The sequence below is a fragment of the Hyalella azteca genome, unplaced genomic scaffold (assembly GCF_000764305.2).
Source record: "Hyalella azteca isolate HAZT.00-mixed unplaced genomic scaffold, Hazt_2.0.2 contig14284, whole genome shotgun sequence".
NCBI classification, from domain to species: Eukaryota; Metazoa; Arthropoda; class Malacostraca; order Amphipoda; family Hyalellidae; genus Hyalella; species Hyalella azteca.
Window position 1 is genome coordinate 207,025 of NW_025944175.1, and position 72,089 is coordinate 279,113.

Sequence of the window (72,089 nt, forward strand, 5' to 3'; positions counted from 1 at the left end):
CTCTGTCACTCACTGCAGTGAGTACTGAGTTATATTTTTTTTAGACAGGTTGTTTGCATATTCCTTTATACCAGGCTCTCCAAAGAAGCTATTTATCCAGGGAACTTTCACTGCTTGTTCAGAATGAACTGTTTTTAACCCAAAATATCTATAACAGGGAATGTTGATTATTAAATAACTGACATGCCGTTTGAGATGAACTAGAACAAATCTAGTGGCGAAAAAATTATGAATAAAAGTCGAACTCTGCATCAGCATAAATTTTATAAATGTTCACAGTCGTAGTTATTCATTTCAACTCTTATATTTTTCGTCATAGCGTCCGGATAAACAATAAATGGCTGGAGTTGCATGAAAATTATCAGTTGATTGTCTCACACAAGAGTGGAGTAGCCTAAGAGTAACTCGGTGAAGAAGCTCTAGTGTATCATGCAGTGTCGATGCCCACGACGGTGAGGCGGCCTCTTAATCACCTCGCCGCATCGTTCATTATGACCAGAATTTTTACAGTCAGCTGCCGGACTTGAACCCGCAACCGGGTTCAAATCGCTATACGATCATGGTGTTCTTAACAATTTGTCCACTAGACTAAATTACCGCGAAATATCAGTTTATTTCAATAAAATCATAACACAATTAAAAATTTTAAGAAAACGAAAAAGTCAAATTAAAGAAAATAAGGAAAGAATTTTTTGATTTGAAAATATTTTTTTCACTGAGACAAATAAAAGAGAATAAATTTTTCATGGTTCAGTATGATACAAATGCTAATCGTGACTGCATTTTCAACAGCCCTACACATAGTCAAAAAAATAGTAAGACATAGTCAGCACACAGCCAACAGCTATGTGCTGTTGGCCTTTAGATGAGATAGTTTGTTTGCCCTTTTAGATGGTTAAAGGCCAGAAAAATAGAGGCCTTTAGGCAGATCTTGTGTGTATGTATAGCTCGTTAGACTCGTCTCGATACATTGACAGGAGAATGTAATTAGATTTGCTACGAATTTAGGAGAAAATCTGACGTCGGGTTAGCTCACAAAGTTCTATTTAGACTTCAGTGGTGGTGAAATAGATACACATCAATTTTGTCAGCTTTGTAGCCAGCCAGAACAGCCAAAAAAGACATTCGTGAGACGATCGTTTTAAATGAATCAATATTACACATTTTCACAGTCTTCTGCTATTGATTGCTAAAAGAATATAAATTATTTTTTTGCCCGTGTGGACGTAGGTTACTAAAATCAACCGTCTTTCATTACGTTAACAAATACTTTGAGAGTTCTACGCTCGACCATCACCTATAAAATACATAATTTTAAAAAGCGCTAGCAACGGATTATTCGTATTATGCTCGCCTTGATCACTGTTTTTAAAAGCTTAGATATCTATTGCTTTAAATGAATTTGTTGGAGTTATAAGGTTGTAGTTTCGTACACAAATATATCGCTCTGAGCGCTGGCTGCAATGGAGATCATACGTGTATCGATCATGGATAACTTTTCGCCGGCCGTAGGGTGGCTTCCGGAGATTCACAAGCGTAGCGCGGCTCCAATAAATGTTTGCCAAACAACGCGCTTGCTTATTTACATTTTGTTTACATCACAAAAATATGATAGATAAATGAAAGTAATTGAGGGGAATTAGCGCTGGAAATGCGTGAGTGAATAATGAGTAATCCCAATCTGTTTAACTAACAAACATAAATATCCAAACAAAATTCCAGAATGTTGTACATTTTTTTAATAATTATGGTTCTTGAAATAGGTTGAACATCCAAATCAAAGTGAAAATTTTTTTGAAAATGGTGGAAAAACAATTGAAAGTTCATCAAATAATTTTCTTATGGGACGTTTAAATAAAGAAAGTGATTAAATAAACTTCGACATGCTTTTCATTTCTCTCAAGGCCAGAATTACTTCTATCCACCACTGAACGAAGAGTTTTGCGAATTATTTCGCAGTTTTCTTCGCGTTCCTGAAAGACTCGCTCAATTCGCTGTCGAAGAATTGTTTAATATGAAAGTATTATTTTTATAACGCATTCCATTACAGATCCCCAGGGAAAAATGTCAATATATTTATGTGTTAGGGAATAAAGAAATTAAATTATTAAAGGAATCATAGAAGAATGAACACAAAAAAATTATATTTGAACAAATAGTAGTCTCTTCTTAAATCTATCAGTGCGAAGTGGTTATTCAACCAATTGTCTTAATCTTTTGTTATTCGAAGAGAAAAATTTAATACACTGTGAAAATATTGCATTACAATATGGTTATTTGAATTAGAGATATATTCAATTAAAAACTCGCTCTCATTTTCGTTGGACACCCTGTATACAGAAATGAAAAGTTGATTTTTCTCTATCTCTCAAAACATGAGCTATAGTGGTAGGGCTCGTGTCGAATGCGAGCGTAAACTGATCTTTCTGTGATGAATACCGCTTCAGTTTTGAGAGTTACTAACAGGATCGGGGGAAAAGGATCCCGAATGAACGATGTTCTCAAATCCCAAGGATCATCTATAACGAACAATGCAGGGTTAAGCTGGTGTTTAATAAAATAAAAACTTTGGATTTAGATTTCTTTTGTAATGGCTAAAAATGCTTTATGGAGTCATAGATAAAGTTTACATCAATTCAGAAGAGTTCAGCTGATATTTTATGCTAACTTCTGCCAGAATGACTCCGATTCTATATATTCAATTCAACTGAAAGTTTTAATATATGTTATCCCGGCAGGGCAAAAATGAATCACTGATTGCGAAATTGAAGTTTATTTCTCTGTAAATAATTTCATTATAAATTTGATGTCGATCAGCAGAATAAGTATAACCTCCATCCCTAGTCTTTTTACCTTCACAGTCCCTTTAAATTTTAGTGCCGAGTGAGTCAACCGAAGTTGAACTATCTCATGTACTGTAACTCAAAAACCGGCAGGAATCCATTCTCAACGGGCAGCAATTTTATTACGATGATAAAAACAAAGAAGAAAACTGAAGAAACAAAAGGGCCAGCCCGGTTTAGGATTCAGATCACTTGCCAGTGATGGAAGTTCTGGCGAAATAGATGAATCTAAATTCAATTTATTTCTAGGGACCAGAAGTTTTCTCGCGAGACGCGCAGCCGATACTTCTGGCAAATTGCAGAGCATCCGAGGGGCCTGCCAAGCGAGTGTTTGTTGATGCGGAGAATTAGGAGGAAACTTAACGTAAGCTATTTTATGAGCATCTCAGGCCCTACAGTGCAACTGTGAACACAGATTCTTTTCTCTCGACGGGCTAACGTTTTGTTCTAGTCGACGTGAATAAGTTCACTGTGCCGTCTTATTTGGAGTTTTGTCCATAAACTTTATTCTATGCATAGCAGAGAATAGTTATAAGGATGTAATGTGGATATCCCTTCGACGCAAATTTGCACAATTTTAGAAAATATTTAATTCAATCTGAAGATACTTGTGATGCTAAAATGTGAATGAAGAAAATCTAGAACGAAAATGAAAACGAAGACTTTATTTTGAACTTACCCATCTTCTTCTACTTTAACGAGTCTTGCTGTTCTTCAATTTTTACTAGTAAAATTGTCTAGAATTTTAATTCAAGCGTGGAAATACGCTACAAATATTTCTCACTACTCAGAAACGTATATGACCAACACTGAAGTCTGAATAAACTTTCGTTCAGACCAAAAGATTCCGAAGTTTGTAGAGGCTCTTGCCCGCGGCTCATTTTGCGCTGAAGATCGGAGCACAAACTAAGTTTGGACTCCTCGCCCCCCTTTACGGGGAGCGTTCCCTCCGCCTTTTAGCTTTGAGGTAACTTGCTAAATATTCCTTTACTCCGCCCTGACTTCGTTCGCAGAGGAAAAATAAAAAAATCTCGATTTATAGATTTTATGTCATAAGAAAATACATCGTTTCCATTGGAACATCATTTAAAACATATTTATCTAGTAAAAACATCGCATAACATTGAGACTTTGTACAGCTAGCTTTCCTACGGCGTGTTTTATACAATAGTTTCATGGTCCTCGTCAGGCTTGGAGAGGAATGACGTGATGTTATGGGAGCGGCTGCGACTGCGGAACAGACTTGTCACGGACTGACCTACACCACCGATGGTCACTCCCATGGTGTAGCGGACACTTGCGTTGTCCGGGCCACCATACACGTCCTCCGCACGTCTTGCATCCGCCGACCGTTCATCCTCCGCCGACCGTCCATCCTCCACCGACCGTCCATCGTCGACCGACCGTCCTTCGTCAGCGCTATCTTTTGCGCTCGCCAGCATCGGGCGGCCTTCCTCAGCTTCCGGAGACTGCGAACGCTGCCCGGTCGCGGAAATAATATATAACCATTGGTTTACTCAGAACATATTCTGAGTTATATTATCGTATTATTTGATGAAGGTTATTCCGTGAGAGATGATGGTTTTTTGGTATTGTGAACGAAATGTAGATAAATTTATTTCAATTGATATTGCTCAAGTAAAGAACTAAATTAATCATGTGTTTTTTGTTAATTGTAAGAAAATGAAAATAATAGAGTGAAAAGTGTATTCTTGTTTAATAGCGGAGTTTAACCAATAAAAATAATCTTATAAGAGAATGTTTTATTCATGTTCTTCTTTTTTAATCGGGAACCAATAAACATACACATATTTCCACGGTTTACTAGTTATTATTAGTATTTTTTGGTGGGGTTTGGCTTGCGCCATGTGAGTGTTTGGGTGCTTTGGTAAAATTTGACATTTTTTAGGTTTGCGACATTAAACTTACTCAAATACGCTAAGATTTTCTTTCTTTGGGCTGATTAATACTTCGAGACTACATGTAGTTATTATTATTTTTCATATTTTTAGTAGCCATCATGAAAGTTATGAATATTTCTTAATGTCTGTGGGGGAATAATATCGCAAGATAAAATGCCAAGTAACATTGGACCGTCGAAAACGGTGTAATTTCCTACTATTTCTAGCCCAACTACTGAACTTTTTTTTCGTGCAGATATTTTCAACCATTTTTCAGATTAGACTGATGTTTTGAGCTTAATTTATGTACATAAGCTCGTGTGACTGACCCTACGGTAAGCTCTGCATGGAGAGCGGGCAGGGAAGCTGAACGCGTCCACGGGGCATCTCACGTAGTAACTCTGGCAGGGCAGCAGGTCGAATGGGTCTTCTGGGGGCATAAAAATATTGAATTGTATCATGCAGTTTATTAATGGACGGTAAATATGTTTGGGGATGAAATGATATTTTATTGGGGAAAATATTTTATTTATTTTTGGAGGATATATTTGGTTATTTTGGAATCGCTGAACATCTTAAAACTGCATGAAACCTTGTGTTAATAAGGCGTGAAGTTCTAGTCTTCTTGAAATTGTAAATTGATAGTTTTTTACGCTCCGTTTGACGTGTTTTCGTTGCTTAGGTTACAGTCTCTTTTGTGTATTTTGATTTTCATTGCTGATTGTACTTGCACGCTTTAAATTTTTTAACTGCTGAAGCAATTGGTCTTCGAAATGTTTTCATTGATGACATGGTGAGTTTAATAAGCGTTTTTTTCTTTTGAATTCTTGGCGAGCGTGCGATTTAAACATTCATTTGATACAAAAGAATATAATAATAAAAGAAAGAATTTGATACAAAAGAATATATGCAAAGTAATAAAATATATTGTATATGATTCAATAAGGATTCCTTTTTAACAGTAATTTAAAATGTCATATTAAGCTACAATAACGAACCGCCATTATTTTCTTATTACACATTTACAAGTTAGACAACGATTCGCAATAATTTATATCATTGGTTAGAACATGAAATAAAGTATAATCATCTAAAACCCATAACCATCGCAAAATATCCACGTGAATCCATCGAATTCTGCTCACCGCCTTTGGACGGCACGACGTCAGGATTGAGCTCCTCCAGTGACGCCGACGTTTCGGTGTTCGTAAAATATTCCGCTTGTAGGATCTCGTCTTTACGAAGCGCTTCGTCCTCTGCAGCAGATCCAGCCACGTCCTGCCCACTATAGGATGCTGCACGACTCCTTCCTGCCGTAGGAGATCTGCTGGATTTTCCACAAAATCCCATCCTGCTCCTGCGCAGCAACGTCAACACGAACAACAACACGGCCGTCGTGAGGACGGTGCTTAGGGCGATGGCTACCAGCGACCACAGAGAGGGCGGAGTAGTTGACTTCTGGCTGCGAACTGCAACAATTGATCAATTGCTAGTAAATATGATGAAATAATTTTGTTCGCAGGATTTTTAATTGTTAATTGTATTAGGCAATGGGGTTTTAATGAGACATGTTAAGTGAATGAAAAAAATGATTATATGGGAATTCCTTAAAAACTAGTACCCAGAATAAATTTTTGGATGGTTAGGATGAAAACGACTTGAAAAGGTCTCTAGGTCACCAGGAAGAATAACTCATTATCTGTTTTCGCCGATGTATTTTGATTTAATTGACTTGTATTAAAATTAGATCCCTGTTGGGATTCTGAAAGTTAGTTGCAATACAATGTGAACCCTTTTCCTATGACTCTGCAGATCCCAATTTATCGCCCCTCGCAACCCTTCACTCAGCACCTATTTCGTCAATCAGCTCATCTCTCACAACCTGGTCTGACAAATAGCCCATTACTCACATGCTGGTCTGACAATCAGCTCATCACTCACACTCTGGTCTACCGATTAAGTCATCTCTTGCATGCTGTTCGGCAAATCAACGTCTCACTCACAGTCCGGTGAGCATATCTGCCCCACACTCTTAAGTATGACAATTAGTACCTGACGCACTGATCTGCCTGAGTCAGTCGTATGCGGTGGCCTATATACCGCAGCACTCATGAAGCAATGGTCTACCTGAATCAATAATACGCGCTGGCATGCCGAAGCACATTTCTCTAATAAAAATCGGTTAATGCCCACGCTTCTGCCTATAGCAGTCGCTACACTCGGCTCAGTTTCCTTTGTCTACTTGGCCACCCGATCGAGATCAGCTTATGATCAAAATTTTTTATATTATGCAATTATAGTGTACTGAAAGGATTCGAGGTGACCTACCGCTGCACCCCTGACACTCAGATCTTCCTAGATCAGTCACACGAGCAATCCCAATACTGTGCGCACATGCTTTGGTCTGCCTGCGACAGACCCGGAACCTGCCTACCTCTGCGGTCATTACTCACTGGTCTGGTTGGGACGGTCTCGGAAGTGGCCAACCACTGCACTCTTTACTCACTGGTCTGTCTGAGACCGTCTCGTGAAGTAGACGCGGACACCAGGACGGGTTGGGACGTGATTGGTCCCTGCGAGACGTAGACTTTGATCTGGTAGTTGGTGCCCTGGTCCAGGTGGCTCACGTTGAAGTTCGGCTCGGGAGAGCTCAGGTTCACGAACGAAGTGCCATTCTCAAAATAAACCTGCAGAAATTACCACTCTTATGACGCAGTGTATGCATAATATAAACAAAATTATAAACTTTATAAAAAGACAAGTCGGATGACAAGACCTTATAACTGGCTAACAGAGAGCTTAAGTGCAATCGTTAGCTTACATATTCTCACGCTTAAGAAATTCAAGCTTCAGGTTGAATATTTCATCCACATTTATTAAGCTGATTCAAATTTGTTTTCAGACGACTAAAGTTCAGTTCGTTGTTGGGTAATAAAATAGCCAGTCAGAAGATTTTTTACTTCTTGTCATATACCATAAATTGTTCATCTTATCTATGCGCGTCTACGTCAACGATGATTTACTCTAGTGACTTGTTTCTTTAATACTTTAGCCATTTCAGAAACATGTCACTTTGACGCTCACGACGTTGAACGCAGAAATTTCCATGCGCAATATTGTACGAACAGATTGCGATGAAAACTACGATTGCTCGCAGCGCAACGGTCAGAAACATATATTACAATAATGCCAGACTTAAAAAAATAGTTTATAAACTGCTGCACAAAATTGTACGATAGGATGTCCTCTGATGATGGATACTTATAGCGATCATATCACTCAAGATAGCTATCATGCTAACGTGATATTGTGATTGAATTTAGCTAGAATCGAGTAGCCAATGACTGCAACACAGTTAAATTAATAATAATGAAACTCTGAAATAAATTACTATAATTGAAGTATTACAATCGTAAAGCTTGCGACGGAACGATATATCAGGTCACGCAGTTCAAAGGCTTTTGTTAAGGCTACAAAGGAAGGTAGCAACACATTACCTTTCTCTTGTTTCCAGTACACGATCGTATGAAAAATTATATTTCATTGACGACACTTCTTTGTTCCATTCTGCACCCAGGAATGCTGGAATGTCAGCAGTGAGATTTCGCTGCCCTCGTTTAAGAAGCTTTGTTGCGAAAATCGTTTGAATGTAGATAGATTGCCTTTGTGAACGCGCTTTAAAAAAGCTTTATGTGTACTTTCCATAATCGAGCTTTATGTGCACATTACATTATCGAAATTACCACAACATGCATTCGTTTGTCATGCGCTTAACAGTGTGAACTGAAGTACACTTTACAATTTACAGGAAGCTTTAATTACGTTAAAGTTATATTTCTTCAAGTTATTTGGTCATCTTTGGGCTTGCTTCCAATGTTTCCATTTTATATGAAAACTTTTTAGCTAACCACACATCCGACGTTTCCTTTTACTGTTTCGCAATATAGAAGCCTTCATCACGTATATATCCTACTGCGGAGTCAGCTTGATACAAAACAGGCAATGAGCTTAGCCGCAATTGCTGCCAGATGGCTACGTAACCGACGTAGCCAACTGGCCGCATCACCGTTAAGGAGCACACAAGTATGACCATTACCCGACACAAGGCCATAAGCTTTTACTTCACATGCGATGTGGTAAGTTAATATAGTGAAGGCTCGGCGCGGTCAACGGTCGTCACACGAATCGATTAACACGCGCTCTACATCACTCAACTTGCCAGCCATTCTCTGCATAGGCTATGCAAAATAAATACTTTGCAAACAATGAAATGCGTTGAATATAAAAGAGAAGCCGTTATCCGGCTGTAATTTATGCAAGAAAAGTCAACATGGTTTGATAATTAGTCATGACGTCAGAGTCAAAGTTTAGAAATTTTTTCATGAGCTTCTGAGATTTTTGTTGCCGATTGTACAAAAAAACAGGAGTGGAAACTTGATTGCGAACGCAAATCGAAGACCGGAAATAGAACCAAAATTTTGTGTTAGTGTCAGATACGCTTTCGATAGCGTTCATTCATCTACGGAGACGTTCTTATATGATGCATCAGAGCCATAAAACAAATCTAATGGCATTCTATCCTCTTTGATGGTGAAAGATTATAACGAATTGCCATTAGGTTTGAGAATCAATTGCTGTTAACGTATGTTATGGATAGGTGCCAATTGGGGTTTTAATAATAATTTGTACAATATGTAAAATGTACCTTTCAGTGCTATGGTTGCTGCATGTTTCGGTGAATCTGAAATGCATGTTTGATGTATGGTTGCTGCATGTTTCGGTGAATCTTTGGTGCCATAGCATTGGAAGCAGAATTTTTAAATACGCCATTTAATTAACAAACCAACATGCCACCGGATTCATCGTACCAACAAAATGCCATGCTATTTAACACACTGTTGGGGACTAATCAATAAATAGTCTTCCCTTGACCCTAAACACTTGGCCAATGATCGACAATAAAGGATGAATAAAAACTGATAAAGAAAGGACAATAATAATAAATGAACGATAAATCCAAGAAATTAATTTATAAATCTATAAAACGTGTGTCTTTCCTGCCCTTGCCTATTAACTCTTAATCATGTCCTCAGTTCGGAGCCCGCTGAAAAACACGAATAAATACAAATTATGGACTTGAATTAAGAGAACTCTAACAAATGAGTATATAAATAAAAACTAATATAAATAATAATAATAAATATTAACAAAAAAGCCACCACTATATCAACACGAAGATCAACACACGATAAACAATGCAAGCACTAACCTCTGTGGTGGATCACATAACAATGACAAGTTACAGGGCGGGTCTACACGAGGTCACGTAATAGTAACTCAAAAACAAAATGACAAACAAGTAACCTAACTATCGATACAATTATTATATATACAGGTGGTCCCTAACAACACAACCATCCCAACATCGTGATTTATAATGCCACTATTGCCTACAGTCGACGCGATTTAACATGACACTTCCCAAGCTAGCCGGCCGAGATTATGTCCCCATCTCTGATCGTAAGGCTGCGTGTTGGGTTTAGTATGCACTTGATTGCAGTCGTCCGTGTTAGTGATGAACCGCTGTCTGCGCCACTTGTTCAGCATCAAGCGTCCCAGTAGCGGTCGCACCTTTTATAGGTATCGTCAGCCTGCTGTTCATGATCATTCATCGTAGTCATTTGTATTTGTTTTGTTCGGGTAAAATTCATAGTTCATTATAGATTTTTTGCAGTGTTATCCTAGATTTCTGCATCATATTATTATTAAAATTCACTATTCTAGAACATTGCTGCTTCTATTGTGTAGGATGCTTGGTCGAAAAGTGCCTGACGTTCCAAATGGCTACGTCTATTATCAGTCCGTTTGGGAGGTTGGCCGGCGATTGTTGACTTCTGAGTTGGCACGCACGTTTTTTGTTCATCAATTGATAAGAACAAGAACCATGAGTAGAGTTGCGCTTATATGTATTCATGCAGTGATGCTCGGCTCCGCACTACTATTAGATTTGGCAAGCGTTCCAACATTAAAACGATCACGATCACTCCTTATTGTAATTTCTATCAACCATATTAATACTTGAAGGAGAAATAAATATGAGTAATCTTCACTAAAAAATATTTTACTGGTCGAACAACGAATTATGTAAAAATAAAAAATTATAATGAAAAATTAAGCTCGATAGCGCACTGGTGTTTTTGCAAATCCCTTAATAACTTGTTGAAAACATAATCACAATAAAGTAAAATTCTAACGTAAATTTCAGCCTTAAACACCTGGGCAGTGTAGGCTATGGCTGTCTCGGTGGGATGGTCGGGGTGTACAGTACCTGGGCAGTGTAGGCGATGGCCGTCTCGGTGGGATGGTCGGGGTGTACAGTACCTGGGCAGTGTAGGCGATGGCTGTTTCGGTGGGATGGTCGGGGTGTACAGTACCTGGGCAGTGTAGGCGATGGCCGTCTCGGTGGGCAGGTCGGGGTGTACAGTACCTGGGCAGTGTAGGCGATGGCCGTCTCGGTGGGATGGTCGGGGTGTACAGTACCTGGGCAGTGTAGGCGATGGCCGTCTCGGTGGGTAGGTCGGGGTGTACAGTACCTGGGCGGTGTAGGCGATGGCTGTCTCGGTGGGTAGGTCGGGGTGTAGAGTACCTGGGCAGTGTATGCGATGGCCGTCTCGGTGGGTAGGTCGGGGTGCTCGCACGTCAGGCTTAGCGACGATGCTGTGATGTTCGCCAGGCGGCAAGACGACAGCGGCGCGGGAGTCTCTGTTCGGGTCATCAGTTCAGGGACAATCAGGTCATTTTTAAGACATTTTTGATAGGTGTTGTGAAGTATCATTAAATGTCAGAAACTTATTTCATTCAACTCCTTTGTTTTGAAGTATTAGGGGGCATTGGTGAGTAATAAAAACAATTAATTGCCACTGCAGTTGAAAGTTTCCATAGACAAATCTCAAAATACTAATAAACTGGGGAAATTATATGAATTTACATCGTAAATATAATTAAGGAAATTAACTCTTCTGTTGGAAGCATGAAACTAACGCGTGGAGTCATGAACAAAATCTTGACTCCCATTCCTCTGTTTCAAAATAACTCGAAATATGATACAAAAATGTAGTTATGAAATTTCTCGCGTAATTGAGTTAGAAGAAGATGAAATGAGAGTATAATGTTTATATCAGAGTTTTGTTCTCTAACAGTACAAAATTCTTTGCTCGTATCGTCATTGAGAAAAACGAAAATTAAGATTGCTGTAAAACACAACTACCATGTCAGTTCATGTATCGTATGCTGCGAATAATATTTCATAAAAAGTCATTCATAACAAATGATTTCTTAATTACAACCTTATCCAGTAACATGTAAAAATTTTCTGAAGTTACCAATTAGAAAATTATTCCTATTTTATTCCGGGACCTACTTGCTCTTTTGATGAAAAACTTGCAGGATTTTGTTTGGTTGCCCAACTCGTTGACACCGCGACAAGTGAGCTCCCTGTCATCTGGCGACATGGACGGGTACACCGTCAACTGCGCTGTCGACACATCCCCGTTGCCTTTAAGAGGATTTGAGTAAATTTGTTGAAGTCTGTCGACAGATTTTGTGTTGTTGACGTCAGAAGTGGCGTTCCAGTGCCAGAAAACTTGCGTGAGGCGAGGGTAGGCGGCGTACGAACACGTCACGTTGATAGGGTCGCTGTATATGAAGTATGTCACAGTCCGACTTTGGCACTCCGGTAAATCTGGAATTGAAACAAAATAATATTTCTTAGTGAATAAGAAGCCTGAAGGCAATTAAAGCATGATAAATGCATGTTATTTCTCTACAGAACCTATATGAGAACAATTTTATGAGCGAGGTAAAATTTAAATCAGTATTTAGTAATTTGAAATAAATGTTGTTGTGTAAGGCAATCATGTTGTTTTTGATGATCATTCCAGTTGTCATGATCACCATAATAGTTACGTTCGAAAAACTTTAGGCTGATTATTGCCATATTTCCGTGATTTGCGCCCACACTCCCCATGGCATACATTATTATAGTGCCAGCGTACACTAGGTGCGTGTTTGTATAGCGCCTCTCACCCCTACATGGCACGGTATGTGAGAGATAGTGTTGAAGTGGAGTCCGTCTGCTAAATGGTTTATTGCCGGAGAATGATAACGACTGATTAGGAGATAATCGAAAAAAATCTTGACATGTCAGAAAAACAAACTCAAGTAGAATAAATTAGGCACTTCTACTTTAAAGATATGAGCACATGGTTCACTGCAGAGTGCAGATTGTATAAAACGAAAAATCTGAGACCCGGTTGAGTCCAAGAGGCAGAAGAATTAGTAACGGATGCAAAAAGAAGCAAGTATTAGGCGTGGCCTGATGCCGTAAGTCTAATGCAGTAGCGTAACCTATGTCATTTGCGTCGGGACTTTGAGGACGAAGCTGACGAGTAGCAGTGGCCTGCAGTCACTGCATCACTAGTGCAGTGGCCTGCAGTCACCGCATCGCTAGTGCAGCGGCCTGCAGTCACTGCATCACTAGTGCAGTGGCCTGCAGTCACTGCATCACTAGTGCAGTGGCCTGCAGTCACTGCATCACTAGTGCAGTGGCCAGCAGTCACCGCATTGCTAGTGCAGTGGCCTGCAGTCACTGCATCACTAGTGCAGTGGCCTGCAGTCACTGCATCACTAGTGCAGTGGCCTGCAGTCACCGCATCACTAGTGCAGTGGCCTGCAGTCACCGCATCACTAGTGCAGTGGCCTGCAGTCACCGCATCGCTAGTGCAGCGGCCTGCAGTCGCTGCATCGCTAGTGCAGTGGCCTACAGTCACCGCATCGCTAGTGCAGTGTCCTACAGTCACCACATCGCTAGTGCAGTGGCCTGCAGTCGCTGCATCGCTAGTGCAGTGGCCTACAGTCACCATATCGCTAGTGCAGTGGCCTACAGTCACCGCATCGCTAGTGCCGCGGCCTGCAGTCGCTGCATCACTAGCATCGTGGCCTGCAGTCGCTGCATCGCTTTCCAATAACTCGTAGCGGCGCACTCTAGCTGTCATCGAACCTTCGTCAGGGCTTGGAGGAGGGCACTGTATCTGTACGTCTGTTGGCTTTGCTTAGGTGTCGCAATGTCCTCAAGTGATACAATCTGTATGTTGCGCTCTTATCTAACACAGTCACAGTAATATATAGATATTATAGCTTTAAAATTAAAAAAGGCTTTTATAAAATGACATCATTCTTTTTTGTTACAACGTCTGTTTTTGGCCGAGCTCATAGGAATAATTAAAATTTAATGAGCGTTAATAACAAAATCCGACTTCACTTGAATGGTCATGACTTGCGGATACAAAAAAGTTATAGGAATGAAATATGTTTGCGGCGAAACTTACATAAATATTTTTTATGAAAAATTTGTATCAGATAAGTTCATGTTACAGCGAACATGTGATATTTTTTACTTCATTTCCTTGATAGACGCAACATTAAAATCTCTTTATTCACTATTTAGCGTTTTTTGTTGCACTCGGAATTGAGCAGCGAAATTTACTGGCTCACTATTGCTTTAACTTTGAGATTTAAGCAGGAAAAGTTTATTTTAAAAATGCAAGTTGCCGAATGTTAGTCCAGAAAATGTTGTCGTTGAATAATTGACCCATTTCGTTTAGTTAAGCTTGTTAAATAATCAACATTTTTGTTTTTTAATGGACAAATATTCCCGAAATACTCGAATATCAAATTTTATATTTCAATACTACGTGAAATTTTCACAGAGATTTGACCGACGAATTAAAGTCTTCATTTTCATGCGTGAAGACGATCGCGTGATAAGCAAGTCCTGGAAGAAGTGAGCGGGATTGTTTCCTGTCAAAATGATTGGTCTATTCGGCCTCTGTTACTATACCTGCAATGGCCTACCTTCCTATTACAGGCATGCAATACGTATAATGTTCGTGCACTATTAGGTGGTCAGATCTTTTTGGTCTCAAGTTTGCAAACATTTTTTAGTATAAGTGATCTTCTGATCACTAACAAGCTGAAGTAAGATTTTTTGTTTTAATGTGTGGAGAAGAGCTTTGTTCGAACCTAGAAGGATTATTTTTTTCTTTTTATGTGAAGAGTCAGAGTTGTAAAATTTTGCACATACTCTCATATGTGAAGCTTCATCGTGGCAGCTCTCAATTCATCTTGCAACAATTAAATGTAATGTCTGATCATAACTAAGGCACAAAATAATTGACGTTGTCCTGCAACACGCACAGTTCGTTTCTATATCACTATAGAAATACAAGCAATATTGGTGCACGAAATAGCGTTTTAGACGTAAGTGCAATCAGAGGAGCTCCGGCAACTTAGTCAATTGAAAAAAGAGATTGGCGAGCCAGGCACTGCTGAACTTCTCAGGGGCTTTGCAGAGTTGCTAATACAAGCAATCTTCCGCCACTCTCGATCCCAAGTGTTCCTTTCCGCAGCTTTGCAGGGAAAAAAAGTAAAATAGACTTAGAAAAAAGTGAAACCGCTGATCCCTGGAGGCTCGTCCGTCCTCCAAGAAGTTCGTGCATGTCGTTGCAACTGCGTACGAAGGAGCCAAGTGATCCTGTAATCTCTTGTTCGGGTGTCCGCCTTGGCAAATCTCCGTCGTCTGAAGATTTCGAAACGGCCCCAGCAAGGGACGCCATCACGAGCAAGGAGCGAGTTTTGCTGACTTCTTTGTGCGTGAACGGTTTGTAAAAATTGTTAATTATAATCTAAAATTTTTGAGCAATTCGAATTTTGAATTGCACGGGTGTTTGGAGTTAACACATAAACTTGATCTTGGTGCATCGCATAAAATTATATGAATAGCATTCATAGCTATTAAAAAGAATTTATTTTAACATACAGGGTCTCATCAAAATTTGTCAATCAAAAATTGTTGATGTTGCTGAATATTTATAAAGAGAGTTTTAAATGGAGAGGAAGAACCTATTGGGGATTTCTATATAGAAGTGAATCAAAACTGAATGCAAATTTCGTTAAGGACTAAACACTAAGGCATTGTTTTAAATTTAAAAATTAATTTAAAAATTAACGTTTCCGAAATAATGCTAACCTAATAAAATATTTCCGACCTCATAGAAAGGTACGTTAAATTGATATTCAGCGGAGAAAATCATGGGGTATAAATAGTGCAGTGAATGAGGTGTTCGATTTTGCCCCAATGTCATACAAAGGAATATATTGACGACCAAATATATTACAAGTTGCGCCTACTTATAAGTAGAACAAAGGACTAAAAAATGCGATGCTGAGCCACACGCCTGCGCGTATGTGCTTAAGAAACCATTAAAAATAACGAGCCTCATGGAAAGTTAATGCTTTAGGCAATGTGCATTGATCTTATATCGAACAAATGCCATTGCCATGCAATATAGGGCATCAAAGGCAATGAGATGTTCAATCGAAGGCCAGGCTAAAGAGACTGAATTAAAAAAAATTTTCCAGCGCACATTAGAATGCAACATAAATTATTCAAGATTTTGCCTTGTTTGCTTTTGAAATATAACTCAATGATTGCATTATAACTATGAAAATAAGACTGAACGAAATATTCGTGGATGATTGGAAAGAATGAGGAACGTCTTAGTGAAAGTTCGATGAAATAAACATTTTTTTGAAAATGTCTCGTAGATCATATTTACCTGGCCATACATTCCAGAATGAAAACAATAATAGACAACAAAGACGTTTTTCTATTTTTGTATCACTGAGGAAATTTCAAGGAATTGTAAATGGGTATTGATCGTGTGCCTAATAATTCAGAAACGAAACTTAGTCGGCCTCGTAAATAAATTAACTCCCCCCCCCCTCTGAAGGTGAAATCAATTAAGAAGTTTAAATTATACACATTAGACAACGGTGTTTTTGATGCATTCAATCTCTCAAAATAACTGTACACATTTTTATCTCTGTGATAAAGGTCATTCGTGCTAGAAGGATTACAGGTCGTTATGTATTCAGAGCTGACTATGCCTCTTTGCATGCAATAGTATTGCAGACACGTGCATTTAAGTTTTGCTCACTTGTCAAGCTACAGTTCGTGGTAATGACAGATGGTAACGGAGTCAGCACAGCTACAATTAATTTCCATTATAATCCCACTACTACATAATTCATTTTTCAATCTTATGTTTCGCGTTGAATTTGATTCAGTAATTGTAAGTCAGACAAATAATGCTAGAATTCAGGGAAATAATTGATCGATTGATTTAGAAATTTGGTCATGGCTGATTGATGAAAGGATTCTTTAATGAAGCTTCGTTTTTGTGCAGGCGTGCGCAGGTTGATTGTTTGATGATACTATATTTACGGAGACCATTACCCGCAACTTTACACAGGACGCCGAGCGCGGACCTTACTTTTTCTATTGTTTTCAAAGAATTAGAAGGCCACGAATAAGAAAATTATTACATTACACGCCATTACATTCAGCCGAAGCTCCTCTCCGACTGGTGAATAATTTGCGCCCTCCAAACAGCCGACAATTTATCTTTTTGGCATTTGAAATTCGAAAGAATCCACACAAGTTTGAAAATAGCCGCTGTCTTTTTACGAAAAATATTGAAATTTGCATTGACCAGTTAGTAGGAATAATATTTTACTTATCAATTCCCCCTTGGAATAGATAAGTATAATACTTGTAAAGGAGCAATGTGACACTTTTTGGATCGAATAACCGTTCTTTATTGCCCTTTAATGGAATGATGTGCATGGCTCCAAACGAATAACCGTTCATTATTACCCTATTTTAATATTATGTCATGAGTACCATCGAATAACAGTTCTTTATAGCCCTCTATTGAAATTATGACATGCCTCCTATCGATTAACCGTTCTGTAAAGTTTTCTACTTGAGAGATTGGCAGGTCTAGATTTTTTTCTTCTGTGATACTTAAGCTGAACCATTTTCTTAGTTTTTTTTTCTATCGATTATCGTGTTTGCTCCGGCTTTCAATAAATCTTCTAATCGTTCTAGTCTGCAATATCACTTCCGCAATTTTATTATTCGTAATGAGAAGATTGGTTGAATGTCAGGTTGAATGTCAGGTTGTTTGTTCATGTGATTCACGCCTACCTTGGTACTGTAGATTGTCGTTTTCTGTTAACATGAACAGATATCGTCTAAACTTGTTCGCATCTCATATAGCATTTGAGTATTTTTTTGCTAAATTATTTTCATGTATTTGCACAACGTGCTTCAAACTTTTTCCAGTCGTTTTTCAACATGTTGCATGGAGTTTCAATACATCTCGCACACATTTTACACATGCACGCTACATTTCTATCCATTGGTTACACATTCATTTTTGTGTTTACTTCCTATATATTTTCTCACATTCTTCTACATCCATTTCTTATATTGCTTTCTTACATAAATTTGCCCTACATTCATTCATGTGTGCATTTCTTATATATTTTTCTTACATTCTACTGCAGTTACACGCATTCTTGGTACAGATAAACATAATGTTAACACATTTTTCTTCTCAATTCCATGATTCTCAATATTCTCTAGTTTTCGTCCATTTTTGTTTTATTATCAATAATTTCCCAAACATATCGAGCGAATATCTCAGACGCTGTCCACGATTTTTTTTAATGCGAAATTTAAATTTGATTGGAAATTTAGATTCAATTTAAATTCTAATCAACCGAAATTTATTATGAATTTAAATTTGTAAAAACGAATTGAGCTAAAATTTAACATCTTTTCAATGGAAATATAATTGAGCTTTAATTTGATTCATTTAATTTCAGCTTAGGTATCCATCGGGCGGCTGAAAAGGCCGCGATAAAGCGATCTCTCGATGAAGATCTAATCTCAATGAAGCTTTGACTTAAAGATTAACTTACAAGTATTGGAAACAGTCTTTAAAAATTAACAAATTATCTGTAAAACATTTTATTCAGTTTTGCATCATCTTCGAACATTTACTAGTCAAATCACGTACTTAAAATCGTTTTTAATCTTAAGCGTGACGGCGCTGCTGTGCGTGGTGGCACTCACATTTAATCCTGAGCGTGACGGCGCTGCTGTGCGTGGCGGCACTCACATTTAATCCTGAGCGTGACGGCGCTGCTGTGCGTGGTGACACTCACATTTAATCGTGAGCGTGACGGCGCTGCTGTGCGTGGTGCCCACAGGGTTGCGGGCAGAGCAGCTGTAGTCGCCAGACCTGCTCCTGTTGACGCGCTGTAGGACCAGAGACTGTCCTGCCAGGATCACGCCTGACGACACATCCTGCACCTGCTCCTCTGCCTGCGGTACAGCAAGATAAGTGTTATAAATCATCATAATTGGTTTATTTAAAAAAATAACTCGTTTAAATAAACTCCAAACTTGATGCCATTAGATATTATTCAAATTCGATGGTACACGAAGGATCCTCTGCTTATGGTCATGCACCTGGTAGTTAGACGGTTATATTTTAAAATGAATTTGTAGCTTATGACCGACCCAGTAACTTATACCACAACTTGCTTGATCGGCTTGGTACAATCTCAAAACCTCATATTCGACCCTCATGCCCGACCCAGTCACTCATCACAATACTGCCATGATCCTCGGTACAGTGGCTTCAGCACGTTTGATCCACACAGTCGTGAGTTGCAGGAACTGGCCTCACTTGCGATTGGCAGTTTGGTAGATCCTATTGCCTTGAATTTCAGTTGATAATTTCAGTTTCCGGAAGTCTTTGACTTTTACAACCACGTTTATTACAAGTCCAGTATTAATTTGAACGTCGTAAGATAGAAATAGTTCAATAAAAAGTTCAAAGCGTATCGAATTAAATTTTTTACGTAGATAACCAATATTAATTATTATTTCTTGAATCTAAGAACGTTGCCTTACTTGTTCAGGAAATTTTATTGGAGTTTTGTATAAAGAATTATGAACCCGCAAATACCGTAATTAATCCGGGACTGCAATCATGCGAGGCTCACAACCTTCTATTCAAAATGTTTTAAAAACGTTTTTCGCCTTAAATAATTTATTTCAATAACGAGCAGATAGATTCTCCGTTTTACTGCCACAAAGGCATAGCTTCATCATACGAATTTTTTGCAAATGGAACCAATTTATCTCAAGTTGTCATTATGGTAATATCAATTCTACATAAATAATTTAAGAGTACCTTTTCGCATTGCCAATTTTTACCATTGGTAATAATAATATATGATAATATATACATTGTTGTATATGAAACGTAAAAAATGCGATTATTTACCGAAGCGTTACTTGAATTTAAGAACCGGAAGCTGATCTTCTGATCCTTTGCCGCGGTAGAAGTGCGGCCTGACTTCCTGCGAAGATTCTGAACTTGTCTTTTTTGCTTTCTTCTTTGTTATTTTCAGACGCGGCAAAGTCTTCGAGTCGGTGAACTCAATTGCTTGATGGTTCCGCCACTACGGGCATCATAGCGGCATCACTTCTTTATGCCACTGATCACTAGTATTACCAACCACATAACAGTGCCCTAACGTCCTAGTGAAACGACTCGTCACTAGGACGTTCTCCCTCAACGCATAATAATAATAATAATAGCGGTTTCAGCGTTTATTAGGCCATAAGCCTGTCGTTGATTCTTAACATCGCAAAACATCCACAGCTTGTTGCGGTCTCGAACTCGCAACTTACTGCTCCAATTCTGCTGTGCCCAACCGCCCGGCCTCCTCGCCGATTTTGACCAGAAACTGGCGCACAGAGCTGGGATCGAACCCGCACCTCTCTGCTCCAATCTTGGTACTCTGAACTGTAACCACTGAACCACCTTGCCTAACCCCTCATAACGCATAACCCCTCACCTCGTGGTACCACGCGACGTGCGTGACGGGCGGGTTGCCCTCGACGTGGCAGTTGAAGTACACGTCGTTGCCCTCCCTGATACTCGTCAGAGACAGCGAGCGACCGAGGCTCGCTCGTACCACCGGCGCGTCTGTCGCGTATACAACGAAAGAGTTTAACATTTGCAAGCAAGTTTGCAGCTTGTTTCCCGATAATAGAATTATCATGGAAGACATTTATTTACTCCAAAATATTAATATGTTTCGCACCCTGCATAATTAGCATCACTCACACATCACGGTGATTGTGGTGGTGTTGAGCAGAGGGTGACGGGGCAGGGCGGGATTGACAGCCTGGCAGGATATGACGGCTCCGTTGTCCTCCTTCGTCAGGTTCAGCGTCAGCAGTGACGACACTGCGTCGCCATACTGAGCCCGCTAATAGGGTAGGTACTAATTATCTTATTCGTAGTTAGTTAAATTAACAGAGCTGGGCAGCGCCACTTTGAAATGTAGCGCGCGCTACCGCTACACCAACTAGATTGTAGCGAGCGCTACCGCTACCGCTACAGTAAAATGTAGCGCCGCTAAAAGGGCCAAAACTATTGGAAATCTCTAAATATTTATTGTTCTGCTATTGAGATTTACTCATAAACATTTACTGATAATAAAACCTTTTCCAAACGTATCAATGCAACTTTAATGCAATTAACCTAACCGAACTAGTATGGGTTAGATACAGTAAATAAAAGTTAGTTATTTTTATGTTTTACCTTCCCTACATGGATGTCTACTTTAATCTACCAATTTAAAAAAATTATCCACATATACATATAAAAATCAGTGGACTATGTTTGAGATTGGTAGATTAAAGTAGACATCCATGTAGGGAAGGTGAAACATAAAAATAACTGTGTAAAAATATCTGTAAGCAAAGTGAAACATGAAAAAATACCTGTTAGTGGTAACTGGTAACGAACATTACTGGTTTTCGAACATTTCATTTCCGTAAAATAAATTTTTCAGACTTTTCATTTGATTCAAACAAATACGTCAGACATTTCATTTCATTCAAATAAATATTAATGACATTTAATTTGATTCAAATAAATTGTTCAGACATTTCATTTTCTTTAAATAAATTTTTCAGACTATTCATTTAATTCAAATAAATACGTCAGAAATTCCATTTCATTCAAAAAAATATTTCAGACATTTCATTTGATTCAAATAAATATTTCAGACATTTCATTTCATTCAAATAAATATTTCAGACATTTCATTTCATTCAAATAAATTGTTCAGACATTTCATTTCATTCAAATAAATTTTTCAGACTATTCATTTCATTCAAATAAATACATCAGACATTTCATTTCATTCAATAAAATTTTTCAGACATTTCATTTCATTAAAACAAATTTTTTCAGACTTTTCATTTCATTAAAATAAATATTTCAGACATTTCATTTCATTCAATTAAAATTTTCAGACTTTTCATATCATTCAAATAAATATTTCAGACATTTCATTTCATTTGAAAAAATATTTCAGACATTTCATTTCATTTAATTAAATATTTCAGATATTTCATTTCATTCAAATAAACATTTCAGACATTTCGTTCAATTCAAATAAATATTTCAAACATTTCATTTCAATCAAAAAACTATTTCAGACATTTCATTTCATTAAAAAAAATATTTCAGACATTTCATTTCATTCAAATAAATATTTCAGACATTTCATTCATTTCAAATAAATATTTCAGACTTTTCATTAGCCAAGACTCACCTGTCCCTGCAGCGCCTGTCCCCTCACGAGCCACGACAGCGCTGCCGGGGGCTCGGACCCCTCACTGGTGCACCTCAGCGTGACCACCTCACCCGCCCCTCCCTGCACTGGCCCCGTGATCACCACGCGCGTGGGCAACACTGCAACGTAGTGATGTGTTTGGGTAATTATAGAGGCTAGGTTGACAACATCACAACGTAGTGACGTTAAGGGTGATGAGGGGGAATGTGATTCTTACACATGTATAATCGGCCATAACTTCGTGAAGTAGAAATTATCGATATTGCGTACCAACTGCTCAGAATTATGTGTCGTTTGATGTTGATGGAAAGAACATGAAGTCGTGCTCCTTAGTATGATGAAATCATGATGTCGGGTTCTTTAGTAATTTATTTTCTATAACGATTCCATCACTCAACACTATGCTTCTGCTCCGATCTTGACTGCTACGCTCGAACCAAACTTATAGGCTTGTCCTATCATTACTTAGCGAATTGACCGCAGCTTATATCCTAAGATTGCTAAAAACGCTCATTGTCATAAGTATAACCTCATTTTGATTGGAATTTTCATCAAGATGTCATTATCATCATAAATTGCGATAACCTAGTTACTCGAATACCATAAACCCTACAACATTTATAATTTAATGACTCCGGCTATAGGTATCGGTCTATTAAAAGCTTGGTAAGATAAATACAGCCAATAACGTTTATCTCAACAAGACGCTTAACCTATTCCTACAATATTGTCATAAACTATCACTGGATTCAACTATGAATAAATAGAAATTGCGTCATCTTTGACTGGTAACGTTCATTCTAAGAAACGGAGACCTATTCTTCTGAACACGAGCATGGGTGAAAATTAGTGTCCTGACGATGCAAACCATGACGACCTCCGAGACCGATGCAAACCATGACGACCTCGGCTCACGCGTTATTTGATCATAGTTCAGCAAGTTAAATTGTGACCGCCATACGGAGGTCAAAATTCTTGCCCTCCGCTGAATTTTAATCAAAGTAGTTTAAATCTGACTATAGGACTCGCAAAAATTTGTACCTTAATCCAGCAAACATTCAACCGCAACATTTCAATTTAGACAACTTTGGACAATTTTATTCGATAATGACATGACGTAACTGGGGTGAACATAACGAACGGTAGAAAAGTATCAACAACGCTCATTATTATTAACGCGAACAGTATGTTCTATCCGATGTCTGTCATCCGATGTCTGTCATCCGACGTCTGTCATCCGACGTCTGGAGTCTGCTACTAGCGTGGAACCTACCCTGGGACTGGCTTGCGCTCTTGATAGTGAAGGTGAGCCATATGACTTGTCATAGTTCTTGGCTCATGATCGAGGGGTGCGTGCTGCTGTTCTTGTAATCCTAAAAGAACCTTACATCCGTTAAAACTTCTATAACTGATAACTTACCTACAACTGGTAACTTGATTATAACTATTACCTTATAACTATTACCTTTTAACTATAACTTATATTTAAAATTGCATTCCTGTCTTATTCCCCCAGCTTCCTATCTTTGGACTGCACGGATGCGACACGGACCTCGTTCGAGCGGGGACCATAATCATATTCTCCGGTTTTCAACATTTGTATGCTAGTTTTTGTTCCTTATTAAATAAATTTGTTGTATTTTCGATGATTCGATTCATATGTTTTCTTGGCCCTTCGCGTTTTTGTTCGCTGCTTACGAATGACGTCGAGGACGAAGGTGAGTGTGAGGGGAGCGACGAGGTCTGAGTTGGACGCCAGACAAGTGAGCGTCGAGTTGCGCCAGTCGCGCGTGAGTTGCTCGATCGTCAATGTGTTCTTCGTCTCCCCCTCGTCCCCTGCCTCGTAGCTCTCGTCAAGAGTCACGTCACCGTCCCTTATCCACGTCAGGGACGGCGGTGGGTCTCCTGATATGAATTATCAATAATTTCATCATGACTGGTAAATTTGAAAATAAAATTTCTCTACATTCCAAATAACAAACCATTGATGAAACAGGTTTCACATTGAATTAAAGCACTAGCGAATAAATTGCTTATAAATTGAATAAAGCTTATCGAATAAATATTTATTCTGCGTAAGGTGAGAAGTGAAAATAGGTTTCACCCTCAAAGGTCAAACGCAGTCATTCAGTTGACAAATCTGATCTAAAAATTTAGTACTAAAACTAATTTTTAAGTTTGTATTTGTTAAAACTAAGTAATAAATTCGAGAATTAAGTGAAAATCATTAACTATAATAGCTTATGAAACAAAATGCAAGCACAGTTATGCTATAGCTACGAGTGAACTGACCGCCTACGGCCGTGCAGGCGAGGCTGACGGGGGCGTTCTCAGTGTAGGGGCCCAGCCTGCCCTGACGGGGGGCGAGACCGCCCCCATCCAGCACCGAGAGTCTCACGGGGGGCTCTGGGCGGGGAGTATGGGGGGTATAAGAAATGGTCATTAAGACAAATAATGATTAAATACAAAATTACAAGACGTGTGATTGAAATTTGGATTGAAAACATCCAAATGCATTGCCAAAAAAACATTAGTTTTTATTCAGTTATGGTGAAACTGAAAAATATCACCAGTTTTTATTCAGATAACTTTGAATTGCTAACAATTACTGGGCAGAAATGTATAAAATAATTCATTTTTAGAATGAATGGTGCTATTTAACAGAAGGTGAATTGTCGAACTATAAATTATATCTTGAGGAAAAAAATACCGAACTCTAAAATGTTTTAAAGTTTGGCTGCTTTGTTTACAAAATAAAAATAAGAAGTGAAGTTGCCCGTAATAAATACGAAATGTTCACATAAAACGCAAGCTGACCTATAACTGTGAGGTTAACAAAGTTGGTGTGCGACGGTGACCTGTAGAAGTCAACTCTGCACTCGTAAAGGCCCGCGGAAAGTGGCGTTGTGTGCCGTAGAGTTAGCGTTGCCGAGTGATGACTTGGCGTTAATTGGAGGTCGTATTTTCTGCTCAGAGGCTTCGAGAAAACCTGGTCCTGTGAACCCTTGCCGTACTGCTTAGGGCTGGACTCTTGCTTGCTCCTGCCGTCTTGACTATGGGGATAAATTATGCAGGCTTTAACAAGTTGAGAATTTTTTAATGTTGCTAAATATGTTTTAATGGAAGTATCAAGACTGGGTTCGAATAAGAATAAAGTTTGAGGTTTGTAAGTTGACTTGCTCTTCTCCGGAGATCTACCCTAAATGTTCCAGTTTCCCTGGTAAAATAACAATGAATAGCAAAGGATACCAATGATTGTATGGGCATCTTGGGAATAAATAACTAGTTTTCGATATCGAAAGGAGATTGTATGATAAAGCACATTTTAAGTTAAAATATTTCATGAACCCTATAAAAACCTAAATTTCCGAACAAGTTATTAACTGCAAGTATATCTCTTTGTCTTCATGTGTGAGAGAACTCGAGTTCGAGAATTAGAACTTGAAGTTTAATTTAATCAGAAGATATCTATTGATACGTGCCTCATATGGTCTCTGGGTGCAAGCATAACTACCCGTGAACTACAATTGCTTGAAATTAAGGCCATTCCTAAAGGGTTAAAAATGGAAAAGAATGGAAGAAAAATATAATTCTTTTTCTGGATTTAAATTTCAGGGCAATTGGTAGGATGTTAAACGATCTAATTCACAAGGATTTTTTTTCGTCTGTCACTAAAATTGAGATGTTGACGAAATTTGCTCCCCAAATTCTGGAAAGAAAAATAATTTGCCAAACGAAATGCCTCAATCCTAATCGATCGAAAATGTTTATTAAACCGTTGACTGCATTTTTTGTTGTTTCACTTCCAGAAAAGTTGATAATTTACACTAATTGAAAACTTTTGTCGTTTTGGGGGCGCTGTCCCCCGTTCTGTACCACAGCACCCCCCCCCTCACCTGTAGATGGGGGCGCTGTCCCCCGTTCTGTACCACAGCACCCCCCCCACCCCCCCCTCACCTGTAGATGGGGGCGCTGTCCCCCGTTCTGTACCACAGCACCAGCTTCGGGACGTCGCCAGAGGACCGCGGTGTAAGCGGGCACGGCAGCCGCGACGTCTGCCCTGCGACGCCCGTGACGCTCAGCACTGACAACAACACAAACGCTGCATTTATTACCAATATACTAATTACTGTCATAATAATTTTAGTAGCATATTGGTAACGTACCAATATACTAATTACTCTCATAATAATTTTAGTAGTATATTAGTATATATAACTAATATATTAATTCCTCTCATAATATTTTCAGTGGCGGTGAGACAGTCGAATGGACAACTTTCGTGCTTCTTGATTGTGTACTGTAAAGTAACTGTCTAATTTATTTATTTATTTAACGAGTTTTCGAAATTCATATACGTGTTTTGTGCGATCCAATTTGCGGTTATATTAAATAACTGCTAAAATATTTGACTCCTATTTGATTTTATTGCAAATTCGGGGTTTCAACGATAGTCATCAAAGCGTGCAATACAAAAGCACCGTATTTTCAAAATTTTCCCGCGTCTAGATTAATTTATTATGGTCATCTAAGCGAAGAGCTAAACTTAAAAACAGGTTAATGAATATTAACCTGTTCAAAAGTTTATAGTAATCACCAATGCTAGAGATATTTTTGCTACTTTCTTCGATCTCGCGGACATGAGTATGGACACCACATCCCGACTATTGGTCTCACGTGCCCAATTCACTCCCAATGGAAAATATCACAATATTTTATCACACCGTTCCCTAGTTTTGAATCATTAATATTAAAAAAATTTGTTATTGTGTTTGTCAAGTTACGATAGCTTTGCTGCGCGGCATGAGGACCAATCAATTCAAAATTGTTTCGTCGGATGCAGAATTGCAAATTATTCAAATTATGCGCGTTCGATGTCTGCGTGGGCCTGGAACTTATGAATGTTGCGTCACATGCGGCAGTGAATAATAATGATTGGTTATTTCATGAATATTAATTTGGGTGCAGTAGCGTTCAATGAATTAAAATGCAATGTATTGAGATCAGTTGCTTTAATTTAAAAAAATTATGTTTTGGAAGAGTTTTGGGTCCGAGGTTATCAACAGGTGCGACGTATGGATGCTCAAGTCGTGAACTAATGCTATTTCTACATGGCATGTCGACAATTAGAAAAAAACGATGCTCCACTCATAACTTTAATTGAAAATTATTGCATTAAAGTATTCATGGCAACCAATGAGTACATTGGTATTCAATTTGTGGTACATTGACAATTTAAAAAGAAATTAGTTCATTTCACAAAATTACTGCGCCAAAGGCACGTCACTGATGACTGTTTCGAACATACGCCCACGCACATTCATAATCTCGTTTGGAAAAAGCTGCAATTTTTATCGTGTTGAAGCCTCAGATGCAGAATACATTTGATTCCATGGCAGATTGCGGGAAAATGCTGAAGTGAAATGAAATGTTTGCGAGTCTCCCCTTGTTGCCGGCGAGTGCACGCAAAACAAGATGCAGTTTTTCCGCTTGGACGCTCTGAACTCTCAGCTCTCCGACCCCGACAGAGAGGACAATAACAGTTCTAAAAGAGTTACGTTGATCTCCACAGTTTTATATCAGGAATCACTCTGAACTTTCCGCAGTCAATTTGAAAGAATGCAAATTAAGTTTGAATTCTAATAAGATCTCTCGGCATTTCTCTAATTACGAAGCCTAAAATGCTAATCTCTCAATCAAAATGCTAAGTCAGTTGGCAATCGTCGGGACGGAAAACTCGTCCCCGTAATAATATTGGCTGGGGGCTCGTGATTCGAAAAATCCAGCGCATTCAAGAGGCAGCTTGAGGGCTATTAATTGAAGATTTAAATCGCTTCCCAAAAACTGATTACGGGAGTGGGAACTTTTCCTATTTCTTAGAGAGTTAAATACGGGATGTGAGATCAAAAGTCTTCGTTCTTTTATTACCGATTTAATGCATCAGTAACACATAATTAACAAACGTAGGTATTATCGGAGTCAAGTTCACGTGCGTCACCACCTAGTATTATATTATTATATAGTGTTTATGATTTTTATATTCCATCACTCAATCATCGTATTCTCAGTAAAATAAAATTCGGAAGGAAGTATTCTAGAATTAACTCGCTTGCAGCTGCTGAGTTCGAATGTAAATAAGATCAGGCAAGCCATCTTAGCACTTCCGAATAGTGGAACCGAGAAGAAGGCTTGATATTTGCAAGTGATTGATGGAGCAGCGTGTCAACTCCCACGGAACATTGGGAGAAAAATAAGAGCAGGTCCAATTTTTCATCTCGGCAGGTACAGTAAATATATTGCATGATTCACGATATGATCTAATATTATTGAATGAATTTAAAATAAACAATATCACGTTTGAATCGAGTTCTGAAATCTAGGAATTATTTAGATAGAAATAAAGAATGGTTCAAAAGTTTAGGTCACTGAAGTGCCTGACACAGTTCACGCCGGTAGAGAAACGATGCGACTCTCTCGTGAGATTACAAACCATTTGTCCGCATCGCAGGGAGTCGAAAAACCTAAAGAATCTTGACCGGTCTGGAGCTATCAATAAAGATCACACGGTATCGGAGTCTCCAAAGAACTGATGCGATTCCACGGAAAAGGTACAATAATTCTTGAAGGGCTAGATACGACAAGGCCGATCCTGTGATCCCATAGTGGCTTCGAGAAATTATTGTTTGTTTAACTTTGAACAACGTTCGTAGATATTTTCTTAATGCTAATAAAAAGCATCAAGCTAAAACTAAAATTGGAATCGTTTGAGCTAAGCCACTTTGCGTGTGCAATCATTTTCGAAAAATTCTGCATTTAAGAAAACTTGAAAAAAGTTTGAAATTGAAATTGCATTTAAAAACTAGTTCCTGATGGTGATGATTTGTATGTGAAAACCATATTTTTCGGTTATCTTCGTCCGATTTTTTTTAAACATCCTTTGATTTGAGATGTTAAGGCCTTAGTTAGTGATGCTAACTCTTAGCAGGTACATTTAATGCGTGATTTTTTACTGCTCGATTTTTTAATTAAATGCTTTGATTTTTCATTATCAAAAGTGGCCAGAAAGAATACGACTCATAAGTTGCCAATTTCATCTAGGGTATTTATGGCAACAAGTAATAAATTTCGTACCAAAGATTCATTATTCATCCAAACATTTCAATTTGCTTACAATTCAAATGGAATGGAGGTAGTAAATGAAAGAATTTCTATTCTCGACTCGAATAAACGAGGGCCAATCACCCTATCAGCTGCAGTCCCACTAGCTGGTCATCCCAGCAACTGTAGTCCCAATAGCGGGTCATCCCAGCAGCTGCAGTCCCACTAGCTGGTCATCCCAGCAACTGTAGTCCCAATAGCGGGTCATCCCAGCAACTGCAGCCCCACTAGCTGGTCATCCCAGCAACTGCAGCCCAACTAGCTGGTCATCCCAGCAACTGTAGTCCCGATAGCGATGTTAATTCCTCTGACTAAGTCCATAAGCGATGGAGTTGCACGATTAACCTCGTATTTTTGCTCTCAACATGTCTGTGGCGATGAGGGTTGTTTCGATCAACTTCCACAGCAATCAGGCGCAAAGTCTGGCCAAGATTCAGCTTACAAGCGCAGCGTATTGACATGTAGGAACTCGTCCAAGCTCTCCTACATGTACAGCTTTTATTTATTTAGAGACACATTATTTGTATGACGTATAAAATACTGTTTACCCATCAGTTGTGCAAGTGTATATTGCTACAAAGGATAAAACTTCCCGCTAGTGAAGAGTTCTAGACCCATAATTAAAATTTTAATGTGTATCACAGTACCATCCTTGCTGCGATGAAATAGAACGAACTTTCAGCTGACCGCAACGCGTAACTAACCAATATTACCATAATTTTTGAGAAGTTCGTGTGTTTCTCAGGGATGAATAATAGTCGTTCTTCACATTTGGGTCACTTGCGGATTTACTGCCCTTTAAAGTGCAGCTCGTTCGACCTTAAAAATTTTCAGCAGGACCGAAGCCTTCACCACATGTTTACGGAGACTCCTGCTTCTCTAGCATGAAAACTTTACCGTCGTCTGCCAAGACGAACCACTATGACATTTTCAATCATAGATATTAATGAATGGACCAATACACTTTTGAACAGTCGTCAATGAATGAACGTTAATTTTGTCAAACAATATTGAATTTGGGTAATAAAAAATTGTGGATTTTTGCGGGAAAGGAAAATAAATTATTCGTCATAATATAAAACTTGATGTCGGTAGTAGATGAATGGACTGTGTTTCGTAGATTAATTGCTTCAAAATTTTTATTTTTTTTAGTAGAAACGAATCAATAATAAATTTTTCAAATATCGTAGCAAATGCGCATGTTTTACACGGCCTCTGCAACGGCGGTAATATAAAGTCGGTGCACTGGAGGCTTAATTTAAGAGATGTTCTCGGTGTAGCTGAGACGCAGTCCTGCAGAATCGTGCTGGAGTGTGGCCTCTTGGAGCTCCTTACTGTAATTACTGAGGCCTAATCCGCTGCAAATGAGACAGTCGGACTAAAGATGCCTCCGCAAATCCAACTGAGCTTCATTATTGACTTCCTGCCTCCGGACTTATTTAGGACGAGACCGAACATCGGAGTCTTGAGCTGCCGACCTGGTGAAAAAATTCCCGCCAGGCCTGGCAGATGTCACGCGGCAAAAAGTTGCCGCGTTGAAACCAAAAGATTCAGGTTCGGTTTGAAGAATTTAGACGTTGATTTGAATAAATTTATCATTCCGCGCTCCCTAAAGTATTTAAATTAGAATTAAATAGAACTAAAGGTTAAAGTTGAAGAAACGTTGCGGTTAGACAAATAAATTCTTAATTGGTTTTAAATTCTTGATGAGTGCAAATGGTCACACATTGCGTGAAAAAATATTAATAACAAACAACATAAGGGTAAAATTGGAATTTCGTGAAGGCGAAATGTATAAGAATCAACTTCTAGGACAAATAATAGAAATTTCTCTGATTTCTAATAGAATTTAGCACACAGCCCACAAGCTGAGCGCTCCAGCTCCAGTAAATAAAGGTATTCGAAATACAGTCACGGTGCTATATATATATAGTCAACTATACTAACCTGACTGCCGTCACGGTGCTTGTCAAATAAGTAGCCTGCTGACTGCGGTTACGGTTCGCTTATAATTTCGTCCCAAACTTTGCATTTCCCCCTGTAAGTGGAGCTGTCTCGGGTAGACCGGTTAACCGGTCAAGCTGGAGTAGCTTGACCGGTTATAAACGGGGCACGGAAGCGCACTCGACGCGTCTGCGTGCATCTTTGATCAGCAGTCTGTGAAGCATCTTGGCACGCTTGCCTTTGCTGAACTCGAGTGTACCGTTAAGGTTATTACCGACAGTAGATAAGAGTTGATTAATTAGATCTCCATCGAATTTGATTCTTTAACAATCCTTCATATGATAGAATTGTGGATGTAATGATCGAAGCATTCGCACGGAGAAAATAACTTCTAACCAGTTGAGTATGCACCTAACTTGATAGGTGAAAAATAGTTTGTACCACAAACTTCTCACAGCGCGAAACTTTTACAGCACAAAAAGTTATTTCGTCGCAATATGCCAATGACCGTAAATATGTTATACAAAACGACCTAAAAGCTGCATGTCTGTGGTGCTCTTTACAGCAAATGTTTGATTACCGTATCGACTTAAAATTTATTGTTTGCCAGGAAGAAGCCGAACAACAAATGAGCTCTGTAGTGAGAGAATCTTTCGAGATTCACCTTCAGTAGCCAGCGTTTACAATAACAACTCAGCTCATAGTTGGTAGAATATTCACGGTCAACATTCCGCAGCTTAGCCACACACAAGCCGAGGAGATTTATCCTGTGATGATCTCACGTGCCGCGATCGTAGATCGTCAACCGCTCGCTTGATACTAAATTCAAGACAATGGTTTGCTTTCCCATTCTTGCTTCGAATAAGTCCTAGATATTCTTACCGAAATATTCTAATAAATCCTACTAATTGGTTGCAAAAGGCAAGGATGAAGCAAACTCCACGTCGTCAAGTTCAGACTGCGTGGTTTGTTCCAGTTGGCATTACAAGCCAGTAGATGTGACGTTTAATCCTGCTTGTTCAACATTGCATACTTGAAATAAAGTAGCAACTGAGGTTGATCGCATTCAGGTCTACTTTTACGGCTTTATATATAATGGGCGTTTATATAATAATGGGCGTTGCCTGGATGTGAGGATAAAGTTTTTAATCATTTCTCATGACAATAAATATTTCCAAATAAGTTCATGTCATTTATCGTTAGTTAAATCATGATGGGTGTGGTGAATTTGAAAATGTTTGTTTGGCAGTCATGCAAATTCCACTTCAAATAATCGCATGAGGTAATACGACTTATGGCACGGCACTCGATAATAGTAAGAAACAATTGCCAACATATTATGAGTGAGTTTTCGTAACTTTAGCGATAAGAATTTATCACCTATATTCTTGGGTCATCCCGAGCTTTGTAATGCGATTCTGGACGAGCGTTTTGACGCTTTTGATTCACAAATGACTGTCAGAGTGACACTAACTTTATAACTTTTGTGGCTTAAAGAAGGATTAATAGGATATAATGTGCTTAGGTTTACTCTACCGAGTCTGCAATCTAGTACATAACAACAGGATAGAAAGTATTGAGGTTCATTACACCGAGTACGGGCTTTAGTACAGAACAACAAATTGAATGTACTCACGTTTCATTTTATGGAGTACGCAATTTATACCATAACAAGTGGATGAAAAGTACTAAGGTTAACTTTACCCATTACGCAATTTTGTTCAAAAGAATGCAAACGCACCCAGTTTAACTTTTCAACCAGAACGCACATGAGACCAGAACAAGAGAGTACAATGTACTGAGGTTTTATCCGTGTCGCCCCAGGGTGATTGTGTTCGTCGAACTCTGCTTAGTCGCAATAACGCGGAGTGACTCCTCGGTTCGGTGTTCCTTCAGGGAGACATTGTCGCTCAAACGCACGACGTGCCCAGCGGGGCGTCATTTGGGCACCAAATTAATCCAACTAAAAGCCTTCCTGTGACGCCTCGACCGTATGCGACGCCTCTGCATCACCTCGACCGTATGCGACGCCTCTGCATCACCTCGACCGTATGCGACGCCTCTGCACCGTATGCTTGTTGGGCGACTCTCGATGCAAGGGCCGCAGGAAATCCTTAATCACTAAAGCATTCCTGCCTTCAAACTGCGTTGATCAGATTAACGAGCTTTACATCAAGAAATGACGACACATCAGGCCGGAGAAAAACGTCCACAAGAGAAATGAAAGGACATAATGTGATGAAAGAACAGTTTTCTTTAGGAAACTTCAGGCCAAATAATCATCTACAAAAAAGCCACCGTGTCGGAAGCAAGGAATCGAAATTCGTACTACTGCAGAATATTTTTATACCTCACCAAGTTGTTACTCATCAACGTAGCAAAAAGAGTTAGAAAACTATAATGAAATTTACGAGTATTATCAAAAAAAGAATCATTATGCAGAGCCATCATTTCTCTAGAAACCCAGACTCCTGGACCGAAAAACTCTTGATATAGAGACGGAGATAATAATATAATCATGTAATAATTTAGTAAAACAGCCGATCTTGAACACGATTCACGAATTGAGTAAATAACACGACAATATTCCCAATGGAATATTATGAAACGTGTGTACATTTAATGTCCCATAAATTTTAAACGCGAGTCCATAATATATTTGAACGTTTTCATGAGTTAAAAATAACTCCAAGAGTTTTCATGAAACTCAATGAGCGCACGCAAGGAAAATCTTCAAGACAATAAAACGTTACTATTGAAAGATCTATGAACGTTTCAGCGACGTTCGATAGTTAACACTTCGGATAAAAATTAAGCTTGGATTATAATATTTCCCAGCATTACAAACTTTAGTCCACAATGCCTTAACTCATTTGAAACTCCATGGCACGTGCAACCCTTCCCAAAAAAAAAACAATAATTACAATTTGCTGCTCGATGCATAAGCCGCATGAGATCCTATCCTACCATCACGAAACTCAAGGCTCCTTCAAAGTGGCGTCTCATGAAATATTTTAACTTCGTAATGGCCAGCTCAAAAAATTCATTCAGCAAGAATGGCAACTTCAAGAAATCCTCAAACTCCCGTGAAACAACGCAACTCTCTTATCCAATCGTCAAGGTGATGCCTCTAAGGGGAGCTGTTGATAGTCTCAGCCTCTCAAAACTTCTTTAAGCAAAGTTCAAGGCACAATAACAACTTAAGTTACGTAATACGGCCGTGTTACCGTCTCAAAACGACTCTGAAACGACCATTAAAGGCTCGGTTCACGCTGTTACGCTAAGAAGTCGTTCACTCTGCTACATGCCGAGCTTTGATGTGCTGCATAGTTTCCATTGAGTTCGCTGCTGTCAGACAGAAGCACTTCCAAAACTTTTCCCACATTGCTTGGAATCACATATCCATTGCCATGATGCCTTGTCTGCATCGCATAAACGAATTTCGTATTACTTAAACGCACATCCACTCTCAAAGAAATGAGTGAGGTTTTGTCCCAATAGCTATGCAGTTTTCACCTTGTGTGGAACATCTTGATAGGCCAAGCCAGGCCAGCTGAAAAGGCACATCGGTGCTTCGTCCGCTCGCCACTCGTGCTGCTGCATATTAGGACCACCTCTGTCACTCGTGTAATTCCCTGTCGTACAGGTTCAGTTCATATAAAGCACTGAGTTTTCACACATATTTCAAGAACGCGAACAGGTATGTATAAGGGCATGTAGAAGTCCTTACCAGCGCGTAACTAAATCATGACTGAACAAAATATAGAAAAATGATGCCAATTACCGGGCAAGTTGGAACGAAAACGGAAAACTCTAAAAGCAAATTGAATAATTATCATTGATAAAAATAATAATTCCTGATTTGTAGATACTATTCCCCAGCAGGTGCATGGCACTAAAGTGTATCACAATTGGCAATAGGATCCATTACTTTTTCTGAGAGCAAAAAGCGTTGCCCATTGGTCCTCAGTACCAGAGCGCCTGTTAAAATCGTCAAAATGTCGGCCTTCGACTACCGAATATTGACCCACTTCAAATTTAGGTTATTTCTAACTCGAACAGGATTATCTGTTGCATTACCCAGCAACTAAGCTCAATTTCAATTCTCATATTAATAACATTGCAATGGTGCCTTTTGAACGAGTAAATTTCTTTATTGATAATATAAGTGTGGCAACAGCAGCCTAAAAATCTGTAGCGTGGTGCAGCACCATCTGGATCCTGCCCTGTATATAATATTTTATGAAGCCTGTCAATTGTTAACTGTCAACGAATGATAGTTTTACCTGTTAGGAGTTGTCTTCTCTTTTGCTCAAATTCTTGAAAAAAATACTCACAAAAATACTCGCTTGTAAAGTTATTGTACTTTGGACAGTGTAATGCCTGTGAAAGTAAATAAAATAATAATAATCCTCTACTTTCTTTGCATCTTTTAACGTCAACCATTTTGGATCGAATGCCTGCTTTCAGCATGAAACATTATGTATACTATTTTCAAAGTGCGTATCAATGTAATCGTATCATAACTGAGATTGAGAGCATCAGATCTAACATTATTTTATTGGCCAAAATTATCTTAACATAGGCGTGTAGTGAGCAGCTAATATACTAGCTACATAGTTATCGGCGCGCTTGCCGATGAAGACTTCATACCGATAACTTTTTGCCGATGAAGGCTCGCTGTATTGTCTGGGCTCGTGGAGCTGAAGTGTTTTGCAAGGTTTTCCTGATGCGACATTGTACAGAAAAGCTATAATGCTCCGTTGTTCGGGCTCATGACTAGTATTTCGATTGTCATTAAAATTTTTCTATCAAAGGTAAGCCATGAGGAAAATGTGACCGAGTTAAGACTGTCATTTTTCTATCATACACTATTAAAGATTTTATTTGTTGATAACTGAAGGGAACAATACCGTCATGCATACTAATTAAGGTGGAGCTCACATGTCGGTTGCATACGTGAAGGGAGGTGAGTGTAAGCCACAAAGCGTTCCCATTGTTCAAACGACGTTCGATGCTGTTTGAAGAATAGCGAAGCTTGCAGTCATTTCTTATAATGTTAATGGATGAGATAATGTTGCCTAATGGAGAAGTTAATTGCATGGAATAAAAATTAATTGTAAGTATACAGGCGATGCAGCCTTTGAGCCAATGTTCAAACATGATTAATGTGCTCTCGTGTTCTTGATACAGAATTCAGAAAAAAAAATAATTAGCCCCAATTCTTTCGAATGCTATATATATAAGAAAGGGACATTATGTTGTTCATGACTGTTGTCACGTTTTGAAATAACTCGCAGTGTGCACTAGACATGTGACTTATTTCTGCATAACCTCAATTAGCCTTCTTTTCTGAACTTGTACGTCCCATGAGGCTCCCACAGCATACTGGAAACGCTGAAAGACAACAAAGCAATTTCAACCGGAAATTTCGGGATATATAATTTGCTGGCAGAGATTTCGAATGAAACTATGTTGAATTAATATAAACCGTAGTCTTACTGCCAAATAATAGATTGAAACCATGAAAGCGCAATTGAACTGTTCACTACGTGAATAGCTTGTTATTCGATGTTCTTGATTGCTTGTTATTTGATGTCCTTGCATCATTATTAAATATGATGGTACATCTTGTTAGCTGAAGTTGTAATTTATTTGCTCAATATGTTAGTTGAGGGTAATAACTTTTTGAGCCTTTGAACTAAAATCTGAATTAGTATTCGTTATATAGGAAGGTTGACCACAATTGAATTTTCTAGGAAATTTTTTAATGAGTAAAATCCTGACTAACCCGATAAGTAAAATCCAATTTCTCTAATTGTTCAGGCGAATTAACCTTCTTTGTTCTATGCTGATTTCTGTGAATCTTATTATAGGGTCTTAAGAAGTTTATTAGGCCTGAAAAAAAAAGAAATAGAGAAACAAAAAATATACTATATTTTGTAAGGCATTTCACGAACACTGACTTGTCTGTTCAGGATAAATGATAAATACACCTTCTGAACTCTTGATGGAACTTCAGTCAGCCTCCTCCTCGAATAAATGGAGCGCTCAATATGTTGACAAACACTAAAAATTAATTATGATTTGTGTCGCGTTTGTGCCTTTGCTGAGGACATTACAAGCGAATGCCGAAATTGAGGCTCGACCGATCGCATTGTAAACAACCGATGTTTTTGCCATCTGCGCCATCATGCAATAGTAATGTTGCAATTACGTATTAGTTAATTGGGCGTTAACTAGCTCAACATTTTGAATTTCGTATAATTATTTGAAATAAGTAAATTATCATGCTGGTATTTGGAAAGGGTTTGGAAATCAACATATTTGGAAATGGTTTATATGACCGCATATGTTGCATTCCCTGACGTAAAATCGTCCAATTTATATGAGTAGGGGAACGAGGATAGGTTTCTCTTTTCAAGTTAAACAAAATAGTTGGCTTACCTTTCTTAAAACAAGAAAATAAAATTTGTAACACGTTTTAGAACGATGACTTGAATGTAATGTGTATAGCATAATATATTAGATATCTCAACATCCTGTTTATGAGTAGAATAAAACAATTTTAAAATTCTTGCATAGTACCATAGCGATGTTGAAAAATCACATTACTTAACTGATTAAGCTATAGTAACTCAAACTCTTCTTGATTCATTTGAATTAATCGGCTCGACTAAGATTGTGTCGTCCAATTTGCAAATTTTCTCTGTACTAGAACTCGTCATATTCGGCGAGACCGCTCGCAAAGTGAATGTGCTAAGTTCCCGAATGAAAATCTAATAGTTGGCGAAATTACATGTTTATTTGTTCTGTTTCATTCTGCGACTGAAGCAGAACTCGTAAATGTTTCATCATGTCAGAGACTGGAACAGAACTCGTACATGTTTCATCATGTCAGAGACTAAAGCAGAACTCGTACATGTTTCGTCATGTCAGAGACAGGAGCAAAACTCGTACATGTTTTATCATGTCAGAGACTGGAGCAGAACTCTTACATGTTTCATCATGTCAGAGACTGGAGCAGAACCCTTACATGTTCCATCATCTCAGAGACTGGAGCAGAACTCGCACATGTTTCATCCTGTCAGAGACTGGAGCAGAACTCGTACATGTTTCATCATGTCAGAGACTGGAGCAGAACTCGTACATGTTTCATCCTGTCAGAGACTGGAGCAGAACCCGTACATGTTTTATCCTGTCAGAGACTGGAGCATAACTCGTACATGTTTCATCCTGTCAGAGACTGGAGCAGAACTCGTACATGTTTCATCCTGTCAGAGACTGGAGCAAAACTCGAGCATTCAAGTCTCGACGTGAGTGGAGTTTACAAAAATGGTCAACCAAAAAACATCACGTTATTGCTTATATTGCTTTGCTGCGTGAAAACTTATTCATAATTTTTCTTTCGAAAACGTTCTTTTATCGTGCGGTAGTCGAATATATTGTCATTTCAATAAAAAACCATCAGCGAAAACTGCCCGGAACCAAAGGCTAACGGATAGTGGCGTGGGTGCCATTTGATTTGATATGAAGGCAATATTTCCTCATTGCCCTGGCACTGGCCATTTATCTTGCATGCAAACTAAACTCGTGGAATCACAACACAGGGACGGAAAGTAGCCTGCAATGGACTGGCGCTGTCTCCAAGGGGAAAGTTCCCAAATCCTAGCAAATATACGAAGTTTCATTCTACTTTATTTTTTGTATAGATAAATCCAGTCAGTTAAAAGTTAATTCCAATGATGAAAGCAATGCTCATGCGACACGATTTATGCTAAGAAATTATTTTTTAATTAGTTATAATAAAAAATATGGGATAGTATAAAACATGCGAACAAATTGCATTAACCACTTCACTTTTATATCAGACGTTGTTTCTAGGTGCAATTTTTTTCGTTCATTAACCCTAATTTGATGTGCAGTGCACACGACGTTTCGTATATAATATATGTATAGGGATGTCCGAGTTCATAAAAAAGTCCTTGCAAAAACTTAAGTTTCTCGATTGATTTCTATAGGATGTATTTATTCTTGAAACATCAGAGCTCCAAATTTATGTTTCCATATTAGTTTAAAGTTTGACTGAGTTCTATCTAAATTTTACTGACATTAACCTTAATTTGCTAGCACCTCCAGAGTGCAAACAGATCGCAATTTTTTTATTGAAGGCCGATAGCATCAAAAATTGGTTTCAAATATTCCATGTTATTGACATTCTATCTATTATATGAATCTGCTAAATGAATCCATCAAAGGCTAATATTATTCATGGACAGTGGATATGATGTACTGTTGTACGGTAGATTTGTGAACAATATAATTATATTTCTGCTTGGCTGATGTGAAAAATTTGCGCTATTACACAAGTCACCAGAGGTAATCATTTGATATATATGAACAAATAGAACATTTTAAATGTTATTATTTCCTCAAAACTGGAGCTTAGAAGTCCCAGTCTGGCCGTGCCATAAACACCGTCATTCGTAAAGAATAAATTAGTCGGTTAAATTAATGAAAAACACAGCCAAGAGAATAAAATATAGCACGAGATATTTTTGGTGTAGCTACACGTCACGCAATTACTCGAGTATTCTTAGTTACTGGGACGCCACAGCACAGCTTGCACGTAGATAAAAGTCACGCAAGCTCTCTGAGTCTCGCTTAATTGTCTCAAATTAGACGATAAAAAAGCCGGCAAACGAGTGCACGGCCGCTCGGCACGGCAAGAATTTCGTCAGTTTTATCACAGGCCGATGACACTCCAGTTTACGAGAGCCGTGATATACGTACGTAGGCGTCTTATTCTCAACGCCTCCTCGGCAACCGTAGCCCTGGTCGTAACTTCTGCAATGGTTATAAAGTTCTGTTGTAGCCGTCAATCCTGAGCCTTAAGGTAATAATGACTGAGCTTTGCATGGTAATAATGACTGAGTTTTGCAGGTAATAATGACTGAGCTTTGCATGGTAATAATGACTGAGCTTTGCAGGTAATAATGACTGAGCTCTACAGGTAATAATGACAGCTTTACAGGTAATAATGACTGAGCTCTACAGGTAATAATGCTGAGCTTTACAGGTAGTAATGACTGGGCTTTACAGGTAGTAATGACTGAGCTTTACAAGTAATAATGACTGAGCTCTACAGGTAATAATATCTGAGCTTTACAGGTAATAATGACTGAGCTCTACAAGTAATAATGACTGAGCTTTATAGGTAGTAATGACTGATCTTTATAGGTAGTAACGACTGAGCTTTACAGGTAATAATGACTGAGCTTTCCAGGTAATTAATAATGACTGAGCTTTACAGGTAATAATGATTGAGCTTTCCAGGCAAGTAATAATGACTGAGCTATACAGGTAATAATGATTGAGCTTTCCAGGCAAGTAATAATGACTGAGCTTTACAGGTAATAATAACTGAGCTTTACAGGTAATAATATGACTGAGCTTAACAGGTAATAATGACTGAGCTTAACAGGTAATAATGACTGAGCTATACAGGTAATAATGACTGAGCTTTACAGGTAGTAATGACTGAGCTTCACAGGTTTATCATGTTTTTAATGTTTCTTGAGAGCTCCGAGTCGATCGAAATTCATACAACAATATTGAGAGCTCCGAGACAGTAAGCCATCAATTGGCACTGTTTGAACTGCCGCAATTGATTGTGCGCTCACTCCAAGCCAAAAATCTTCAATATTGGACCTGAAAATAGTCAAGGTGCGATAAAACTCGATTTAGATAATAATTAGTCTTTAACCCTTTAGCGGGCAAGCATTGAAATATCCAGAAATTAAAATTTCAGAAACCATTTCAAGAAAGTAATAAGTATTATACAATATATTTATTTCTATGAATTTTTGCAAATTTTGCCTAATGAAGGTTTAAATCGCACTTGAAGAATTAAATAAATGCAATCAGTGCGCAAAATTTTTCTTTATAATTAAAATTCAGTTTATGCAAATGAAAAATTAGAAACATAAAAATTTAATTTAATTAAATTTAATCAAGTTGCCAAAATAAATAAATATATATATTGATACTTCCACCTTTTGAAGAAAATGTGGAAAGAGCGTCAGTTCCATTGTCCGAGTCAAAACCTTCATTTAAATGCTCATATTTCAATTTGTGGACTTTGCAGCTGGTGATGCTATAGATAGAACGATGGTCAGATAATTAGTGATTGACTGAGGCATTATAAGGATGCCTCAAAAACAAACAGGAAGCCGTGGTGATACTTTTTGTGACGCGATTTCAAGTGATCATATATGGTAACTTACCCGTGAAAGGGATAAAACTACATATTTTTCATATAAATTATGTTTTAATTAAAATAAAAAATTCATGGATTTGTAACTTAATATTCCTATTCATTAGGTGGTTCTATTGCTCTAACGCCTACATTATTTAAAATGTATAAAGTTAAATTCACAATTAGGAATAAATCTTTAGCTCAATCAAACACCACATATTTTTTACCATAGGTAACCAAGTTTGTTTACAATATTTGGTCGAAAGAAGTAACCTTATAAGCAAATATAGTGAGCCTAGTGAACGTTCTAATTTCTCGTGATATTCGAACTTATCGCGCAACGATGATCCGATGCAAGTTTAAGTTATCCCCTTACAGCAAAACTAGAATATTTGGACGTTTACTTCACAAATGCCATCAGGAATTTCTTCAAAAATCAGACTAAAAACCAAGATGGCGGCGTCGCGTGCCAGAGAGAGATGCTTTGCAGTCCAAACGAGCGCCGCTGTTCCGACACGCATCGGAAGTGGACCTGCTGCCGCGTACGATAGCCCGCCCGTGCGGAAGAAAGCCTTTGCTCCGACTTCCTGAGACATATTTCTGAGTATAAAGTAAACAAGATGGTGCTATAAAATAAGACTCCATCATTTCAAACATAAGAGCTGCATAACAGATCGTCGTCAGTTGTATTAAAAATAATGCTTCTCTGAGTGAGTAATTTTTCCGTGGATCGAGAAGCATAATTCCATTGCTAAAGACCTATCCTTAACAAAATTCAGGGACTACCTATGGCTTCTGCCTAAGAGTCGTTACGCTCGGATTAAATTCTTTCTGGTCGAATCTCAAGGTAAAAACCTGAGAGCGGGCTTTAATGCTAACGAGAAATGTTTATGTTTCACCTCACCCAAAATATAGTTCAATTGTCTGCATGAGCTCTTTATCTTATTTCTGCACACCGGTGCAAACTAAAGCGCAATATGACGTAGTTCAATCTGTTGTCGATTGAACATCGCCATGACAGAAGGAAAGATTTTGCTAGACATGACAGAAGAAACTTTTAGACGCGATTGTTCATTGCAAGTGCCATCAGCTACAAAAGCTCAAAAATACAGAAATTTTATCCGAATGTCTTTAATTTTTCTACAACTGTTGTTTGAGCAACCATTTCGGAAATTGTTGCCGTTAAACAACTACTTCAATGACTGATTGCAAGGACACGAATTCAAGTCACGTTTTGACATCGCAAGCAAAGCCGCCCACAAGTTGCCTTGTGTCTCATCAGATACAGCAGAGTTTGCCTCATCAAATTAAAGTTTCTACCAACGCTTGTGCTTTTTATTCCCCAGGGCTTGCGTGTCCCGACAACGCACCATTGTTAAACTTCCTGTGAGGTCTAGTGAGTGGGGAAACTTTTCTGACGGAACCGACGACCATTCGGGGAAAAAAATTGTTTTACTACCAAGCTCGGACTGTAATGCTCATGAGCGTTTCTCAAATAGATTAAAAATAAAATCCATTATGATGGAATATAAAATTAGGTAAAAATTTAATAAAATTTAGCTTCTTGCGTGAGACAATTTAAACGCGAGGCCAAAAAGGCTCAACAAAATAGGTAGCCACGGTATAACAAAACTTAATTAGATGAATTTAAATATAAAATTCCAAACAAATCTAATATTCAATGTAAAATTCATTACAAAATATCCAATAAGAATATATAGGCAGATGGCGACAAAATTGTATCAAAAATGTCTGCCTACTTCAGCTAAACTCGGGACCTGGTGATGACGAGGACGCGCGTGCTGCTGAAGGTTCGTAAGTGCATGGAAGCCTTCAACAAAGAAAATTAAAATTAAACCGATTATTTTTTTAAGAATAATTGAATGAAATTTTTTCGAGGGAATGAATTAACATTTATTTTTAAATTACTTACATTTATTATGATGATTTACAGTTCACTTGGATTTTTTTGTGATTCTGTTATTGCGCATTATTTATCACTTTCGGAAAATCAATGACATTAACACCAATTATGATCAATCGAATAGTGGCAGTAAAATTGAAGGTTCACCTTCGGATATCTCATTCTCTCATTCTAAATTCAGCTAGATTCCGCCAGTGTAACAGTGATATAAATTAAATGCACTATAGCCAAACAACAAGGCAAAAATTGCGTGATAACTTTCTAAATACTAAATTTTACTGGAGAATACGTGTATCAAATTAATTATTCATTAGAAATATGTATCATCGAGATGCTATGTTTATATAATTTGAGAAGAAAAATCTTACACATGTGACTGAATACATATTTTGTGAGAAATTCTTTCGTACGTAGGACGCTGATTGGACTGAACTCTGAAAATCAAACTTTTGTTTTCCATATTTTATATTATTAGAATCTGATTAAATAATGTGTAGATATTTTTAGCTTGCGACTGACACATGAAATCTTATTTTTCTGTTATATTGTTTTGTTGATTAAGAGCATTAAATAGCAAGTGTCCAAGGTCGTGGTTTCGTGGCAAGGTCGTGGCAAGTGTGAAACCTTTCAAGGACATCTTGAAAGCTCAAAGGTGATAGGTTGAACTGGCTAGTCTTGCAAGCGTGCGAAATTGGTCTTCTATACTCAATCTATTTTTGACTATGACGTCAGAGGACTTAATGTCAATACCTGTAATAATAATAAAAGTTGAATATCTCTTATAATTATCTCTGTTACATTGATATTAAAGACAAAGCGTTGTCTACGAGGCTGTTTTGGTTTAATTACCCCTCAAAAACAGGTATTAACTTTATATGTTCGGTAGTGGCGAGTTGCACAAGTTTCGAGTCGAATTCAGGGAGATATAAGCTACTGAAACAATGCCGTAGTTGTGATCTCACATGCGTAATCAACCCACTGGGCGCTTGCTTAAAGGTGCTTATACACAGGGCTATTAGCTGCGTATATTGGTTGCGTATACTACAGTTTTGCAGGTTGAGAGCCTATACACGAGTATAGCGTTTTCGGTACACTGCGCCCGCGTCAGTGCGACGTTGGGAGTTGTCGAGTAAGGTTGTGCACGGTGGAGGCATGCGAGAGCACGACAGCAGTGCGCGCTACAGTGGGCGAAAGAGCGAGCGACGCAGCTGTGCTCGGTATGACGGCCAGGCGGCTACTGAGCGCAATAGACTGCTTCAAAACAACTCTAGTTGCCTTGCCTGCAATGAACCAGCTAGTATGCCTCTGAACACGTCAAGCATCACAAAGTTTTGTAGCCTGGCCTGGTAGACGTAACCAATATACGCAACTAATAGCCACGTGTATAAGCACCTTAAGTTAGGTGTTAGGCCAGAGGTTCATTAACGGAGAATATGGTTTCATATTTAATATATATTTCCACTTTTTCGGTGTTTCGCTGCCGCGAAAACCCATACCACTCGCATATCTCGTGACGTGGGGGCTAGTACTCTCTGCACTTGAATGCCTTATACAGCGGCGTATCGAGGCTCGTACACGCGGTAGTCATGACTGGGTTTAGCGATTCGGCGTGGCTCGTACCTTCATTACTCGCTACTTTGTGTCTTGTTGGGAGTCGTACCCCTGAGGTTATAATTCAACCTTCTTAAGCTTTCAGACTATCAATGGAAGAAAATCTGCAGCTACATCGACTGAAGGATTTGTGCACCCATGCATGAAGACTTCTGTACATTACTTGAAGATTGTGAATAATTGAAGATATACTGTGCTACACTAATAAGTATACTACGAAAATCCAATTCTTGTCCCAATATTTACTCCCCCCACCCCGGGAATTTAGAGATTGACCAAAGCGTGATTCCTTAGCCCATGCGTTCAAAGTCAAACGAAAATCTTCTGTAATGTCGTTGCGCTACTTCAACTATTTCAACTTCGCGTAGTTGTTTCCGTTTAGAAACACTTTTTATGCGACATCCGTTGACAATCAACAGACTGCCGTTGACACCTCTACCAGCCTGTAGCACCACGCAATCCATGCGACGTGTGGCACAAAACAGTAGCACCCTACCACCAAGCACGTGGCACGAAACTGTAACCTCCTACAACCAAGCAAGTGATAGTTGACAGTTACACCCAAACACCAAGCACCCTGCGCAAGACTGTAACACCCCACTGCCGAGCACTTGACACAATACTGCAATATCCTACCCCCACAAACAACACAAGAAGAAGAAGAAGGCTTGAAGGGCAAGTCCTATGAAGAAAGATTGAAGATTATGAAGCTTCCAAGCCTCAGTTATCGACGTCTGCGTGGGGACCTCATTGAAGTATACAAGTATACTCATGGTCTATACAAGGTCCCCGAAGGATTACTAGAATTTGAAACAAGAACCAACACCAGGGGCCACGGCTATAAGCTGCGCTGCAAAAAAACTGCGCTGCAACTTCTCCACGCGACAAAATTTCTTCTCGCTTAGAATCACCGACATGTGGAACAGCCTCCCCGATGACATCGTTGGCGCTCCAAGTATGAACGCGTTCAAGAACAGACTAGATAAAGCTATGGAAAATACATTTTCAGATTTTAAATGCCTAGCTCCTTATCGAACCCGGTGGAAGTCTAGTAGCTACTTCAAACTATCGTCAGTCATGAAAAGTCCGGTCAAATGACACGATTTAGATCTTCTGTGAACAAGGCACGAAAAGGAAAAGAATCGGCGACAGGCCACATCAGGCCTACGCTTCAGCGCCGAGATCACTATGTCATGTTAAGACTGTAACACCCCACCCCCTCCACCAACACAAAAGAAGCAGCCCGCCACCAAGCACGTGATCTGAAGCTATAACTCACTATCCACCGCGTAACAAATCAATTTGTTGACTCACCGCCACCCACCTCGTAATGCAATTCCAGTTTGCCAATCGTAGAGGAATCAAGGACATGCGTTCTGCTTTCATAAGACTAGATGCCGATAAGCTGTCAAGACTGTCAACATGGCGGCAATCGCTCGTCACGACAGAGGGTGCGAACAGACTAATAATTATGATGTACACTGGCGGCCACTCAAGATAATCATCATCGACCACTTGCAAACTTTAGTCTAGGTCAATCTTTTACTGTTCGCCAACTTCGCAGAGAACATCCACTTTTTATCGGTGAGCGAAAGACTGGAGAACGAACATTGGCACATGCGAGGCTGTGAAGTTCTTGACACGTCAAGTATTCACTGAAGTAAATTGAGTTTGAGGTGCTAGCATATCTTGCGGCGGTCTTTTTAATTCATCATCGAAATTTCAAATTCATCATTGATTGTTTATTTTTTATTTGCAAATAGGGAAAACTGCGAATTTTACTCGATTAACTTCAGTTTCGCCTTTCTAAAACTCTCTTTATTATTCATGACAAATCTATAGGGTACCTTAATCATCGCTCACTACTCAATAACTTTCGTTCTACAAATAAAGACAATTCGCTGAATTTATTGATAAATGGTGCTCTCATTCTACTAACGAAAGAAATGAGCCTTGCATTAATAATCAAGCCCACATTTCATTAACAAGAATAAATTGTATTGGTTAAGATATGATTTAAGATAAAACTTATAAGTCCACATAATGATCATCGATTGAAGTTCTGCTTGAGTGATGTCCCACACGTCATAAAGTCAACGGAGTAAGCGAAATAATTTAGCTCCACATTGACTGCACGACGCACGTTTTCTTTGCTCGAGGACAAGCTACCCTTTAAGTGTGAAACTTCATCATGTAAAATATTTGATGCATAGTGTATGTATGGGAAATATGCATAGTGTGTGACGCTAGGGACTTATCTTAAAATTTGAATTTCTAGAAAAATTTAGATCCCAGGCTATTGGATGTGAATTTAAACGCAGAAAAATGAATATGGTAGATTAAGTTATGGTTGATATAATAATTATTATTATTATTGATAAAAATTATACGTTTTAAGATGAATAATGTAGTGTACAAATTTTTAAGACAATAACTTATATGATTGATCTTGTTAAGAAGAAAAAGTGCAGCGTTATAATATGTTAAGTGCTCGAAAATTTAAGGTTGTTTAGACAAAATTAACTTCCAAGACGACAAGAAAATAAAAAGTAATGAAGAAAGACTGGCCTGCAATCGAGATCCACAATCAGCGAACCATCACAATCAGCGTGATATGTTCGGTCAACCTAGAGACAGTGACGGCTTCATTTAAAGTGATGGGTTCACGCTGGTCTCTCTGACGCATGTGCTTTATTAAAGCTCCTAGCGCTCCTCAATTTAATTGAATGTCTCACTCAATATTATTACTTATTAGGCATTTTTCTCAAGAAAATTTTTCAGGATGAAAAATCGGGTTCGTAACGCAAGCTCCTGGTGGCATTATATATCATAACTACGGGCCACAACAGTGTGTTCTCTTTGTACGCAAAATAAGCTGCGACAACCTGAGAAGATTCAACCAAACGCACTGGCTCAACTCAGATTATTTTGCCTCAGTTTTTCTGCGCAATTTGCCGCGAGTTGCCAAGAAACTCCAAGTAGCAACTTTGAAGGGCGGCCTCTTCAGAGATCCCGTCATGTATGCAAAAAAAAAGAACGACAAAAGAAGGCACGTCCCGCAAGAAAATTTTACGGACACTGTTGAAATGAAACGAGCAGTCCAAGCGCGTAACGTGTCCGTGTTTCATTCATGAGACTGGCAGACTGTAGGAACATTTTCTGCGTAGCTTGTCAGCTGAGCAGATTGTTCCTCGAACTGCCAGACTGTTGGTTGGAACATTCGGTGCCCGGCCTGTCGCAGCTGGGAAGATTTCTCCTGAGACTGGCAGCTAGGCTGTAGGAACATTGTCTGCTCAGCCTGTAAGCTGGGCAGATTGTTCCTGGAATTTCCAGACTGTTGGAACATTCGGTGCCCGGCCTGTCAGCTAGGAAGATTTTTCCTGAGACAGTCAGACTGTAAGAACATTTGGTGCCTTGCCTGCATGAAAGCTTGCCAGATTGTTCCAGAGACTGTGGAAGAGTAGATTGGAACAGCGAAATGACTCACCTGACGACAGCTTGGGAGAATGTTCACTGTGGATGGGGTCCTGCAAGCATCAGCAAAAGATCATGCTTGGAGATTGACTTATTTAGGATGAAATTGTCAGACTAGAGAGCTGAGGCGTCGTGACTGAAACGTTGGCAGATTATTTTTTCGCTGCTTCAGCAATCGAATTTTGGCCTCAATGTGTTCCTGGTTAAAGTCACAGCAACTGACATTTTTCTCGAATGATTTGACCTGCAAGTCCTACCACCCAAAAGGCAAGGAAATCAGACTGAAGGATTTCTTCAGTTCAATTGTTTACATGTGAAGATCTTGAGGTACTAGAATAAATAGTTGACCAGATAATGAATCATGACCAAAATATGACGCCAAGAAAAATAATTTATTAAAGTTAGGCTTTGCAAAATGTATAATATGGTTTAACATATCATTGGTGAAAATGCACGAAAAATTTCACGGGTCGCAAAATTAATGTCGAACAAAGGGAGCCGCGTTGAGAATCTACGAGAGTTTCATAAGAGACAGCCTGACATTTAGACTGACGGTTTTCACACATACAGTATAATGTCGTGAAATTTTTGCGAAATTAGCAATTTCGTGAGCAAATAAATATATTAAACATTGCAATAAATCTCCAGAACGTCAGAATCCGTTTATTCACCGCACGTGGAACGCGTCACGCAGAAAAAATATTTAAATAATGAAATAGGCATTAGAGATTCTTGTGTTGGCTCTAAGGGAATTAAAGCAGGTGCCGCTTGAAAAATATTTAAGTGAATAATTAGAAACCATCTCAAGGCAAATCAGAAATAGAGATGTTACTCCTGCACTGCATTACCTCAGCTGCGCCGCAATGCAATCCAACTCGCAATAAATTATTGGCAGAGCTCGGCTCTACGGCCCACGGGAGCTGCTAACATAACTTTACTAATTAGCAGAACGCCGCGCTGCCGTCTACTTACCTTAATCATTCGCTGGCTTATTGGCCGATGCTTGACTGGAATTGTTCAGCCCTCGACTTGTATTGGCAAACCCTCCACTCATATTTCGATCACGTCAATCATATTGAAGCTCATATTGCCGTCGTGTTGGGCCAACTTTGTTCTACGCGCGTCTCGCATTTCCGCATTTCCCACTAATATTCCCCCTATATTATCGTAAGCCTAATTTACATCACGACACCCTAGGCCTGTACTGCCGAACACTACATTGATATTACGGGACACTTATAGGATGTACAGTTCATGCTAAGCGCTACCAAACTCTGGACCAAAGTCTGCGCACCTCTAATTTACCAAGACTGACGATGAAATTACCACCTGCCTGACTTTTATTTTCAGACACTCCACTGTTATTCGCTGACCTTTAGCTGCGGTAAATTACTGAATACTCTGTTGGAATTTCCAATTAAATAAGACTGATTATTCTTTATGGATTCAGTTCAGTTACGACTCTAAACTGAAGTGATTCTTAAAAGTAACAATAATACGCTCATGTAACCGGACATTGTAGTAACATAATTTTCATACGGACTGTTTAAAGAATAATTTTCGGAAATTGTCTGTAAAAACTTTAGAAATTTGTAAAATTTGAGAGACAAAGTATTTACCGTAATATGTTCAATTAAAAAATAAAACTTTACCAAGTCCATTCGTGTAAAACGAACGAGAATTTTTATTTTTTCGGGAAATCAAATTATTTCTCGGTATGGTGAATTTTCTGTAAACTCCTGAAAAATTCCATTCTAAGAAATTAAATGATCATGAAAACTGGAAGCCAAATTATTCACTCATACATGAGATGGACGCGAGATGTTCGATCATATACAAAGCTTGTGCTGAGCGTTCCACGATATTTATTTATCCATAATACTAAGCTGTTCCAGGCTTCATATTCTGCTCGGGGAAGCTATTTAGTTAGATAAACTTGCATGAAATTCCATAACGCAAAAACTGCTTTACAATACAGGAAATATCAATAAAAAAATCAAGGTTATCATGAGCGTTGCTTACAGGTATAATATAAAGCAATTTAACTAATAACTACTATGTTTATACGTTTTATTGTAATGACTATAAAATAACAAAATTTGGGCACAAATTAAAAGTGTTTCCTAATTTGAAAATTCTCTTCTCTTCTCGGATTATATTCTTCCTGTAAAAATTATAATCTATCATCAAATGTTCTCGGAAAATCAAATTGAAGTGATCTAATTGAAGGCAAAAAGCCTGACCAATGTCCTGACAGATGAGCAGAGACTATAAAGCGATTCATTTCTTTTGATACTTAGTCTCCCATAAGTGATGGAAAAACTCTGCGGCAATACCGTAAACCTGCCATCTTGTAATCAATACAATCGTACACCGTCACGTAATTTTATACCACGCATAAAAAATGCTACAAAACAGAGCAGTAACGCTAGAGCGATTTTCGGTTAGGGTCTATACAATGACGAATGTTTTACCTGAGAACGTAAATAATGCAGGAAGAGCAAGACTTGCAATCCTGAGAGTTCCTCCCAAAATAACATACGTAACACAGTGAGAGAACAAGAACATTATGAGAGCGACACATCATTCAATGAGTGACTGTTTTCAAAGCTAAATCTAATTATTAACTTTCAATGCTACATGTTGTTAAGCGGTTCACATAGAGATTGAACAAACAGAATGAAAAACCTGCCAAAAACTATCTACAGAGGGAACTTTAGGTTCAATAATTATACACTGCTAGTAAAAATCACCGTTAAACGGTCTCACCGGCGTTCTAGTGGCCGGCTGACACGTGAAAAGAAACACAGTTTGACCATTTTTATTAAAATTTTACTCTATAGACAGGTACAATATCTAAAAAAAAAACGGAGAAACAGTTTATTTTCACGTGGCGGCCGGCCACAACAACGCCGATGAGACCGGTTTTTTCTGTTTTTAGCGCATTTTCTCATTTATGGAAAAAACGCCCTATTGTACTCGTCATGTCCGTCCGTCCATCCGTCCGTCTGTCCGTCCGTCTGTCCGTCCGTCAGTCCGTGACTTCACGTTTTCGTCGACGAGAAAATGCGCTCTCTATCACTCACTGCAGTGAGTACTGAGTTATATTTTTTCTAACAGTGTACACCTATTTTCGTATCCCCAACATAGGAGCTCTGATATTCGTCACACATAATGAATGAGTAATTTAACTAAAATGACCATAAAATATAATTCCAAATATTTCAGCACACACTGAATAGATTCCTTTGCTTGATGCTGTTATAATATTGTTGCTTATTTCCATTGAATGATGAAGTTCGAATAAGAATACCGAGACTTCGTTAATGATTTAAGTCCGGATATTGGATCAGGTTTCATCTTATCTCACGGAATTTATTAACATTCAATGCCGTAATAGAGCAAACAATCATGACCTTACGCTATCTCAATGATCGTTTATATCCCAACAATCGTCACTTAATAAAACTTTTCGCGACAATTAATAAAACTCGTGTTATAATAATTTGAACCATTATAGAAAAGAAACCCTGTCTTTAGTTGCTATACCAAACGTTCATGCACGTTCACTCTCATCATAGAATTTTATCGGCGTTCACTATTCCATCATTTCTGTCATCATTGTTGACGTATTGAGACAATATTGCTCGAATATCCTTCTTAATTCTTGTATAAATTAAGGAGGATTAAATTCAACAATTCATTAACGTTAAATTTGCTGTCTTTCTTTCACCAGTATGACAACGATGTTTTGCAGCTGCCTGCTCAATTATGCAACCATTTGTTATTTGATGATTTCTCCGATGCATTGATCTCGTAATTACGCTTTAGGAGGTACGTAATTTTTGTATTAGTTCTTGTCGATAACGCGTCGCCGGCTGGCACGGAAGACCGCTCCGCTAATTAGGTCGATTACAACTTCGGTGTCGCCATGGAGCACACACTTGCAGGCTAAAAAAGTGACATTTTCCCGATATAATCTAAAAGTTTTCTGGAAAAATACGTTAGAAAAGATTGCAGAGGCTTCCAAAATCTGGAACCTCAGCTGTCAGTGAAACTTTGGTGTACAGTGTTGAGTTTTGATCACTCAAAATAGTAGCAGATTAAATAAATCTTTTATTTTAGAGATATTCATGCTATTTAATATTAACCTGTTGGAGTGCTCGAATGTTCGTTGGAAATTTTTCATTTGGATATACAATATAATCATAGATATAGAGAACAAATCATCTAATATTACGATAAGATGACATATAAACACGTAAACAAGTAACTGCAAGTATCATTTAAGCGTTGGCATCTCTGAATTCTTTCTTTTCCGATATATAGCGCCGTGGATCCCACAAATATTTTTATGTAATCTTGATTTACTTAACGAATAAATATAAGGCGTTAATCCCGATGACAAGGCTGAAGCTTCCCCAGTTCTGATTTTATGTCATTATTACGTCTGATTAATTCAAGTTACAGTAATTTACTAATTCTTTGGCAGTTCAACTCAGAGTGCAGCCTCAAAAAAAGCTTTTGAAGGATTTCCACAATAACATTTTCAAAGCATGCGATGAAAAGTTAACATTAGTCTTAATTGCGTTCCACAAGGAAATCAGTTAAATTTTTCATATTATGCGTAACTATGCATAATCTTTTATTAAGGAACAATTATTTTGTATTGAAATGGCTGTAGCGAACATTAAAAGTGGGAATTCTTTAGTTCCTCTCATCTCGTAAGACTATTATGAATCCCATTACCCAGTGACATTTTGATAAATTACCGCTCGAATTATTTATTAAACAAGATGAATATTTCAGCCACCTTCAGCTGCCGGTATCACGGCAAGGACCATATTCTGAATGAGTTTTCAGATTGAATTTCGCACTTATAATCTCATTTGGTTGTCATTTCCTTGCAAAGTTCAATGCAGCTCTTGACGTGGAGACGCAAGATGGAGCGCGCCGTATAAGTTTGCTAGGCACACGGGAAATCAATTCAGAGCGAGGAGACGCTAGGCTGCCATTACCTCTTGACATATTGTTGAGGCAATAATTCCACTCAATATCTGCGGGACTCTGATTTGCAGTGAAATTTAGTATGTAGAACAATATCGGATCAAATGAAATGGGAAATAAAAACGATTCTATAGAGAGGTACTTTATAGGAAAAAACACATATACTCGAACGCCTAAATTAGTTAAATGATTGACTCAATAAACGCACCAGGTTATAAATGACACGTGTGTGGTGGCTAGTAAAGAAAGTGATGAGAGGTTCAAGATTATTTAGGCATGAATAAAAATTGATTGTGCAACGTGCGAAATTAATTAACCGGGGACCTGCTTGTCTACAAGCAGAATAAGGAGATTGAAATTTCTGGCAAAACCATCAGAGAGAGTCTTAAAATGTCCTAAGATAAACAATATTATCTTAGAGGAATATTGTTATTATCTTACGGGAATACTTCCTAATTGACGATTAAAAAATGTGTCCAATGAGACGGCCATGTTCAATGGATCGAATGGAAAACTATTTGTGTAAGTGCCATATGCCCAATCAATACTAGGGTATCCCAACTGTATATAAATAGCAAAAACTCAATGACAAAAAAAAAAGAAAACCGAGCTATGCAAGCGTCAAAAGATAACCGGATAAAATAAAACCACAATTGTTCTTATGTAATAAACTCAGCAGATAAATTAGGGAACACCGTACTTTGTAATTTTAATAAACTCAATGGATAAAAGGAAAACCCAAAGATGCAAATATCGCAATCGAAAGCAGTCTGAACTTTTTCGAGTCTCAGTGCATCGGCATTTGTTCCTTAGACATGCGAAAATTTAGGCGCCAGGAAAGATATTCAACCTATAATTTCCTTTTTTTAGAAACTTATTTAGTAAATCCTACATACATAAATGCAAGTATTTCTTTTATATCTATAATTTAACAAATTGTTACAAATTCTACAACTTGATACTTTAATTCATATTCAAATAACTTTAATCAACTTCTACATGCATAAAGCTTTAATTCGAAACAGAAAATATACTCACTTGAAGTTGGTGTTTCTTCCAGAGGCCCCGTGACCCCACGCACGCACAGCGGCAGCAACAGCAACTGGAGCACCAGGGCCCTCATGCCGCACGCTCCCCTCATCAGTTGTGCGTGTCAAGAGTTACCCTCATCAGTTGTGCGTGTCTGGAGTTACCCTCATCAGTTGTGCGTGTCAAGAGTTACCTTCATCAGTTGTGCGTGTCAAGAGTTACCCTCATCAGTTGTACGTGTCAAGAGTTACCTTCATCAGTTTTGCGTGTCAAGAGTTACCCTCGCCAGTTGTGCGTGTCAAGAGTTACCCTCATCAGTTGTGCGTGTCAAGAGTTACCCACATCAGTTGTGCGTGTCAAGAGTTACCCTCATCAGCTGTACGTGTCAAGAGTTACCCTCATCAGTTGTGCGTGTCAAGAGTTACCCTCGTCAGTTGTACGTGTCGGAAGTTACCCTCATCAGTTATATGTGTCGGAAGTTACCCTCGTCACTTGTACGTGTCGGAAGTTACCCTCATCAGTTTTAAGGGCCGAAGATTAGCTCTGGTGGCAGGCCGATGTCTTTCACGCCATGCTGCTCAAAAATCCGTGACTTCCAGAGTTTGCACACCACGTTACAATAATGTTCCTATCCGACGAAATGCGTTGCTTGAACATTTCGTACTGGTAGTCACTGAACTAGGGCGTTTCGAATTTTCTTTATTTTATCAATTACTTTTGTCACTGTCTACCACGTCATGTATTTAAAAAAATTGGGGTTCGACTGTTATTTAATTTAGAGTCCTTATCAATAAAATCGCAAAAAAAACGTTATGTTTATTTCTTGCATCCAAAAGCAGGATGAGTCGCTTCCAAATACGTCAGACCACAACGTTTGCTTGAATATTATTTTAAAAACTTGCGCTAAAATTGAATTTTTCAAAATAACCTTTCACACATTGTTTTAATTATATAACCTGCTTTATATATATATTTTCGATACACACCTAAATGTACGTAAATAGTGAAATCCTTTTCACCAACTCATGGTCAAAAATTCAATAATATTTCACCATCACCTCTCTAGAGCTCAAGTCGAGATTAGCTACTGTTGAAGCTTAATTAATTTAGACAATTATTTCCAATTGATATAATGAAATATAAATTTTCATGTGGGCACAAATTTTCGAAATTCGGAGCATTCCAAGGCCAAAACTATTTACACGATTACAAATGGAGCCATTGCACTTGCATGCCGGGCGTGCTGGAGATATTGAGTAACTTGGTACTGGTATGTTGGCTTCGATGCATCGGTACACTTGAGGTGGGCTTAGTAGATATTTATTACTGCGATGACTCGAAGAATGTAACCCTAAATAGTCCGTATTGTCCTAAGGTCTTGCCGACGTTATACACAAAAATGAGCAACGGTCTACGTAATATCCTCAACAACTAATATGCACGATGAGACGTCCCTTAATTTTACATTTTTATTTTCTCGGGTGAAAACTAAAACTAAAACTTTCCTAGTCTATAATTCACAGCACGTGTAAAAAAATATTCAGTCTAAGTATGCTCGAAAAAAGATCACAAAGTACGTATTTCTGGATTGGCTTACATACTATTTACTATGATATTTATTGATATGCTAGAAGGTAATCCCTAGGATATGATAGTGGCTTTATGTAAGGCCCATTCTGCACTGTAAGCGATCTCGATATTCGGCTCACGTGTTCATTCTACAATCTGCAAAACAGTGGACATTATTAGTTCTGGTTTAGATATTCTAACGAAAATTTTCAATAATTTTAACAGTAAAATCTAAAAATAAGAGATCGCGGACTTTTTGGAATAATTTGCATGAGCGATGACACTCAATAACCGATTTAAGACTCTGACAACTTATAACAAACTCTACGGAATTATAACCTATTATTTAATTTACTCTAAAGGATACAACTCTTCAGTAACCATCTATACTGAAACATGAACACATCGCGCAAGCAGTAATGCAGAGAGCTGCCAACAAAGCTTCCTGAATTTCATAATCTCTGACTGATTCTAATCTCTGACAAAACTTACTAAATTTCAATAATCTCTGCGAACTGGTAAGATCTGCACTCGCAAGCTGCATGGCTCAATGAGCGCAGACCACGGCACCTGAATGATATATCACCCACAAGAGACACAACCAGCTGCGTCGGAGCTCTGAAGAATTATTAAACATTTCTTACATACTTGAGAAATTTAACACTTATTTACAAAATTAGATAGATTTTTTTCCATCGCAAATCCTTCTGGGAAGACAATGTAGTTGATTGCAAAAAGTATTATATTATGTAAACATTATCGAAGTTTTAATATAATTTATTCCCACTGGGTTCCCGAACCTAAGACACAAACTTGTTTTATAATCCCATTTTGTGCGATAGTTTAAATTGGTTGGTTTTTAAATTGGTTAGTTTTTAAAATGGTTAGTTTTTAATTTGGTTAGTTTTTAAATTGGTTAGCTTTTAAATTGCTTAGTTTTTAAATTGGTTAGTTGCCTATACCCCGATCACATTATCAGGAGCCAGCGCCTCTGCACAGCAAAGGGCTGACGGCAGCTCCGGTGCAGGGTGCGGCGGCAGGATAGATTATACGCCTGGGTCGCTGTGGGGAGGGCGACACGGCGGCGACGCGTGAGATATGAAGTGCGAGGAATGAGGCTGGTTGCCAGCTCCACGACCTAAGTCTGTGCATTATTGCAGGGATTTTGGGGAGGATGTGAACTACAGTGAGCTTGTTCTTCTGGTATCCTATTGAGTATTGAGTTTTAAAGGTGTTAGAAATATTGAGTAGAGAAAGCGATTTTGCTTCTAACTTCGCTGATGCCAAAGTGTGAATTATAAGGTATTTTTATGAGACGAAAATTTAAAGGAGTCTATGTATATAGTGCTTATAAAAGAGCGATCTTCAAAAATTGACTATGCTCGCTGCTTAGGTATTCTATTCAAACAGTTAATCTCTCTACAATGTTTAATTTTTATATTGATGAAGAATAAGTGGATGAAAACTATGAAATTTGTTGTTGTGAAAATTTTGGAGTTGGGTGCAAGGTTAAATTTGAGAAAAATATTACTGTTTTAATGAATATGGTGTTTACAATAGTTTATTCAATTTTTATCGCGTAACGAATCCAGTTCGCGTGCTAGTGCGCAGTTTCTCTCATGTATTTAGTAATCTCTGTATACAGAACAGAATCTATCTTCACCTGAAGTTTCTCTACCAACGCGCATTCTTAAAATTGAGTATCCTATGTACCATTAGAGCCATTCACCCTTAACAGGAAAAAAACCGGTGATCCCTTAAAGTTCCAAGTTTTAGGTTACTGTCGTTTATTATGTTTACACTGTGCAAAAACTGGTAGCATGCGATGCTGCGTGATTGGTCTACTAAAGAATGAACACGGCACGCGAGCGATAGACTTGTTTAGGCCTAACAATGTTTGCGTTTAACAAATTTTGAAGGTAATTCTCGTGTCAATCACAGAATTTTTCACGGCAGGAACCTGTCAATGGAAGACATGAAACGCAATATTGTGTGCCTCGCTATCAAGGCAATCATTTCAGCTGGTCCAGCCTCGACTTCCGGTCACGATATACGATGGCGTCTTACGTGTGCCTAGCGAGTCTCTCAATTTCACAAATAACTACATTTCACAACACAAGCAACGAGCCAATTTACTCAATATATTTGTGGTTTTAGTCATAAAATCTTATCAGCAATGCGATATTGCAGTATAAATATAAATTTACAGCCTTGCGTAAGTTAAATGCATAATACCTTGCATGCACCTAATAACCGAATTACTTTCCTTGCTGCCATTGTCGTGCAAAAAATGTAAGCAGTTTTTCTATTGTGCGTAAGAAACACGAGATGATGATTATGGAGGGAGATCCTATAGATTACAGCTTAGAGTCTCACGATTATTATTTTAGGCCACGGTTTTCTCCTTACAGAACTTGCCGATCGCCTTACAATTTACGATGCTGATTACGGACTGAGGCGCATCTTTAAAGAATTTTTAGTTAAGCCTAACAAACTTTTATATTTTACTTTTGAAACTTCCAATCGTACTTACTCAGCTCAAAGTTTGAAATTCAGTAATAAAATCATTATAAATAATCTATAATAACCATTCTAAATAAATAAGAAAGAAAATCCTGTGCTAAAGTAATTCTGATGGAATTTACTTAGTCCTGCCTACAAAATGAACAAGATGACAGTTTTTTAGTAGAGCCTGCTACTTGGTAATCAAACGAATAATTCTGAATGGATAACCAACGCCTTCGATTCGTTTTCATGAATTAGGATCATTTTTCATTCGGTATAAAATAATGCTTCTAAAATATTGCAGTTCAAATTCTCGCTGTCGGTGGAGGTTCGCAAGTAGCGCAGGGTAGCGCCTGGTCTCATTAGCATGCATGTCCGCTCGGCCGACCTATAATAGCCGAGAAGCGAGCAAAATTGTTCCGTGAGAAAAGATCGGCGCTTCGTGCTGCTCTGCCGCGACAAAATCGCGGGGCTCCAAGAAAATGGATTCTTTACTCGAGAGGTAACGAGACTCTGTGGACACTTGCAAAACTTCTGTCCTCCGAGTCGTGAAATTTGATGGCTTTGTAAGTTTCAATTATCCACGAGCGTCCAAACGCAGGTCCATCGTAGAGCTTTTCAAGAGCACTCAGGTTCAACTGTCATGGATGTTTTCAAGCGTGAGCTTACTGGAAATATTCTCAATAGACGAAAATTTCCATTTTTATCTGTTGTTCGAGGAAAATTTTCCACGGTGTTCTTTAAAATTTCCAGGACACACCCAAGGCAAGCTTCATGGCGGAATACAGAGTACCTGTTTTTCGTAAGAATAAATCAAGATGATGAAATAATTTACACCATTAACCTTTTGCCAGATTTCATAAACCTAAAATGTCCGGGAAAAACGCGAGCAACAAAGAATTACTGAATGTGCAGTTGCCATACCGATTTGTAGAATAGAATTATTCAACATCACACATGAATCACAATTTTATTCATCGAAGAAATTTGTTCAGAAGTTCACGCCAACCTTCGATGGCCGCTGTCACTCAAATTTTAGTTACTCACGTGAGATCACTTCTTCCAATTTACTGCTGGAAAATCGATATCATCGTCTCATCTTATCCGAGAAATTCGAGACCGCAGCACCACATAGAACATAAAACTTCAGAGTAAGTATAAATTAACAGACTTATTTAACTTTTACTACGTAACTAAGCGTTATGAAGCAGAATTTATCCGATTATGCTTTGAGGAAGCCGTTATACAACATACACAAGCCGGTGATGGCGTGAAGAAGTCGTTATGCAACAACAAAAACTCGATGACGGCTTAAGAGATATATATAGACGGTTTAAAAAGAACGTTAAATGGCAATGATATCCCAATAACATTTCAAATGGACCGTAAAATGACATGTAATAACCAGAGGACGCTTGAAACATATCATTACATGACAATAATTACCCGAGGACGCTTGAAATATATCGTTACATGACAATAATTACCCGAGGACGCTTGAAATATATCGTTACATGACAATAATAACCCAAGGATGCTCGAAATATATCGTTACATGACAATAATAACCCAATGACGGGTTGGTAAAATATTATCACGGCAACAATTACGCAGTAAAAGCTAAGCCAGGCCAGCACAACGGAAGGAGGAACCTTGATTGACCGGTCTCCCCCTCTCCTGGCAGTTGTCATTTACAACTTTGTTTGAGCCTAAAATAGCTGTACTCGCAAAAATACTCAAGTTACTTGCAATATTTCTCTCAGCCCTTGGATTTCATACATTTCATCATCAATAAAGTATTATCACTTCGGTTTCAGGGTTTACATGGTCATCCACTTTCAATGAATCGCATAATGATAAGCGTTACGAGAGAAAAGCTTAAAGTCTCTTAAAAGTCTCTTGTATGTTAAAGTCTCATTATTTCGCCGTGGTGTCAAAAAATCCTGAACGAGTAGATTACGATCTTGCATTTATCTTCTATTCCACAGCCACTGCAATGCCCGTCTGTCGGGTTCATCATTCACGAGGGGCTGAACATAACCCTGACCCTCTCGATCGATTGAACACTCAAACTTTTCTGACCCCAGCAAAAATGTGACGCGATGCCCTCACTACCTAGCTTCGTCAAACTCATTCAATAATCCCATTTACTGAAAAAAATTCATTTCACCTCACTACAAGCTTTGAAAATTCAACACAGCATTAAAATCGTAATTTCAGAAAGTAAAAGTGAATTGACTATCTGGGTGGAAAATCATTAAATTTAGGCGCAGTGAATACTTCAGGCTTTTTCCTTGGCTGCATGGTTGCGGCTAAATAATCGAGTTAGTTTTACAGAAAAAAGCCATTCAAAATATGCGATGAAAGCCCAGGCATAATATAAGAATAAAATGAATCAAATGACGATTAAAAAGCTTCCATTGTAATATTATTTCATTGTCTTTTATGTCTTGATTTTAATAAAAAGAAGCCTGAAACATCTCTAAAGGTTCTTGTCATTTTAGGTATTTCAAGTGTTTTCGATGTGTTCACTGAAAATATGCCAATAAATAAATTTTGAAGTTGCGCAATTTTGAGTTTTAATATATCAATTTAAAATGAATGCCGATGAAAAGGTTACTCCTAATTTTTTTACATTACATTAAGTTTTTTTTTAAATGGTCTAAATAACATATACAAGTAGTAAACGCGCAGCTCTGCGCAGAACCAGACGACACAGCTCCTAAAACTCTGCCAAAAACGTGTAATACTTTTTATCTTCGCGAGCCCGAGAACTCATCCCCACAGGTGACTTACGGTGATCCCTGAGATGAAGACCTCATTTTTCCTTGCTATTCCCCAGGCCTAAAGTCTTGATTTAGCCGCCCCCTGAGGCCAGACGTGTGATGACCCGGCGCCTCGACACGCCGCTTGCCCTACACGCGCATCGCGTCCGGAACTTCTCAGGTCAATCGCAAATTGGAAGCTCGTGCAGGCCGTTCACTGTAGGGAGGCTTCCTGACTTTTTCGGTGGTGGAGAGGTTAAAGTTGTGAGTAATGAGAAAATTGTATGAAACTTTTGAGAGTCTGTGATTGTTCACGTTCGCAATGTTTCTAGTGGATATAATCTAAAAGGTTTTTTGGACTATTGTTTCAAAATTAGTGAGAGCAAATTAAATTGAACTTCAATCGAGAATTTCGACGTACATTAAAATGTGTACATTGAATGAGTCATGTATACCTCATATTTTAAACTCTCGAACCTATTTAATGAGCAACTGATTAACATGAGAGGAAATTTAAGGATTTGAATATGTAAAGCTGGAACCAGACTCGATCTGTCTCAGTGATTTTAATTCATAGGCACACGGGATTTGTTAATTTTTACACGCGAAAATAAATTAAAACGCTAAAATTAAGTCAAGTACATCCCAACAATAGCAAATAAAAGCAGTGAAAATATTTCTCGAAATTTTAAAGTAATTGGCCTACTCTCATCTTGATAAGAAAACATGTTTATGGCTCCGTAATCGGTCAGATTCAAATTATTTCGATCAGCTTCCAGAAAAATATTTCAGTACCGCGTGACATTTTAATATTTCTGTTTTTTCCTTAATTTCTAGAACCAATTATTTATTTTAAGAACGTTCAGAGAGAGAGAGTGTGTGCTTAACATTACAAGCCAAAATTTATTGTGTGTCCCAGCTGTTACACAATGTTATCGATGTGAACAAGCTCTAGAACATATTTAAGCGTTATAATTTATTTACTCATATAGTAATAGAACAAGAAAATATGGAAACCATTGCATACCAAGAATCTGTAGCATTCATAATAATTTAGGCTTCATATATTCAACATATTTCCCTAAAATATGTTGACAGCGCTCAGGAGTCGCGCCTCTAGGGAGGTCGTCACGTGTTCCCTGTCCCTGGTCCTTTTACCCAACACCCAAATGCTATGCCAGCGATTTTGGGGCTCGCAATCCTGATACTTTCCGATGTTAGACACCCGTCCTCATGAAAGTAACAGTGCCTGCACGAAAAGCATTGAAGTTTGGGACAATAAAGCGAGTACACGACAAAGCGAACGGCGTTCAGAGGGAAGGTATTCGGAAAACTCGCGTTTTTCCTGCACTGTGTGTCTCAATTAATCTGTTGGCCGCGCGCTCCGGCTTTGATGCTTTGTCGTCCAGCTTTGGATGTTGTCGCTGATGTTAACAGCAGAGAATTCAACAAAATTTCAAAATGCTACGCAGACGGCTACGTTGATGGCTTTGCAGTCGATGGCACGGAACGCGCTAGGGATTACGCAATGGACACTCAAGAGATAACCAACAACGAGACATGCAAGTTATTTTTTCGAGAAGAAGATGTAATTAGTTTGTTTCTTCTGTTCTTCACAAAATTTAAAATTTTTATATTATTTTCAGGAAGCCAAAAAAAGTGTGCTCAATTAAAAAACTATTAAAAACATATTTACAGGTTAAAAATCGATCCCATCGTGCTCATTTCTCATGAAAAGATTGCAGACGATGCACAATATTTTTTGGAGCATTGATATTGATATTGGCTTCTTTTTTACGTTAGACTCGGTAGCATTCATCGATAGTCATTTATAAAGGTTAGTTTTTCGTGTGTCTTACATCCGTTTTGATTTGTTTGATTGCACGGTTGCCGTGCTGAAAGCCTTCACGTATCTCTGCCAACTGCCATCATACCGTGCTGCAAGGCGTAGCTATGCTGTATCTCGGTCACCACATCTACCTCAACAAGCCTCTTATTCCATCAGTCTAGTCACCGTTTAGGCTGACGTTAACTATAGAGCCCAGACCCGAGGTGTAAGCATTATATCAGCGTTCACATCACGTACTCTGATAAACCGCTTCAACTTTTAAAAAATTTCCATAGAAAAATACTAACTGAAACTGAAGAATGATGCCGTTGAGATACACAATCTGAGACCGCATCGTAGTTCACAACGACCCTCTTTGTTTACACGCGTGGAACGCGTCATGACTTCTGATTAATGTTGACTGCAGACACGCAAGCTGCCGTATACCCAACACGGAGCAGAAAAGTTGCGGACACGTACTGCGGAACTTATAAACAAGCAAGGCTTAGAAACTGGGCCAATGTTCCTGGATAATTGGGAAAGTGCTGCCCAATTTTGTACTTAGTCACACAATAATTAAATATACTTTTCATTGGACGTGAAAAATGTAAAACATGTATAAAACTGTCTCCATAATAAATACTGATGATGGAATAAATGAAAAAAAGTAAGTTTTTAGATAATTTTTTTTAGAAATATTCAGATAATGGCATGACCTATAATGTAATAGCGTGCTAATAAGTGATAAATAAAAGTCACGTGATGAAGAAATTTAAATTCAAGTGACACAATTTTCAATTTCTATCGAACAAACAAGAACGAGCGAATAAATTCTATTTTTAAAATCTCTATTCGAAAACGACATCTGAAGAACCAAATGAATCAATTTTTTTAAACAACCTTCTCGCAATGCCTTAAATTGATGAAGCTACCAACAAATGTCGTAAGTTAATCCAAGCTTATCGTTTGTGATAGCGAATTTTTTTTAAGTTCAACTGATATTAATGCTTGAACATTTTTCGATTTTAGGATTGTTGCCAAAAATTGCAACCTCAGTTTTGGCGAGCCCTTGCATGCCGTCTTGGATCTTGCCTAAAGCTACGACAGACGGTTGCATTGAACGCAAGCGGCTGGTCTTTGATCCTAAGGCCTCGGGCAAAGGCAGGCGAGGAGGAAGGAATATAGTTTTTTTACAGCTAGGCGGCGCTGCTGTGCAGAAACATTCCTAACCTGCACACTACCTTGCTCAAGGTTCTTGAAATTGAAAGCGCCTGCTTTGTAGTCGAATTAACTCCTTAGTTTGGTTCAGTGTTGAGGAATTGAATATGCAGACATCAAACACGAGAGTGAAAATCAGATTTTGTACTAACAACATACTATAGGTTAGGCGTTGTTAGCCGTATATATTAAAATTCCAATCGTCATTAACAACGAGAACTTTAAGGTGCCTTAGAATTCATAAGAAAAACACCACATTTCCTACACGTTAGTTTATCTTACTTTTATTCATTGCACCATAATAAATCATTGCAGCTCATGTAAGCTATGGTGACAGCGGGAATATTTAGCAACTCTGAGTAATTTTCTTGAAAGTCTGCAGCGTCGAGGGGAGCGCCATGACCTCGTGTGGCAAACTACGTACACGGTCAATTATTTCAATTAATATTACAGACGCGATGCAATAGCAGTCTGAATATTGGTTCTTAATACAGCCACAAATATATAAGATAAGTGCACTAATTAGAAACAGGAAGGAGTATCATAGGGGAAAGATTGTATACAATTGACGATTTTATTTATTTATGGAACCAATATATGCAATTGCTAACAGCCAGTAGACAAGTTTACCCACAATGAAGCAGCATAATTAAAAACGTAAATGATTTTTTATAAAATCTTTTCTTTTGGTTAAAGTTATTCCTTTTTGCAGCACAAAAATTAAGAAAATCATAATTGCAAGCTGAGTTCACCACCTTGCGCCATTGTGTCGGTTCTATATGATGTTTCAATAAACACAGCTGTATATCACACACAACCGGGACCGGTTCTGTGTGATTTGTATCAATACAACACAGCTATATTTCACACACAACCGGGACCGGTTCTGTATGATTTGTATCAATACAACACAGCATGTATATCACACGCAACAGAGACCAGTTCTGTGTGATTTGTATCAATACAACACAGCTGATAACACACGCAACCGGGACCGGTTCTGTTAGATTTGCATCAATACAACTCAACTGTGATTCAAACGTTGCCGAAAACGGTTCTGTATAATTTGTATCAATACAACACAGCTGTATAACACACACAACCGGGACCGGAACGCATAAACGTCGCCTGAATGTCGGATCCGACGCTGCCGTGCAGGATATTGGGTTCAGGTCGAGCGGCGGTAAGATATTAATAAGGCAATGGACTGATGAAGCCTGGCGCGAGCAAACTGCTGTGCAAATTTCTATATTGAATTAATCAAATTTCCACAATTCGATTAATTCATCATGAAATATTCCTAAACGAAATCATATTTTTTATTTTTGTGAAATTCTCCAAGAACTGGAAACTGAATTTGAAGGTTTGACGTTGCTGAATTTTTGCCTAACTTTGAACAATCTTTAGAACTATTCAGACAAGTATAGTTAATTTCATTAGGCCGCAAATATCCGTGAATATCCGTGAATATAATATGTTCTGAATATCCGTGAACTCACGCAAATGAATTTAAAAAATTAGCCTTTTTTCAGAAGCTTTTAGCTTGTGCTCAAAAGCGCTCTGTTTACCTTTTGATTTAATCCCTACATTGTATATATCAATTCATAAATTTTCATTTTATTCCAAGATAAAATTTCAAAAATACACTTATCCCATTTCTATTGCGACTAAATTATTCATTACTCGATATTTTCCTGGCATGCGGAAAAAATAGTGCGTTCAAACTGATGAAGATAGCTAAAAAATTACTTAGCAAATCACAATTACGTCGACATTTGGCACACGAAAGCTCCACATTTAAATATCAGTGAAATTAATACCTTTGTAGGACGCTTTGCCTAGAATTTAGCCTAATAAAACTATATATATCTTCTAGTGTTCTACTGACTCCTTTTTCCCTTGAAAATAATGCACTGGAGGCATGAATTTGCCACGGTGTACTTTCTTTCGCATGAATAATTAATCTATGCAACTCTTGAATAAATGTCACACATTAATTTTGGAACAACATGCCGGGATGCGCCTAGTCTACGGTAATTCCCATACTTCTTACAAGGGATTCATATATTCATGCCCCGTATTATCACGTTGAACACAAGGCAACAATATTTATCAGCACTTTTCTAGTACTTCGTCCAGCGGATCAATAATTTATGCCATAAACTTGATCGTCGTGGAGCTCAGTGAGTAAATCCGTTCTGAAATTCATCGTTTCGGAGACTCGAGGCTGAGAGCTCTTGCAGTGCTCTTGCTGTGTACACTTCACAGAAGTTATCAGCCTGAAGCATTTCTCCTGAATACAATTCAGCAGAATTTTCCTAAAATAGAGTACGGTAGTGGGGCAATAATTGAGTTTGGTAACAATTAGGTACGGCACCATAAAATATGGCGAATATGATGTGCTCTGACAATGAAGTGCAAAAATGTTCAAGTACTGCCACCATTAAATGTTCCGATAATTAAGCAAGGCAATGATGAAATCAGGCGACCATAAAATATTTCGATAATTAAGTAAGGCAAAGATGAAGCAAGCATAAAATATTGTTATAGTTGAGTAAGGCAAGGATGAAGTCCAGAGACCATAAAATATTCCGACAATTAGGTAAGGCAATAATAAAGAACGGTGACAATATAATATTTAAATTAGGTATTGTAAGATCAAACTACGACGTCCCTTAAGTGGACCGTAAGACACAGTTGATTTGACTCTAGTTTTATTTAGATAGAAACCTTTAAGTACAGCCACTGTCACATATTAACCAATATTCTGTATTTTTCCACAATTATCAGCTAATTATAAAATATATTTTTTTTTATTTATGATTTGACGTTTTAACCATAATACACTGCCAGGCACAGCACGTCAGTTCCACGCTCACCAACACTAGGCTTGACCCCCAATCTACACCTGCACTAGCTACACCCTCAGCACACGAGGAGCGGACACAGCCTCCCTCCACCACCGCCTCTTCGCTACTGCAGGAGATGTGAGGTCGGGCAGCCGTGGATGCCGCGGCGCCCTCCCGGCACTGATAAATCCATTGACAAAAAATAGTGAGTGGTTAGGATCTTCGATGCATTAACGAACAATGCATTTTCGAAGAGGAGGAATCTCTTTCGAACAAAACAAGCTATCAGTAAGCACAAAGATCTTACGTAATTTTTAGGGTAAATATTTTCAATAAATAATAATAAATGCATATTTTCAATAAATAATAATAAATAAATATGTCCAATATAATACCTTTAATAAACTTACGTTCAATGTTGCGATCCCAACATTCACGAACAATCAAAAAGAGACCCCACTCATAAAACATTTACGAATACATTTTTTCCCACATTTTGCGCTCTAGCGCCTATCACTAGGCACGCTCACGCGCTCTAGCGCCTGTCACTAGGCACGCTCACGCGCCCTAGCGCCTGTCACTAGGCACGCTCACGCGCTCTAGCGCCTGTCACTAAGCACGCTCACGCGCTCTAGCGCCTGTCACTAAGCACGCTCACGCGCTCTAGCGCCTGTCACTAAGCCCGCTCACGCACTAAATCGCATGAACTTGCCTTCTTATGACACTGCTGCTACACTTAATTATTAATTATTGGACTAATTTGGTGCTGCTAATACTATTAGCCAAATCAATGATGCGACTAACTTGGATGGCGCTGATACTAGTCAATTTATTAATCAATGCATTACTCAAGTATAAGTAACTTGGATGACGCTGATACTAGTCAATTTATTAATCAATGCATTACTCAAGTATAATCAGCAAGTTAATTCCAATATCTCAACATTCTACTGAAGGTTAGCTCTGTACAAATCACACATACGTTCGCTCCATACCCATTAAATAAAGCGATCTGTAATTAAGGCATCGCTCCTAGCAAGACAATTCGTGACGCTTAATTACATGTAAAAAATTCACGTCGAATTCTACGTAATTACAATTTCAAGTGCGAATCTCTTAAAATGATGAAGACTTTGGTTCTTCCTGTCTAACCTCGACAATGTAAACGAAATAACTTCATGAAAGTTATAGGCGGATTAGCCGCGGCTGCTCAATCGGAAAAAGTTACATGTATACGATTGAAGTTAGAAAAACTGCGATGGTGTGAAGCAGTCAGGCCTTCAATCCTGCGGGGAAAAAATACGGAAATGTGCATCAAATAGCGTCGTGATGTGAGCGCTACGTTTTAAGACGTATTTGGTGACGCTAGCGTGACGTATAAAGTGCAGGGTGTTGTGTAGCGTGGCATTTATAGATCCTAGAGTGCAGCGTGTTATTCAGCGTGACATTTATAGTTACCTAGAGTGCAGCGTGCTATTCAGCATGTCATTTATAGTTGCCTAGATTCTAGCATGTTATCTAGCGTAACGCTTATAGTTGCCTAGAGTGCAGCGTGTTATTAGAGCATATAAAGAGAGCGGTAGTGTCAGTATAAATGCGGTTCACTTGTGTTACAGTCTGCAGCCCAAGTAAGTGACAGTTCATTACAGTTACGAGTTCAACAATGCTACATTTTAAACATATTATCACTGGGATTTTTATTAAAATAATTTCATTTCATGTGTCGCAGTTCACATGTGCACAGCGCACAATGATAACGAATTTATTTCACTGCCCTTGAGATATTTTAGAAGCATAATTTTATAAATTTTAAGTATATATAGCTCTCGTGATACAATACTTTATTATATCTATGGTAGTTGGGGGACAGTAACAATGACTTTGCTGTGTTACTGTGGAGCTGTAGGCATACTTGGTCCTGCTTCTGCACCGGCCTGGCACCGCATGCGGACAATGTAGCGAACGCTGATTGGTTCGCTAGTTTTGTTAAACTGTAAAGTTTGAATAACTGGCTAAGTTCAGTTCGTTTAATTGGTTGTAACTTCAGGTGCACCGTACACCCCATACACGACTAACAGGCTTGCCCTCCATACGCTCCTGCGTTTTTATAACATATTTCTCGTAGCTAATATACCAGCATTCGACAGTATTGCAGCCGAAGACTGCAATATGTCATGTTCAGTACTATATAGTTATTGAAAGTTTTCCTACGTGGAAGTAGGCAAGTCCTAGCTGGATAGAAATTTGTGTTACAATTTACGAGTTGCGACTGGTGCGACAGCACTTTTTGAAACCGTTTGCGGTATGTTCAATAAATGACATAATTCGAGAAGTATTTGACATCTTGCGACGAGTTATTTCATCAGTGACGGAATTTAATATGAAAGACGGCGAATAAATAATTGCTATTGTAGAGGCCGTCTTTAAGTATTAAACACTCAGAAAAATTCATGGGCAATATTGCGCAAATATTGACACACTTTTTTGCCCTTGGCACGAGTTGTAGGCAGACGTAGCACAGATACGCTTTTTGCCGACCTAACTAGGTCTGCATGGCTCGCATGGGCAAAAAATGAATCGCTAATTGGACAGCAAGCCCATTATTTCTTATCAATTAGTAGCTCATTAATTAACCGTTTCAAATTTTATTCATGTCTAGGCAATGTTAACAAGATTGTCATGAGTAGGTAAAAGATTCCAACTTTTTCCGCGGATACATTAAGAATTTTTTATTCAATTCTTACATATAGAAATCCTGGTGACTAAAGCTAAATTGGTGACTAAAGTCAGGTGGCAGAGGATGAACCTTTATAAAGTACGGATATGTCAAGAATCTTTAATTCAATTGGTACCTATAAAAGACCAGACGACTTATGTTTAAGTCAGTAGACAGAAGGTCAGTAGCTCACCGGAAGTTCCGTGACACTGAAGCTAACTGCGACGCTGATAAAGCCATCGATATGAATCGGCAGCAATCATCAATCGTCCCAGAAAACGAAAATCATTCAATTAACTTTAACTGTCAATGCATGAACCTTTACTGCCGCTAATGACTACTTGGAAGTCCAATCTAAATTGTTTCACGCAACGGCCCAGCAGCGTGAAACAACGACCAGCATCTCGAATTATCACTTTAATTTAATTATCAATAAATAACTGTCGTGTGAACCTAGGGCCATTCTGCATGTAGTTATTCTTACCCTCGTAATTTCCCAGGTAGGAAGTGTACTTAAAAGAAAAATACAACGTGAAAGTTTTGTTGAACTCTCATTGGAATATGAAATGATGCTTGGACACCATAATGAGACTCAATCTTCTGAAATATGTTTAATTAGATTGCGGATAGTGAAATTATTTGGGACTTTTGTGCTGCAGCCTAGGTTTAAAAAATATAACAGTACTCACTGCAGAGAGGGACAGAGAGCGCATTTTCTCGTCGACGAAAACATGAAATCACGGACGGACAGACAGACGGACAGACAGACAGACAGACAGACGGACAGACTGACGGACAGACGGACATGGCGAGCACAATAGTACATTTTTTCATTTATGAAAAAATGCGCTAAAAAATTGAGTGACACGCACGTGGTGAGTGGTGGCAGCGCGGGTGGTGAGTGGTGGCAGCGCGCGTTGTGAGTGATGGCAGCGCGCGTGGTAAGTGGTGGCAGCGCGCGTGGTGAGTGGTGGCAGCGCGCGTGGTGAGTGATGGCAGCGCGCGTGGTGAGTGGTGGTAGCGCGCGTGGTGAGTGGTGCTACTAGCGTGGTGAGTGGTGGCAGCGCGCGTGGTGAGTGGTGGCAGCGCGCGTGGTGAGTGGTGGCAACGAGCGTGGTGAGTGGTGGCAACGAGCGTGGGGAGTGGTGGCTACAAGCGTGGTGAGTGGTGGCACCGCGCGTGGTGAGTGGTGGTAACGAGCGTGGTGAGTGGTGGCAGCGCGCGTGGTGAGTGGTGGCTACTAGCGTGGTGAGTGGTGGCAGCGCGCGTGGTGAGTGGTGGCAGCGCGCGTGGTGAGTGGTGGCTACTAGCGTGGTGAGTGGTGGCAGCGCGCGTGGTGAGTGGTGGCAACGAGCGTGGTGAGTGGTGGCAGCGCGCGTGGTGAGTGGTGGCAGCGCGCGTGGTGAGTGGTGGCAGCGAGCGTGGTGAAGCACCACCAGGCACTCGAGCTCTGGACATACAAGGCGAGCGAACTCATCGTTCGCTTGTAATTCGTTTTGCATATATGTTCTATTGTTTATTAGCGCATTTTCTCATATATGAAAAAATGCACTAATGTGCTCGCCATGTCCGTCTGTCCGTCCGTCTGTCCGTCTGTCTGTCCGTCTGTCTGTCCGTCTGTCTGTCTGTCTGTCTGTCTGTCTGTCTGTCCGTCTGTCTGTCCGTCCGTGACCTCAAGTTTTCGTCGACGAGAAAATGCGCTCTGTCACTCACTGCAGCGAGTACTGAGTTATATTTTTTAACATTCGCTTCTAATTTGATTGTCATTCGTTGGCATCCGCCGGACTTTCGTTTAACAGCTTTTGGCGTTCGTTTTCAGTGTAAGTGAATATTTTTGTAGCTGATCCGCTTACAGA

The 72,089-nt window shown here is 38.7% G+C and overlaps 1 protein-coding gene across 1 annotated transcript; it reads right to left on the bottom strand.

The window, feature by feature from the left end:
• Positions 1 to 3,903: 3,903 nt before the first annotated feature.
• Positions 3,904 to 54,877, bottom strand: LOC108675129 (hemicentin-2). Its single transcript, XM_018163115.2, has 15 exons — positions 54,793 to 54,877; positions 26,336 to 26,462; positions 25,196 to 25,431; positions 24,671 to 24,784; positions 24,077 to 24,283; positions 22,358 to 22,497; positions 20,857 to 21,001; positions 20,585 to 20,715; positions 18,878 to 19,037; positions 12,165 to 12,485; positions 11,391 to 11,506; positions 7,251 to 7,431; positions 5,890 to 6,213; positions 5,074 to 5,174; positions 3,904 to 4,321 (listed from the first exon to the last, which is right to left on the bottom strand). Exons 1-15 carry the CDS (start codon positions 54,875 to 54,877, stop codon positions 4,004 to 4,006), a joined length of 2,706 nt encoding a protein of 901 aa, XP_018018604.1. The 3' UTR covers positions 3,904 to 4,003.
• Positions 54,878 to 72,089: the final 17,212 nt, after the last annotated feature.

Bases quoted from the DNA above. Each gene is read 5' to 3' on its own strand.
- LOC108675129 (XM_018163115.2), bottom strand. From the start codon at position 54,877: ATGAGGGCCCTGGTGCTCCAGTTGCTGTTGCTGCCGCTGTGCGTGCGT. The intron at 26,463-54,792 runs GTGAGTATATTT...TGTTGTTGTCAG, and splicing joins GGAAGAAACACCAACTTCAA to TGCTGAGCGTCACGGGCGTC. The intron at 4,322-5,073 runs GTCAGTCACACG...GCGACCGGGCAG, and splicing joins CATGCAGAGCTTACCGTAGG to CGTTCGCAGTCTCCGGAAGC.